Below are 72,089 nucleotides of genomic sequence, written 5' to 3'. Positions count from 1 at the left end.
CGGGAACCAGTCATTTAAACCTAAATGCCACCTCGTATGTACCCCAATCCGAGGGAAAATGTTAAATCCAGGGGTTAATGATCAGATTACAAATAAAAACGCAATAGTAAAATCAGTTAGCAGTGCTATAAATTCAGAGGCAGACAAATCCATAATTTTTTTAACAATGGGGTGTACAAAATTATCATTTTTGATTGATTCGGGTTCAGCAGTATCGTTATTGAAGGAGGAGAGTTTACTCCGGACAAAAATTAATTACCAATTAGATTTGCAACAACATATAACTTTAAAAGGTATCACGGGAAATGAAGTAGAAGGAGTAGGATTTTCTTTGTTAGATTTTAGGGTGAAAAACAAGAAATTTAATATTAATTGTGTGATTTGTAAAAATATTGCCATTGAAACCGATGGGATAATCGGATGCGACTTCCTAATTAGCAATCAAGCTATTCTTGATTATAATCAGGGAATTTTGAAGTTAGGACATATTCACTTGAAATTGATCATGACATCATCAAAAAGACAAAAATCTTCTACTGCGCATGGGAACTGTTTACAAAATGACATGAATATGAGCGAGAAAAGCAACTGCCAAACACAAATTATGAAAACTCCCTCTCCAGTTTTAACTAAAAGTTTCCCATTTAAGGTGTTAACATCGAAAAATGAAGAACTATTATTTTCCGATAAATCTTCGGAATTGGGTTTTGGTTTGTCAAATGGGGGCGATAAACAAAAGATAGCGAATAAAGAAAATATGGAAAAGGTTGGAGTAATGCAAACACAAACGAAGGATCATCGAGAGAAAGAAAAGGACACGGAGAGATCATCGTCATCTGGACCAAAGATGATTGGTGATACAGAACGAACAGTTGGTCCCTGTTCGGCTCTGTTGATGGAGGCTTTAGAAATTCCGGGACGATGTGAGGTTGTTTGTGAAGCTTTACAAAACCAATGGGAAAAAGATGAAGAAGTTATCATTGAACCAATTGATACGGGTGTTTATGGGTCAATGTCAGCAAGAGTTGTAACAAGGGTAAATAAAAATCAACGGGTTCCGGTGCGCCTGATCAACGTCACCGAGAAACCATTAATGTTGAATAAGGGAACAAGTGTTGGAATTATTACGCGCGTAAATAAAATTGATATTGAACACAAAGGAGATGAGAATTCATCAGCTGGGATTTGGGAAGAGGTACCTCAACTTGAAAATGTAAATGGTGTAAATAGCACTACTCATAAAAGGGAGAAAATGTATGGAAATTACAGGGAATACGAAGAGAAAATATCGAAAAATATTGTAGAAAATTGGGATATTCTTGAAGATAAGGGTAATTTATTTGATGCGCCGAGGGATTATAGCTTGGCACATTGTGTGAGTGAAGATTTGAAAATGGGAGCAGGAATCGCTGCTGAAGTCAAAGAGAAATTTATGGGAATAAAAGAATTAAATAAACAGAATCCAAAAGTGAGAGATGTTTTGTATTTAAGACGAGATGGAAGGTATATTTTGTACCTTATTACTAAAAGAAAATATTTTTATAAACCAACTTACGAAGATTTGTTTTATACCTTGGGAAAATTAAGGGAATTTTGTGAGAAAAATAATATTCATAAATTAGCCCTACCAAAGATTGCTTGTGGGTTAGATGGGTTAAAGTGGGACAGAGTTATCAATATGATCAGATGGATATTTAAAGGATCAAATATTTGGGTGAGAATTTATCATCTTAATGGATTGGATAGGGATGTGAACCCTTATTCAGTTCGTGTAATAGATACTGGAATTGAAAACGCGGAGGATGACATACAAAAGTTATTTGATTTAAATCATTTGAAAGGTGAAGATAAACGGTTATTATTAAAATTGTTAATTGAGTACAAAGATATCTTTTTATTTGGAAATAATAAATTGGGAACTGCTAATGGCGTGAAACATAGAATTGTTACAGAGGCTTGTCATCCAATTGCAAAACCACCATACCGAGTACCACATAGTCAAAGGGAAATTTTAAATAAAGAAATAAGCAAAATGCTTGACGAAGGAGTGATTGAAGAGTCGCAATCACCTTGGTCAGCACCTGTTGTTATGGTACCGAAAAAGTCTGATAATGGAAAACAAGAAGTTCGAGTATGTATTGACTACCGAGGGTTAAATTCAGTCACTAAGAGGGATTTCTATCCGTTACCTAACCTGAACGAAACAATAGATAGATTGGGAAGTTCTACCATATTTACAACACTAGACCTTGCTTCTGGGTATTGGCAAGTGGAAATAGAAGAAGAAGATCAAGAAAAAACCGGATTTAGTACGCCAGAAGGGCACTATCATTGTAAAAAGATGCCATTTGGTCTGGTCAATGCGCCCAGTACCTTTCAACGGTTAATGAATACCAATTTATCGGGATTAACGGGGAGTAAGTGTTTAGTTTATTTAGACGACGTTATAGTATTCAGTGGGAACGAAATAATTGAACATCTAAACAGACTGAAAGAAGTGTTTGAAAGAATTAGAAGGGCAAATTTGAGATTAAAACCAAGTAAATGCAAGTTTTTACTATCCGAAACCAAATATTTGGGTCACGTTATTTCAAACGAAGGAATCAAACCAGATGCAGAAAAAGTTCAAGCTGTACTTAATTATCCTAAACCAAAAACTGTAAAAGATATTCGGGCATTTTTAGGATTAGCAGGATTTTATAGGCGGTTTATTGAAAGTTATTCAGCAATTGCTAAACCTTTAACGGCATTAACAAAAAAGGATCAACCTTTTATTTGGGGAGAAGAACAGGAAAAATCATTTACTTTACTTCGGAAATCTTTGTGTGATAAACCTGTTTTACACTATCCTGATTTCACACAACCTTTTTATCTAACCACGGATGCTTCGGGAATAGCAATAGGAGCTATACTAAGTCAAAAAGTTGGAGGACATGAAAAACCTGTGGCATATGCCAGTAGGCAACTACAAAAAGCAGAAATGAATTACTCCACTACAGAAAGAGAATGCTTGGCGGTGATATGGGGCGTTAAACATTATCGGGTATATTTGTTTGGAAAACATTTTAAAATCATAACAGATCATCGACCATTAAAATGGTTATTGTCAATCAAAGATCCAAGCTCACGTTTAGCCCGATGGGCATTAACGCTAGCAGAATACGACTTTGAAATAACACATCGACCAGGACGATTACACGGAAACGCTGATGCGTTATCCAGAGTGCAAATAGAGGCAGGAGTAAATTCTTTAACCACCGAAGAGATAAAAACAATAGCAGATAAACAGAAGGAGGATTGTTTTGCTAAAACTATTATTGCAAGAATTGAAAACGATCCAAAGTATTTAGATTTCTTTATTGACGAAGAGGGGATACTATATAAAACAAAACAACAGAATGAAAGATACCATAGATTAGTAGTACCAACGGAATTAAGAAAAGAAATTATGTATCAATGTCATGACTTGCCGTATGCTGGACATTTTGGAGTCGATAAAACCAAGTCTCAGGTGAAGCAAAAGTACTATTGGAAAAATATGGGCGACGATATAAAAAGCTACTGTGACAAATGTTTAGCCTGTAACAAACGGAAAAGTTCGTCACATTTAAAACCAGCTCCATTACAATTATTTACGCCAGCACAGGAACCATTTGAAAGGGTATCAATGGATATCGTAGGACCATTGCCGATCACCTACAATGGAAATAAATATATACTCACGGTTCAAGATTATTTTACGAGATACACCGAAGCGATCCCATTGCAAAATCAGAAGGCTGAGACAGTGGCGAAAGCTTTTGTGGTGCATGTGATTACGCGGCATGGGACTCCAAAGGTATTACTTACCGATCAAGGCACAAATTTCATGTCGAAATTAATGGACGAAGTATGTAAATTACTACAAATCAAAAAGATTCGCACTACTCCATATCATCCACAAACGAATGGCATGATTGAGAGAATGCATCGAGTTTTAAAGGACTTACTATCTCATGTGGTAGATGATAAACAAAAAGATTGGGACGATTGGTTGCCATATGTAATGATGGCTTACCGAAACAACGTACATTCTACTACCGGAGAGTCTCCATACTTTTTACTTCACGGAAGGGATATGAATCTACCCTACGAACTTTATACCAAACCAGATCGTTATCGATATGATTATGACGACAATTACGTATCCGAACTGCTGGAACGATTACATCAATCGTATCAGTTTGTGAGAAGTCATGAGGTCAAAGCTAAAAATAAACAATTAGTTCAATTTAATAAAAGGGCTAAAGAGAAAAATCTGGAACTAGGTGACAAAGTATTATTATATAATCCAGGGATCAAAACTGGAGTAAATTTAAAGTTAAGTAAACCATGGGTAGGACCATACCGAATAATAGGACAAACAGGTCCAGTAAACTTTAAAATAAAGGAAATTAATGGTTCAAAAGTCGAATTAGTACATTCGAATCGTATAAAACTCTATAAGGGAGATGTTGAAGAAAAGAGAAAGAAAGAGTCAGATACTAAAGACCTAGAGAACAACAAATTGAGTTTTGATATAGAAGAACCTATGTGGTATGATTGGAAAGTATTTCCGGACCAAAATAACGAAGACGGAGGGGAAGATCTGTTAGAAGAACAGACAGCTCAGAGTATAGTGGAATACGTTCCAGAAGAAAATATAGAAGATACTAACCTCGAAACAACTGAACCAGGGAATGATACAACGGTTCAAAGAGAAGAAAACACTGGGCATTCATATCTTACCAGAAGTAGAGGTGATGTACCAGAATTGCCATGGGTATTACCGAAAAGAATTTAATAATTTTTATGTATACATTTTGTTGGTTGTTTTCATTGATTATTATTAATAAGGTTTTATCTATCTAGACATAGTATATTGTTAAGGCTTCGAATATTAATACATAGATATAATACGTTTTCTTGGGATTTATAGATTTATAGGAGTATAATTGTTTGAATACATTAATAAAATATATATTTTCAGGTTCTATTTAACTAGTTGGCTACTGATTTTTACGGGGATGTATATAAAGGGTTTAATTGTATACGATTGTCGGGGACCATCTACCAACATTACAGCAGTGTCGCTTCACGATGTGGCACCCTGTCCATCTCCGCAAACAAACTACACCGAGAAGAAAATAAATGTCCGAGTGATTCAGAAAAATGACTATTCCAAAATAAAAGTAAAAACTTGTCTTATAGAAGTAACACGGTTGATAAGATATTGTGGTATGAATAGTCATGTTAGTGATGTCCACCAAGGGTTGATGAAAACCATCAGGCCAATTGGACGAGATGAGTGTCGAAAACTTCATAATACTGGTACTTATATAGGATATTCAGGGAATGTTATTTCTAATATAAAAGTAAATGCCACAACATCTGCATCAATTACCGTTGCTGGGAAGTTATCTATGAACGGAGATTGTGAAGGAACAGTTTATACAGAAAATGGTCAGACATGGTCTAGGGTAGTTGTTACTGCAGCTGTTACATTTATGTTAAAAGAATATTATGCCACTATCGCTTTGGATTCTAATGAAATATCATTGATGGGAGGAGTTACATGTCCATTTGTAGATGGATACTGTATGGATGTTGAAGCAGGTGAAACTATTTGGGATGAAATAGAACAAGGAGCTTGTAAGAAACGGCAATATTCAATTATTTATGAAGGTATTGGAACAGAAGTTTCAGTAAGTAGTCAGGATACAGTTGAAAATTATTTGGTTGTTGAGCAAGACGAATACATCTTTGCATTGAATCTACTAAGGAAGGGTATTGTATGTAACTATGAGGTTTGGGTTACCGAACATCCTCGATTACTAGTAACAAAATCTAAAAATGCTTTTTATCATTTAAATTCTAAAACTCATGACGTCAATAATATAAATCTGTTGACATATGTTAATTCAAAATTTATGTATATTGAAATTTCGTCAAAATTATTGTTTAGAGAGTTACATGTTCAAGCAGTATATCGAAGATGTTTAATAAAGAGAGAAGTATTGAGAAATAGATTGTTGATGGCACCTTTAAATACAAATGCTATTGCCAGTATTTTCAAGACTTCTCTGGGGTATATGGGAAGGGTTTTAGGGGAAGTTTTATACATCATTAAATGTGAACCAAAAATCGCAGAAGTGCGAAGGGTTGATAAATGCTATAATGAATTGCCGATACTGGTTAATAACAATGAGTCATTATTTATGGCTCCAATCACACATGTAGTGCAAGAGCATGCCGAAGAGATAATGTGCTCTCCGGTAGCTCCTTCACTATTTTACATAGAGAACCGATGGGTAGGATTTAGTCCATATCCCACAGTGTATAATTCTCCAGCTTCTTTAGAAATTAACGATGAAAATAATATAAAATTTAGTCCTATTCGAAATTTGGGAAGTGGAGGATTGTATACTCAAAATGAAATTGATAAGATTCAACATAATTTTCTGTTTGGATCCGAGCGTGATGCAATTACCTCATTTTTAGTCAATCGGGTTGCAGGTAGAACTGATGATTCAAACCAGTACGACACAACAAAATTATTTAGTTCAAAAGAAATTAAACGAATCGCTAAGTCGACACTAAGTTATGCTTGGGGTTGGTTTACCGATATTGGGATTTTTATGTCAGGATTTATGGGAATATACATAGCATTTATCATCCTAAAATATATTTGTTCAGTAATTTTAAATGGTTTTGTTTTATACCAGGCTCTGGGATGCGGATTTTCGATTATTGCCAGTTTTTGGACGACTTTAACTTCATGGTTTTTACATCGAAGTTATAATCACAAAGTATCAGATCCAGAGAACCAGGAAGATTTTGCACGAGTACAAGATGGTCATTCTGTTCAACCTACAGCACCCCATAGCAGTAAAGTGATGTATCCGGAAATCCATATTGTACAAGAGACGCCATGAATTTTCGATTAAATATGTCGTTACGTGTTTGTAACACAAAGACACTCTTATTGTCTGTAATTAGGTTAAGAAGTTATTGTTATGAAAAAGGAAAAAAAAAATAATAATTCATTAAGAGAAAGTTAAGAAAGTTTGATACTCATCACCATGTGGAGGTAATAAGTTTCGAATAGTTTTTTTTTTTGAGTTGTTAAAAATTTTTTAAATTTATGAATGAAAAGTTTTGATTTAAACAAAGGTTTGCATATTGAATAACGCAATATATCTTATCAAAATAATTCTCCGAAAAAGAAAAAAAAATGCTGGGAAATGAAAAGGAAACGCCTTCCTTTCCTTAGAATGGATTAAAAAAAAAACAACTACGAAGGATGAAGCTGTTAGTTATCGGGCATGTCGTATGGAAAACGATACAGAAAAAGTAAAGACAGGAAAAGAAAAAAAAAAATTACCACAAAACTTCGAAAGAAAGAAAAAAATACATATATATTAAAAAGTAAAGAAAAGAAAGAAAAAACAAACAAAACAATATATATGTATATGTTATGAAGAAAAGCGAAAATTAAGTTACAACTGTAGTTGACACAGCCAGTTAACACTAATAGTAACGATGATGCTCTACAATGAAGAAAAAAAAAATCTTGAATAGATATATTGTTTGGGTAAAAACGTAAACGAGTATTGATAACATGTTGATGACCATGTTGATGAGTATTTAAGGCATTAGTTTTATAAACATATATGTACTTTATAAGAAAAAAAAAAATATTTCAATTTCTTTTTGTAATAGAGTTAAGTTTATTTTGATGTTTAATTATGTATTGGATTTTTGATAAAATTGTTGATTGACACTTGGATTATACAAAATATTTCTGTTTTCTTTTTAAATAAGTTGTTGGTAATGCGTAACCAACATCTTAATTAAAGGGGGGAGTAATGTAACAAGTCAGAAAAGATATCTATATTTAATTCGGGGAAGTACAGAAATATTTTGGGAGTGGGGACAACGGATGAGGGACTCGCGAAAAGAGCAGGCAGACAGAAGAAGTTAGAGAGAGTGTGGTCGAGAGTTAGAGTAGAGGCATGGGTAAAGTGTGGGAATGAAAAGTGGAAAAAGACTAAAAGAAATTAAAAGAGAAAAATAAGAGAAGAAAGTAGAGAAGAAAAAGGTGTCAATCAACCCAAAAACCATTATGTGAGTACGAGATAGAAATAATTACTGTTTTTTTTTTTTGTTTATTTTATTTGCGTTTAAAAGAAATTAAATTAAAGTATCTCATTAATTAATTCAAAGTTTTTATTGATCTTTTGTATTTTGTTTATTGACATCCGCCGCTTGATCCTTTCCCCATTGTCTTTTGACACACTTAACCACGTTACGAGGCTCCTATAAAGAGTGGACCCGAGGAGAATACCCTTCTCCGAGAATATACTCGGGGGCCTCTTACCACTTCACGCTCGGGGGTGGTAACACCATTTTTGTACTGTTCACAGGGAAATTAAAAATTGATAATTTCAAAAAATTTTATTAATGAATGTTGTTGCTATATTAATTCTAAACCTATTTTATTTGAAAAAAATTTTGATACAAATAATAATTAGAAAGATAACATTAAATTCCATTTTTGTACTGTTCACAGAGAAATTAAAAATTGATAATTTCAAAAAATTTTATTAATGAATGTTGTTGCTATATTAATTCTAAACATATTTTATTTAAAAAAATTTTTGATACAAACAATAATTAGAAAGATAACAGTAAATTCCATTTTTGTACTGTTCACAGGGAAATTAAAAATTGATAATTTCAAAAAATTTTATTAATGAATGTTGTTGCTATATTAATTCTAAACCTATTTTATTTGAAAAAAATTTTGATACAAATAATAATTAGAAAGATAACATTAAATTCCATTTTTGTACTGTTCACAGGGAAATTAAAAATTGATAATTTCAAAAAATTTTATTAATGAATGTTGTTGCTATATTAATTCTAAACATATTTTATTTAAAAAAATTTTTGATACAAACAATAATTAGAAAGATAACAGTAAATTCCATTTTTGTACTGTTCACAGGGAAATTAAAAATTGATAATTTCAAAAAATTTTATTAATGAATGTTGTTGCTATATTAATTCTAAACATATTTTATTTAAAAAAATTTTTGATACAAACAATAATTAGAAAGATAACAGTAAATTCCATTTTTGTACTGTTCACAGGGAAATTAAAAATTGATAATTTCAAAAAATTTTATTAATGAATGTTGTTGCTATATTAATTCTAAACATATTTTATTTAAAAAATTTTTTGATACAAACAATAATTAGAAAGATAACAGTAAATTCCATTTTTGTACTGTTCACAGGGAAATTCAAAATTGATAATTTCAAAAAATTTAATAATGAATGTTGTTGCTATATTAATTCTAAATATATTTTATTTAAAAAAAATTTTGATGCAAACAATAATTAGAAAGATAACAGTAAATTCCATTTTTGTACTGTTCACAGGGAAATTCAAAATTGATAATTTCAAAAAATTTTATTAATGAATGTTGTTGCTATATTAATTCTAAACATATTTTATTTAAAAAATTTTTTGATACAAACAATAATTAGAAAGATAACAGTAAATTCCATTTTTGTACTGTTCACAAGGAAATTCAAAATTGATAATTTCAAAAAATTTTATTAATGAATGTTGTTGCTATATTAATTCTAAATATATTTTATTTCAAAAAAAATTTGATACAAACAATAATTAGAAAGATAACAGTAAATTCCATTTTTGTACTGTTCACAGGGAAATTCAAAATTGATAATTTCAAAAAATTTTATTAATGAATGTTGTTGCTATATTAATTATAAACATATTTTATTTGAAAAAATTTTTGATACAAACAATAATTAGAAAGATAACAGTAAATTCCATTTTTGTACTGTTCACAGGGAAATTCAAAATTGATAATTTCAAAAAATTTTATTAATGAATGTTGTTGCTATATTAATTCTAAACATATTTTATTTGAAAAAATTTTTTATACAAACAATAATTAGAAAGATAACAGTAAATTCCATTTTTGTACTGTTCACAGGGAAATTCAAAATTGATAATTTCAAACAATTTTATTAATAAATGTTGTTGCTATATTAATTCTAAACATATTTTATTTAAAAAATTTTTTGATACAAACAATAATTAGAAAGATAACAGTAAATTCCATTTTTGTGCTGTTCACAGGGAAATTTAAAATTGATAATTTCAAAAAATTTTATTAATGAATGTTGTTGCTATATTAATTCTAAACATATTTTATTTAAAAAAAATTTTGATACAAACAATAATTAGAAAGATAACAATAAATTCCATTTTTGTACTGTTCACAGGGAAATTCAAAATTGATAATTTCAAAAAATTTTATTAATGAATGTTGTTGCTATACTAATTCTAAACATATTTTATTTAAAAAAATTTTTGATACAAACAATAATTAGAATGATAACAGTAAATTCCATTTTTGTACTGTTCACAGGGAAATTCAAAATTGATAATTTCAAAAAATTTTATTAATGAATGTTGTTGCTATATTAATTCTAAACATATTTTATTTGAAAAAATTTTTTATACAAACAATAATTAGAAAGATAACAGTAAATTCCATTTTTGTACTGTTCACAAGGAAATTCAAAATTGATAATTTCAAAAAATTTTATTAATGAATGTTGTTGCTATATTAATTCTAAACATATTTTATTTAAAAAGATTTTTGATACAAACAATAATTAGAAAGATAACAGTAAATTCCATTTTTGTACTGTTCACAGGGAAATTCAAAATTGATAATTTCAAAAAATTTTATTAATGAATGTTGTTGCTATATTAATTCTAAACATATTTTATTTGAAAAAATTTTTTATACAAACAATAATTAGAAAGATAACAGTAAATTCCATTTTTGTACTGTTCACAGGGAAATTCAAAATTGATAATTTCAAAAAATTTTATTAATGAATGTTGTTGCTATATTAATTCTAAACATATTTTATTTGAAAAAATTTTTTATACAAACAATAATTAGAAAGATAACAGTAAATTCCATTTTTGTACTGTTCACAGGGAAATTCAAAATTGATAATTTCAAACAATTTTATTAATAAATGTTGTTGCTATATTAATTCTAAACATATTTTATTTAAAAAATTTTTTGATACAAACAATAATTAGAAAGATAACAGTAAATTCCATTTTTGTGCTGTTCACAGGGAAATTTAAAATTGATAATTTCAAAAAATTTTATTAATGAATGTTGTTGCTATATTAATTCTAAACATATTTTATTTAAAAAAAATTTTGATACAAACAATAATTAGAAAGATAACAATAAATTCCATTTTTGTACTGTTCACAGGGAAATTCAAAATTGATAATTTCAAAAAATTTTATTAATGAATGTTGTTGCTATATTAATTCTAAACATATTTTATTTAAAAAAATTTTTGATACAAACAATAATTAGAATGATAACAGTAAATTCCATTTTTGTACTGTTCACAGGGAAATTCAAAATTGATAATTTCAAAAATTTTTATTAATAAATGTTGTTGCTATATTAATTCTAAACATATTTTATTTAAAAAAATTTTTGATGCAAACAATAATTAGAAAGATAACAGTAAATTCCATTTTTGTACTGTTCACAGGGAAATTCAAAATTGATAATTTCAAAAAATTTAATAATGAATGTTGTTGCTATATTAATTCTAAATATATTTTATTTAAAAAAAATTTTGATGCAAACAATAATTAGAAAGATAACAGTAAATTCCATTTTTGTACTGTTCACAGGGAAATTCAAAATTGATAATTTCAAAAAATTTAATAATGAATGTTGTTGCTATATTAATTCTAAATATATTTTATTTAAAAAAAATTTTGATGCAAACAATAATTAGAAAGATAACAGTAAATTCCATTTTTGTACTGTTCACAGGGAAATTCAAAATTGATAATTTCAAAAAATTTTATTAATGAATGTTGTTGCTATATTAATTCTAAACATATTTTATTTAAAAAAATTTTTGATGCAAACAATAATTAGAAAGATAACAGTAAATTCCATTTTTGTACTGTTCACAGGGAAATTCAAAATTGATAATTTCAAAAAATTTTATTAATGAATGTTGTTGCTATATTAATTCTAAACATATTTTATTTAAAAAAATTTTTGATGCAAACAATAATTAGAAAGATAACAGTAAATTCCATTTTTGTACTGTTCACAGGGAAATTTAAAATTGATAATTTCAAAAAATTTTATTAATAAATGTTGTTCCTATATTAATTCGAAACATATTTTATTTGAAAAAATTTTTGATACAATCAATAATTAGAAAGATAACAGTAAATACTTACCGTTTTTGTACTGTTCACAGGGAAATTTAAAATTGATAATTTCAAAAAATTTTATTAATGAATGTTGTTGCTATATTAATTCTAAACATATTTTATTTAAAAAGATTTTTGATACAAACAATAATTAGAAAGATAACAGTAAATTCCATTTTTGTACTGTTCACAGGGAAATTCAAAATTGATAATTTCAAAAAATTTTATTAATGAATGTTGTTGCTATATTAATTCTAAACATATTTTATTTAAAAAGATTTTTGATACAAACAATAATTAGAAAGATAACAGTAAATTCCATTTTTGTACTGTTCACAGGGAAATTCAAAATTGATAATTTCAAAAAATTTTATTAATGAATGTTGTTGCTATATTAATTCTAAACCTATTTTATTTGAAAAAAATTTTGATACAAATAATAATTAGAAAGATAACATTAAATTCCATTTTTGTACTGTTCACAGGGAAATTAAAAATTGATAATTTCAAAAAATTTTATTAATGAATGTTGTTGCTATATTAATTCTAAACATATTTTATTTAAAAAAATTTTTGATACAAACAATAATTAGAAAGATAACAGTAAATTCCATTGTAACAAGTCAGAAAAGATATCTATATTTAATTCGGGGAAGTACAGAAATATTTTGGGAGTGGGGACAACGGATGAGGGACTCGCGAAAAGAGCAGGCAGACAGAAGAAGTTAGAGAGAGTGTGGTCGAGAGTTAGAGTAGAGGCATGGGTAAAGTGTGGGAATGAAAAGTGGAAAAAGACTAAAAGAAATTAAAAGAGAAAAATAAGAGAAGAAAGTAGAGAAGAAAAAGGTGTCAATCAACCCAAAAACCATTATGTGAGTACGAGATAGAAATAATTACTGTTTTTTTTTTTTGTTTATTTTATTTGCGTTTAAAAGAAATTAAATTAAAGTATCTCATTAATTAATTCAAAGTTTTTATTGATCTTTTGTATTTTGTTTATTGACATCCGCCGCTTGATCCTTTCCCCATTGTCTTTTGACACACTTAACCACGTTACGAGGCTCCTATAAAGAGTGGACCCGAGGAGAATACCCTTCTCCGAGAATATACTCGGGGGCCTCTTACCACTTCACGCTCGGGGGTGGTAACACCATTTTTGTACTGTTCACAGGGAAATTAAAAATTGATAATTTCAAAAAATTTTATTAATGAATGTTGTTGCTATATTAATTCTAAACCTATTTTATTTGAAAAAAATTTTGATACAAATAATAATTAGAAAGATAACATTAAATTCCATTTTTGTACTGTTCACAGGGAAATTAAAAATTGATAATTTCAAAAAATTTTATTAATGAATGTTGTTGCTATATTAATTCTAAACATATTTTATTTAAAAAAATTTTTGATACAAACAATAATTAGAAAGATAACAGTAAATTCCATTTTTGTACTGTTCACAGGGAAATTAAAAATTGATAATTTCAAAAAATTTTATTAATGAATGTTGTTGCTATATTAATTCTAAACCTATTTTATTTGAAAAAAATTTTGATACAAATAATAATTAGAAAGATAACATTAAATTCCATTTTTGTACTGTTCACAGGGAAATTAAAAATTGATAATTTCAAAAAATTTTATTAATGAATGTTGTTGCTATATTAATTCTAAACATATTTTATTTAAAAAAATTTTTGATACAAACAATAATTAGAAAGATAACAGTAAATTCCATTTTTGTACTGTTCACAGGGAAATTAAAAATTGATAATTTCAAAAAATTTTATTAATGAATGTTGTTGCTATATTAATTCTAAACATATTTTATTTAAAAAAATTTTTGATACAAACAATAATTAGAAAGATAACAGTAAATTCCATTTTTGTACTGTTCACAGGGAAATTAAAAATTGATAATTTCAAAAAATTTTATTAATGAATGTTGTTGCTATATTAATTCTAAACATATTTTATTTAAAAAATTTTTTGATACAAACAATAATTAGAAAGATAACAGTAAATTCCATTTTTGTACTGTTCACAGGGAAATTCAAAATTGATAATTTCAAAAAATTTAATAATGAATGTTGTTGCTATATTAATTCTAAATATATTTTATTTAAAAAAAATTTTGATGCAAACAATAATTAGAAAGATAACAGTAAATTCCATTTTTGTACTGTTCACAGGGAAATTCAAAATTGATAATTTCAAAAAATTTAATAATGAATGTTGTTGCTATATTAATTCTAAATATATTTTATTTAAAAAAAATTTTGATGCAAACAATAATTAGAAAGATAACAGTAAATTCCATTTTTGTACTGTTCACAGGGAAATTCAAAATTGATAATTTCAAAAAATTTTATTAATGAATGTTGTTGCTATATTAATTCTAAACATATTTTATTTAAAAAAAAATTTGATACAAACAATAATTAGAAAGACAACAGTAAATTCCATTTTTGTACTGTTCACAGGGAAATACAAAATTGATAATTTCAAAAAATTCTATTAATAAATGTTATTGCTTTATTAATTCTAAACATATTTTATTTAAAAAAAAATTTGATACAAACAATAATTAGAAAGATAACAGTAAATTCCATTTTTGTACTGTTCACAGGGAAATTCAAAATTGATAATTTCAAAAAATTTTATTAATGAATGTTGTTGCTATATTAATTCTAAACATATTTTATTTGAAAAAATTTTTCATACAAACAATAATTAGAAAGATAACAGTAAATTCCATTTTTGTACTGTTCACAGGGAAATACAAAATTGATAATTTCAAAAAATTTTATTAATGAATGTTGTTGCTATATTAATTCTAAACATATTTTATTTAAAAAAATTTTTGATGCAAACAATAATTAGAAAGATAACAGTAAATTCCATTTTTGTACTGTTCACAGGGAAATTCAAAATTGATAATTTCAAAAAATTTTATTAATGAATGTTGTTGCTATATCAATTCTAAACATATTTCATTTAAAAAAAATTTGATACAAACAATAATTAGAAAGATAACAGTAAATTCCATTTTTGTACTGTTCACAGTGAAATTCAAAATTGATAATTTCAAAAAATTTTATTAATGAATGTTGTTGCTATATTAATTCTAAACACATTTTATTTAAAAAGATTTTTGATACAAACAATAATTAGAAAGATAACAGTAAATTCCATTTTTGTACTGTTCACAGTGAAATTCAAAATTGATAATTTCAAAAAATTTTATTAATGAATGTTGTTGCTATATTAATTCTAAACACATTTTATTTAAAAAGATTTTTGATACAAACAATAATTAGAAAGATAACAGTAAATTCCATTTTTGTACTGTTCACAGGGAAATTCAAAATTGATAATTTAAAAAAATTTTATTAATGAATGTTGTTGCTATATTAATTCTAAATATATTTTATTTAAAAAAAAAATTTGATACAAACAATAATTAGAAAGATAACAGTAAATTCCATTTTTGTACTGTTCACAGGGAAATTCAAAATTGATAATTTCAAAAAATTTTATTAATGAATGTTGTTGCTATATCAATTCTAAACATATTTTATTTAAAAAAAATTTTCATACAAACAATAATTAGAAAGATAACAGTAAATTCCATTTTTGTACTGTTCACAGGGAAATTCAAAATTGATAATTTCAAAAAATTTTATTAATGAATGTTGTTGCTATATTAATTCTAAACATATTTTATTTAAAAGGAATTTTGATACAAACAATAATTAGAAAGATAACAGTAAATTCCATTTTTGTACTGTTCACAGGGAAATTCAAAATTGATAATTTCAAAAAATTTTATTAATGAATGTTGTTGCTATATTAATTCTAAACATATTTTATTTAAAAGGAATTTTGATACAAACAATAATTAGAAAGATAACAGTAAATTCCATTTTTGTACTGTTCACAGGGAAATTCAAAATTGATAATTTCAAAAAATTTTATTAATAAATGTTGTTGCTATATTAATTCTAAACATATTTTATTTAAAAATTTTTTTGATACAAACAATAATTAGAAAGATAACAGTAAATTCCATTTTTGTACTGTTCACAAGGAAATTCAAAATTGATAATTTCAAAAAATTTTATTAATGAATGTTGTTGCTATATTAATTCTAAACATATTTTATTTAAAAATTTTTTTGATACAAACAATAATTAGAAAGATAACAGTAAATTCCATTTTTGTACTGTTCACAGGGAAATTCAAAATTGATAATTTCAAAAAATTTTATTAATGAATGTTGTTGCTATATTAATTCTAAATATATTTTATTTAAAAAAAATTTTGATACAAACAATAATTAGAAAGATAACAGTAAATTCCATTTTTGTACTGTTCACAGGGAAATTCAAAATTGATAATTTCAAAAAATTTTATTAATGAATGTTGTTGCTATATTAATTCTAAACATATTTTATTTAAAAAAATTTTTGATACAAACAATAATTAGAAAGATAACAGTAAATTCCATTTTTGTACTGTTCACGGGGAAATTAAAAATTGATAATTTCAAAAAATTTTATTAATGAATGTTGTTGCTATATTAATTCTAAACATATTTTATTTAAAAGGAATTTTGATACAAACAATAATTAGAAAGATAACAGTAAATTCCATTTTTGTACTGTTCACAGGGAAATTCAAAATTGATAATTTCAAAAAATTTTATTAATGAATGTTGTTGCTATATTAATTCTAAACATATTTTATTTAAAAGGAATTTTGATACAAACAATAATTAGAAAGATAACAGTAAATTCCATTTTTGTACTGTTCACAGGGAAATTCAAAATTGATAATTTCAAAAAATTTTATTAATAAATGTTGTTGCTATATTAATTCTAAACATATTTTATTTAAAAAAGTTTTTGATACAAACAATAATTAGAAAGATAACAGTAAATTCCATTTTTGTACTGTTCACAAGGAAATTCAAAATTGATAATTTCAAAAAATTTTATTAATGAATGTTGTTGCTATATTAATTCTAAACACATTTTATTTAAAAAGATTTTTGATACAAACAATAATTAGAAAGATAACAGTAAATTCCATTTTTGTACTGTTCACAAGGAAATTCAAAATTGATAATTTCAAAAAATTTTATTAATGAATGTTGTTGCTATATTAATTCTAAACATATTTTATTTAAAAATTTTTTTGATACAAACAATAATTAGAAAGATAACAGTAAATTCCATTTTTGTACTGTTCACAGGGAAATTCAAAATTGATAATTTCAAAAAATTTTATTAATGAATGTTGTTGCTATATTAATTCTAAATATATTTTATTTAAAAAAAATTTTGATACAAACAATAATTAGAAAGATAACAGTAAATTCCATTTTTGTACTGTTCACAGGGAAATTCAAAATTGATAATTTCAAAAAATTTTATTAATGAATGTTGTTGCTATATTAATTCTAAACATATTTTATTTAAAAAAATTTTTGATACAAACAATAATTAGAAAGATAACAGTAAATTCCATTTTTGTACTGTTCACGGGGAAATTAAAAATTGATAATTTCAAAAAATTTTATTAATGAATGTTGTTGCTATATTAATTCTAAACATATTTTATTTAAAAATATTTTTGATACAAACAATAATTAGAAAGATAACAGTAAATTCCATTTTTGTACTGTTCACAGGGAAATTCAAAATTGATAATTTCAAAAAATTTAATAATGAATGTTGTTGCTATATTAATTCTAAATATATTTTATTTAAAAAAAATTTTGATGCAAACAATAATTAGAAAGATAACAGTAAATTCCATTTTTGTACTGTTCACAGGGAAATTCAAAATTGATAATTTCAAAAAATTTTATTAATGAATGTTATTGCTATATTAATTCTAAACATATTTTATTTAAAAAAAAATTTGATACAAACAATAATTAGAAAGATAACAGTAAATTCCATTTTTGTACTGTTCACAGGGAAATTCAAAATTGATAATTTCAAAAAATTTTATTAATGAATGTTGTTGCTATATTAATTCTAAACATATTTTATTTAAAAAAATTTTTGATACAAACAATAATTAGAAAGATAACAGTAAATTCCATTTTTGTACTGTTCACGGGGAAATTCAAAATTGATAATTTCAAAAAATTTTATTAATGAATGTTGTTGCTATATTAATTCTAAACATATTTTATTTAAAAAAATTTTTGATGCAAACAATAATTAGAAAGATAACAGTAAATTCCATTTTTGTACTGTTCACAGGGAAATTTAAAATTGATAATTTCAAAAAATTTTATTAATAAATGTTGTTCCTATATTAATTCGAAACATATTTTATTTGAAAAAATTTTTGATACAATCAATAATTAGAAAGATAACAGTAAATACTTACCGTTTTTGTACTGTTCACAGGGAAATTTAAAATTGATAATTTCAAAAAATTTTATTAATGAATGTTGTTGCTATATTAATTCTAAACATATTTTATTTAAAAAGATTTTTGATACAAACAATAATTAGAAAGATAACAGTAAATTCCATTTTTGTACTGTTCACAGGGAAATTCAAAATTGATAATTTCAAAAAATTTTATTAATGAATGTTGTTGCTATATTAATTCTAAACATATTTTATTTAAAAAGATTTTTGATACAAACAATAATTAGAAAGATAACAGTAAATTCCATTTTTGTACTGTTCACAGGGAAATTCAAAATTGATAATTTCAAAAAATTTTATTAATGAATGTTGTTGCTATATTAATTCTAAACATATTTTATTTAAAAAGATTTTTGATACAAACAATAATTAGAAAGATAACAGTAAATTCCATTTTTGTACTGTTCACAGGGAAATTCAAAATTGATAATTTCAAAAAATTTTATTAATGAATGTTGTTGCTATATTAATTCTAAACATATTTTATTTAAAAAAGTTTTTGATACAAACAATAATTAGAAAGATAACAGTAAATTCCATTTTTGTACTGTTCACAGGGAAATTCAAAATTGATAATTTCAAAAAATTTAATAATGAATGTTGTTGCTATATTAATTCTAAATATATTTTATTTAAAAAAAATTTTGATGCAAACAATAATTAGAAAGATAACAGTAAATTCCATTTTTGTACTGTTCACAGGGAAATTCAAAATTGATAATTTCAAAAAATTTTATTAATGAATGTTGTTGCTATATTAATTCTAAACATATTTTATTTAAAAAAAAATTTGATACAAACAATAATTAGAAAGATAACAGTAAATTCCATTTTTGTACTGTTCACAGGGAAATACAAAATTGATAATTTCAAAAAATTCTATTAATAAATGTTATTGCTTTATTAATTCTAAACATATTTTATTTAAAAAAAAATTTGATACAAACAATAATTAGAAAGATAACAGTAAATTCCATTTTTGTACTGTTAACAGGGAAATTCAAAATTGATAATTTCAAAAAATTTTATTAATGAATGTTGTTGCTATATTAATTCTAAACATATTTTATTTAAAAAAAAATTTGATACAAACAATAATTAGAAAGATAACAGTAAATTCCATTTTTGTACTGTTCACAGGGAAATACAAAATTGATAATTTCAAAAAATTCTATTAATAAATGTTATTGCTTTATTAATTCTAAACATATTTTATTTAAAAAAAAATTTGATACAAACAATAATTAGAAAGATAACAGTAAATTCCATTTTTGTACTGTTCACAGGGAAATTCAAAATTGATAATTTCAAAAAATTTTATTAATGAATGTTGTTGCTATATTAATTCTAAACATATTTTATTTGAAAAAATTTTTCATACAAACAATAATTAGAAAGATAACAGTAAATTCCATTTTTGTACTGTTCACAGGGAAATACAAAATTGATAATTTCAAAAAATTTTATTAATGAATGTTGTTGCTATATTAATTCTAAACATATTTTATTTAAAAAAATTTTTGATGCAAACAATAATTAGAAAGATAACAGTAAATTCCATTTTTGTACTGTTCACAGGGAAATTCAAAATTGATAATTTCAAAAAATTTTATTAATGAATGTTGTTGCTATATCAATTCTAAACATATTTCATTTAAAAAAAATTTTGATACAAATAATAATTAGAAAGATAACAGTAAATTCCATTTTTGTACTGTTCACAGGGAAATTCAAAATTGATAATTTCAAAAAATTTTATTAATGAATGTTGTTGCTATATTAATTATAAACATATTTTATTTAAAAAAAATTTTGATACAAACAATAATTAGAAAGATAACAGTAAATTCCATTTTTGTACTGTTCACAAGGAAATTCAAAATTGATAATTTAAAAAAATTTTATTATTGAATGTTGTTGCTATATTAATTCTAAATATATTTTATTTAAAAAAAAATTTGATACAAACAATAATTAGAAAGATAACAGTAAATTCCATTTTTGTACTGTTCACAGTGAAATTCAAAATTGATAATTTCAAAAAATTTTATTAATGAATGTTGTTGCTATATTAATTCTAAACACATTTTATTTAAAAAGATTTTTGATACAAACAATAATTAGAAAGATAACAGTAAATTCCATTTTTGTACTGTTCACAGGGAAATTCAAAATTGATAATTTAAAAAAATTTTATTAATGAATGTTGTTGCTATATTAATTCTAAATATATTTTATTTAAAAAAAAATTTTGATACAAACAATAATTAGAAAGATAACAGTAAATTCCATTTTTGTACTGTTCACAGGGAAATTCAAAATTGATAATTTCAAAAAATTTTATTAATGAATGTTGTTGCTATATCAATTCTAAACATATTTTATTTAAAAAAAATTTTCATACAAACAATAATTAGAAAGATAACAGTAAATTCCATTTTTGTACTGTTCACAGGGAAATTCAAAATTGATAATTTCAAAAAATTTTATTAATGAATGTTGTTGCTATATTAATTCTAAACATATTTTATTTAAAAGGAATTTTGATACAAACAATAATTAGAAAGATAACAGTAAATTCCATTTTTGTACTGTTCACAGGGAAATTCAAAATTGATAATTTCAAAAAATTTTATTAATGAATGTTGTTGCTATATTAATTCTAAACATATTTTATTTAAAAGGAATTTTGATACAAACAATAATTAGAAAGATAACAGTAAATTCCATTTTTGTACTGTTCACAGGGAAATTCAAAATTGATAATTTCAAAAAATTTTATTAATAAATGTTGTTGCTATATTAATTCTAAACATATTTTATTTAAAAATTTTTTTGATACAAACAATAATTAGAAAGATAACAGTAAATTCCATTTTTGTACTGTTCACAAGGAAATTCAAAATTGATAATTTCAAAAAATTTTATTAATGAATGTTGTTGCTATATTAATTCTAAACATATTTTATTTAAAAATTTTTTTGATACAAACAATAATTAGAAAGATAACAGTAAATTCCATTTTTGTACTGTTCACAGGGAAATTCAAAATTGATAATTTCAAAAAATTTTATTAATGAATGTTGTTGCTATATTAATTCTAAATATATTTTATTTAAAAAAAATTTTGATACAAACAATAATTAGAAAGATAACAGTAAATTCCATTTTTGTACTGTTCACAGGGAAATTCAAAATTGATAATTTCAAAAAATTTTATTAATGAATGTTGTTGCTATATTAATTCTAAACATATTTTATTTAAAAAAATTTTTGATACAAACAATAATTAGAAAGATAACAGTAAATTCCATTTTTGTACTGTTCACGGGGAAATTAAAAATTGATAATTTCAAAAAATTTTATTAATGAATGTTGTTGCTATATTAATTCTAAACATATTTTATTTAAAAATATTTTTGATACAAACAATAATTAGAAAGATAACAGTAAATTCCATTTTTGTACTGTTCACAGGGAAATTCAAAATTGATAATTTCAAAAAATTTTATTAATGAATGTTGTTGCTATATTAATTCTAAACATATTTTATTTAAAAAATTTTTTGATACAAACAATAATTAGAAAGATAACAGTAAATTCCATTTTTGTACTGTTCACAGGGAAATTCAAAATTGATAATTTCAAAAAATTTTATTAATGAATGTTGTTGCTATATTAATTCTAAACATATTTTATTTAAAAATATTTTTGATACAAACAATAATTAGAAAGATAACAGTAAATTCCATTTTTGTACTGTTCACAGGGAAATTCAAAATTGATAATTTCAAAAAATTTAATAATGAATGTTGTTGCTATATTAATTCTAAATATATTTTATTTAAAAAAAATTTTGATGCAAACAATAATTAGAAAGATAACAGTAAATTCCATTTTTGTACTGTTCACAGGGAAATTCAAAATTGATAATTTCAAAAAATTTTATTAATGAATGTTATTGCTATATTAATTCTAAACATATTTTATTTAAAAAAAAATTTGATACAAACAATAATTAGAAAGATAACAGTAAATTCCATTTTTGTACTGTTCACAGGGAAATTCAAAATTGATAATTTCAAAAAATTTTATTAATGAATGTTGTTGCTATATTAATTCTAAACATATTTTATTTAAAAAAATTTTTGATACAAACAATAATTAGAAAGATAACAGTAAATTCCATTTTTGTACTGTTCACGGGGAAATTCAAAATTGATAATTTCAAAAAATTTTATTAATGAATGTTGTTGCTATATTAATTCTAAACATATTTTATTTAAAAAAATTTTTGATGCAAACAATAATTAGAAAGATAACAGTAAATTCCATTTTTGTACTGTTCACAGGGAAATTTAAAATTGATAATTTCAAAAAATTTTATTAATAAATGTTGTTCCTATATTAATTCGAAACATATTTTATTTGAAAAAATTTTTGATACAATCAATAATTAGAAAGATAACAGTAAATACTTACCGTTTTTGTACTGTTCACAGGGAAATTTAAAATTGATAATTTCAAAAAATTTTATTAATGAATGTTGTTGCTATATTAATTCTAAACATATTTTATTTAAAAAGATTTTTGATACAAACAATAATTAGAAAGATAACAGTAAATTCCATTTTTGTACTGTTCACAGGGAAATTCAAAATTGATAATTTCAAAAAATTTTATTAATGAATGTTGTTGCTATATTAATTCTAAACATATTTTATTTAAAAAGATTTTTGATACAAACAATAATTAGAAAGATAACAGTAAATTCCATTTTTGTACTGTTCACAGGGAAATTCAAAATTGATAATTTCAAAAAATTTTATTAATGAATGTTGTTGCTATATTAATTCTAAACATATTTTATTTAAAAAGATTTTTGATACAAACAATAATTAGAAAGATAACAGTAAATTCCATTTTTGTACTGTTCACAGGGAAATTCAAAATTGATAATTTCAAAAAATTTTATTAATGAATGTTGTTGCTATATTAATTCTAAACATATTTTATTTAAAAAAGTTTTTGATACAAACAATAATTAGAAAGATAACAGTAAATTCCATTTTTGTACTGTTCACAGGGAAATTCAAAATTGATAATTTCAAAAAATTTAATAATGAATGTTGTTGCTATATTAATTCTAAATATATTTTATTTAAAAAAAATTTTGATGCAAACAATAATTAGAAAGATAACAGTAAATTCCATTTTTGTACTGTTCACAGGGAAATTCAAAATTGATAATTTCAAAAAATTTTATTAATGAATGTTGTTGCTATATTAATTCTAAACATATTTTATTTAAAAAAAAATTTGATACAAACAATAATTAGAAAGATAACAGTAAATTCCATTTTTGTACTGTTCACAGGGAAATACAAAATTGATAATTTCAAAAAATTCTATTAATAAATGTTATTGCTTTATTAATTCTAAACATATTTTATTTAAAAAAAAATTTGATACAAACAATAATTAGAAAGATAACAGTAAATTCCATTTTTGTACTGTTCACAGGGAAATTCAAAATTGATAATTTCAAAAAATTTTATTAATGAATGTTGTTGCTATATTAATTCTAAACATATTTTATTTAAAAAAAAATTTGATACAAACAATAATTAGAAAGATAACAGTAAATTCCATTTTTGTACTGTTCACAGGGAAATACAAAATTGATAATTTCAAAAAATTCTATTAATAAATGTTATTGCTTTATTAATTCTAAACATATTTTATTTAAAAAAAAATTTGATACAAACAATAATTAGAAAGATAACAGTAAATTCCATTTTTGTACTGTTCACAGGGAAATTCAAAATTGATAATTTCAAAAAATTTTATTAATGAATGTTGTTGCTATATTAATTCTAAACATATTTTATTTGAAAAAATTTTTCATACAAACAATAATTAGAAAGATAACAGTAAATTCCATTTTTGTACTGTTCACAGGGAAATACAAAATTGATAATTTCAAAAAATTTTATTAATGAATGTTGTTGCTATATTAATTCTAAACATATTTTATTTAAAAAAATTTTTGATGCAAACAATAATTAGAAAGATAACAGTAAATTCCATTTTTGTACTGTTCACAGGGAAATTCAAAATTGATAATTTCAAAAAATTTTATTAATGAATGTTGTTGCTATATCAATTCTAAACATATTTCATTTAAAAAAAATTTTGATACAAATAATAATTAGAAAGATAACAGTAAATTCCATTTTTGTACTGTTCACAGGGAAATTCAAAATTGATAATTTCAAAAAATTTTATTAATGAATGTTGTTGCTATATTAATTATAAACATATTTTATTTAAAAAAAATTTTGATACAAACAATAATTAGAAAGATAACAGTAAATTCCATTTTTGTACTGTTCACAAGGAAATTCAAAATTGATAATTTAAAAAAATTTTATTATTGAATGTTGTTGCTATATTAATTCTAAATATATTTTATTTAAAAAAAAATTTGATACAAACAATAATTAGAAAGATAACAGTAAATTCCATTTTTGTACTGTTCACAGTGAAATTCAAAATTGATAATTTCAAAAAATTTTATTAATGAATGTTGTTGCTATATTAATTCTAAACACATTTTATTTAAAAAGATTTTTGATACAAACAATAATTAGAAAGATAACAGTAAATTCCATTTTTGTACTGTTCACAGGGAAATTCAAAATTGATAATTTAAAAAAATTTTATTAATGAATGTTGTTGCTATATTAATTCTAAATATATTTTATTTAAAAAAAAATTTTGATACAAACAATAATTAGAAAGATAACAGTAAATTCCATTTTTGTACTGTTCACAGGGAAATTCAAAATTGATAATTTCAAAAAATTTTATTAATGAATGTTGTTGCTATATCAATTCTAAACATATTTTATTTAAAAAAAATTTTCATACAAACAATAATTAGAAAGATAACAGTAAATTCCATTTTTGTACTGTTCACAGGGAAATTCAAAATTGATAATTTCAAAAAATTTTATTAATGAATGTTGTTGCTATATTAATTCTAAACATATTTTATTTAAAAGGAATTTTGATACAAACAATAATTAGAAAGATAACAGTAAATTCCATTTTTGTACTGTTCACAGGGAAATTCAAAATTGATAATTTCAAAAAATTTTATTAATGAATGTTGTTGCTATATTAATTCTAAACATATTTTATTTAAAAGGAATTTTGATACAAACAATAATTAGAAAGATAACAGTAAATTCCATTTTTGTACTGTTCACAGGGAAATTCAAAATTGATAATTTCAAAAAATTTTATTAATAAATGTTGTTGCTATATTAATTCTAAACATATTTTATTTAAAAATTTTTTTGATACAAACAATAATTAGAAAGATAACAGTAAATTCCATTTTTGTACTGTTCACAAGGAAATTCAAAATTGATAATTTCAAAAAATTTTATTAATGAATGTTGTTGCTATATTAATTCTAAACATATTTTATTTAAAAATTTTTTTGATACAAACAATAATTAGAAAGATAACAGTAAATTCCATTTTTGTACTGTTCACAGGGAAATTCAAAATTGATAATTTCAAAAAATTTTATTAATGAATGTTGTTGCTATATTAATTCTAAATATATTTTATTTAAAAAAAATTTTGATACAAACAATAATTAGAAAGATAACAGTAAATTCCATTTTTGTACTGTTCACAGGGAAATTCAAAATTGATAATTTCAAAAAATTTTATTAATGAATGTTGTTGCTATATTAATTCTAAACATATTTTATTTAAAAAAATTTTTGATACAAACAATAATTAGAAAGATAACAGTAAATTCCATTTTTGTACTGTTCACGGGGAAATTAAAAATTGATAATTTCAAAAAATTTTATTAATGAATGTTGTTGCTATATTAATTCTAAACATATTTTATTTAAAAATATTTTTGATACAAACAATAATTAGAAAGATAACAGTAAATTCCATTTTTGTACTGTTCACAGGGAAATTCAAAATTGATAATTTCAAAAAATTTTATTAATGAATGTTGTTGCTATATTAATTCTAAACATATTTTATTTAAAAAATTTTTTGATACAAACAATAATTAGAAAGATAACAGTAAATTCCATTTTTGTACTGTTCACAGGGAAATTCAAAATTGATAATTTCAAAAAATTTTATTAATGAATGTTGTTGCTATATTAATTCTAAACATATTTTATTTAAAAATATTTTTGATACAAACAATAATTAGAAAGATAACAGTAAATTCCATTTTTGTACTGTTCACAGGGAAATTCAAAATTGATAATTTCAAAAAATTTAATAATGAATGTTGTTGCTATATTAATTCTAAATATATTTTATTTAAAAAAAATTTTGATGCAAACAATAATTAGAAAGATAACAGTAAATTCCATTTTTGTACTGTTCACAGGGAAATTCAAAATTGATAATTTCAAAAAATTTTATTAATGAATGTTATTGCTATATTAATTCTAAACATATTTTATTTAAAAAAAAATTTGATACAAACAATAATTAGAAAGATAACAGTAAATTCCATTTTTGTACTGTTCACAGGGAAATTCAAAATTGATAATTTCAAAAAATTTTATTAATGAATGTTGTTGCTATATTAATTCTAAACATATTTTATTTAAAAAAATTTTTGATACAAACAATAATTAGAAAGATAACAGTAAATTCCATTTTTGTACTGTTCACGGGGAAATTCAAAATTGATAATTTCAAAAAATTTTATTAATGAATGTTGTTGCTATATTAATTCTAAACATATTTTATTTAAAAAAATTTTTGATGCAAACAATAATTAGAAAGATAACAGTAAATTCCATTTTTGTACTGTTCACAGGGAAATTTAAAATTGATAATTTCAAAAAATTTTATTAATAAATGTTGTTCCTATATTAATTCGAAACATATTTTATTTGAAAAAATTTTTGATACAATCAATAATTAGAAAGATAACAGTAAATACTTACCGTTTTTGTACTGTTCACAGGGAAATTTAAAATTGATAATTTCAAAAAATTTTATTAATGAATGTTGTTGCTATATTAATTCTAAACATATTTTATTTAAAAAGATTTTTGATACAAACAATAATTAGAAAGATAACAGTAAATTCCATTTTTGTACTGTTCACAGGGAAATTCAAAATTGATAATTTCAAAAAATTTTATTAATGAATGTTGTTGCTATATTAATTCTAAACATATTTTATTTAAAAAGATTTTTGATACAAACAATAATTAGAAAGATAACAGTAAATTCCATTTTTGTACTGTTCACAGGGAAATTCAAAATTGATAATTTCAAAAAATTTTATTAATGAATGTTGTTGCTATATTAATTCTAAACATATTTTATTTAAAAAGATTTTTGATACAAACAATAATTAGAAAGATAACAGTAAATTCCATTTTTGTACTGTTCACAGGGAAATTCAAAATTGATAATTTCAAAAAATTTTATTAATGAATGTTGTTGCTATATTAATTCTAAACATATTTTATTTAAAAAAGTTTTTGATACAAACAATAATTAGAAAGATAACAGTAAATTCCATTTTTGTACTGTTCACAGGGAAATTCAAAATTGATAATTTCAAAAAATTTAATAATGAATGTTGTTGCTATATTAATTCTAAATATATTTTATTTAAAAAAAATTTTGATGCAAACAATAATTAGAAAGATAACAGTAAATTCCATTTTTGTACTGTTCACAGGGAAATTCAAAATTGATAATTTCAAAAAATTTTATTAATGAATGTTGTTGCTATATTAATTCTAAACATATTTTATTTAAAAAAAAATTTGATACAAACAATAATTAGAAAGATAACAGTAAATTCCATTTTTGTACTGTTCACAGGGAAATACAAAATTGATAATTTCAAAAAATTCTATTAATAAATGTTATTGCTTTATTAATTCTAAACATATTTTATTTAAAAAAAAATTTGATACAAACAATAATTAGAAAGATAACAGTAAATTCCATTTTTGTACTGTTCACAGGGAAATTCAAAATTGATAATTTCAAAAAATTTAATAATGAATGTTGTTGCTATATTAATTCTAAATATATTTTATTTAAAAAAAATTTTGATACAAACAATAATTAGAAAGATAACAGTAAATTCGATTTTTGTACTGTTCACAGGGAAATTCAAAATTGATAATTTCAAAAAATTTTATTAATGAATGTTGTTGCTATATTAATTCTAAACATATTTTATTTAAAAAAAAATTTGATACAAACAATAATTAGAAAGATAACAGTAAATTCCATTTTTGTACTGTTCACAGGGAAATACAAAATTGATAATTTCAAAAAATTCTATTAATAAATGTTATTGCTTTATTAATTCTAAACATATTTTATTTAAAAAAAAATTTGATACAAACAATAATTAGAAAGATAACAGTAAATTCCATTTTTGTACTGTTCACAGGGAAATTCAAAATTGATAATTTCAAAAAATTTTATTAATGAATGTTGTTGCTATATTAATTCTAAACATATTTTATTTGAAAAAATTTTTCATACAAACAATAATTAGAAAGATAACAGTAAATTCCATTTTTGTACTGTTCACAGGGAAATACAAAATTGATAATTTCAAAAAATTTTATTAATGAATGTTGTTGCTATATTAATTCTAAACATATTTTATTTAAAAAAATTTTTGATGCAAACAATAATTAGAAAGATAACAGTAAATTCCATTTTTGTACTGTTCACAGGGAAATTCAAAATTGATAATTTCAAAAAATTTTATTAATGAATGTTGTTGCTATATCAATTCTAAACATATTTCATTTAAAAAAAATTTTGATACAAATAATAATTAGAAAGATAACAGTAAATTCCATTTTTGTACTGTTCACAGGGAAATTCAAAATTGATAATTTCAAAAAATTTTATTAATGAATGTTGTTGCTATATTAATTATAAACATATTTTATTTAAAAAAAATTTTGATACAAACAATAATTAGAAAGATAACAGTAAATTCCATTTTTGTACTGTTCACAAGGAAATTCAAAATTGATAATTTAAAAAAATTTTATTATTGAATGTTGTTGCTATATTAATTCTAAATATATTTTATTTAAAAAAAAATTTGATACAAACAATAATTAGAAAGATAACAGTAAATTCCATTTTTGTACTGTTCACAGTGAAATTCAAAATTGATAATTTCAAAAAATTTTATTAATGAATGTTGTTGCTATATTAATTCTAAACACATTTTATTTAAAAAGATTTTTGATACAAACAATAATTAGAAAGATAACAGTAAATTCCATTTTTGTACTGTTCACAGGGAAATTCAAAATTGATAATTTAAAAAAATTTTATTAATGAATGTTGTTGCTATATTAATTCTAAATATATTTTATTTAAAAAAAAATTTTGATACAAACAATAATTAGAAAGATAACAGTAAATTCCATTTTTGTACTGTTCACAGGGAAATTCAAAATTGATAATTTCAAAAAATTTTATTAATGAATGTTGTTGCTATATTAATTCTAAACATATTTTATTTAAAAGGAATTTTGATACAAACAATAATTAGAAAGATAACAGTAAATTCCATTTTTGTACTGTTCACAGGGAAATTCAAAATTGATAATTTCAAAAATTTTTATTAATGAATGTTGTTGCTATATTAATTCTAAACATATTTTATTTAAAAGGAATTTTGATACAAACAATAATTAGAAAGATAACAGTAAATTCCATTTTTGTACTGTTCACAGGGAAATTCAAAATTGATAATTTCAAAAAATTTTATTAATGAATGTTGTTGCTATATTAATTCTAAACATATTTTATTTAAAAAAAATTTTCATACAAACAATAATTAGAAAGATAACAGTAAATTCCATTTTTGTACTGTTCACAGGGAAATTCAAAATTGATAATTTCAAAAAATTTTATTAATGAATGTTGTTGCTATATTAATTCTAAACATATTTTATTTAAAAGGAATTTTGATACAAACAATAATTAGAAAGATAACAGTAAATTCCATTTTTGTACTGTTCACAGGGAAATTCAAAATTGATAATTTCAAAAAATTTTATTAATGAATGTTGTTGCTATATTAATTCTAAACATATTTTATTTAAAAGGAATTTTGATACAAACAATAATTAGAAAGATAACAGTAAATTCCATTTTTGTACTGTTCACAGGGAAATTCAAAATTGATAATTTCAAAAAATTTTATTAATAAATGTTGTTGCTATATTAATTCTAAACATATTTTATTTAAAAAAGTTTTTGATACAAACAATAATTAGAAAGATAACAGTAAATTCCATTTTTGTACTGTTCACAAGGAAATTCAAAATTGATAATTTCAAAAAATTTTATTAATGAATGTTGTTGCTATATTAATTCTAAACATATTTTATTTAAAAATTTTTTTGATACAAACAATAATTAGAAAGATAACAGTAAATTCCATTTTTGTACTGTTCACAGGGAAATTCAAAATTGATAATTTCAAAAAATTTTATTAATGAATGTTGTTGCTATATTAATTCTAAATATATTTTATTTAAAAAAAATTTTGATACAAACAATAATTAGAAAGATAACAGTAAATTCCATTTTTGTACTGTTCACAGGGAAATTCAAAATTGATAATTTCAAAAAATTTTATTAATGAATGTTGTTGCTATATTAATTCTAAACATATTTTATTTAAAAAAAAATTTGATACAAACAATAATTAGAAAGATAACAGTAAATTCCATTTTTGTACTGTTCACAGGGAAATTCAAAATTGATAATTTCAAAAAATTTTATCAATGAATGTTGTTGCTATATTAATTCTAAACATATTTTATTTAAAAAAATTTTTGATACAAACAATAATTAGAAAGATAACAGTAAATTCCATTTTTGTACTGTTCACAGTGAAATTCAAAATTGATAATTTCAAAAAATTTTATTAATGAATGTTGTTGCTATATTAATTCTAAACACATTTTATTTAAAAAGATTTTTGATACAAACAATAATTAGAAAGATAACAGTAAATTCCATTTTTGTACTGTTCACAGGGAAATTCAAAATTGATAATTTCAAAAAATTTTACTAATGAATGTTGTTGCTATATTAATTCTAAACATATTTTATTTAAAAAAATTTTTGATACAAACAATAATTAGAAAGATAACAGTAAATTCCATTTTTGTACTGTTCACAAGGAAATTCAAAATTGATAATTTAAAAAAATTTTATTATTGAATGTTGTTGCTATATTAATTCTAAATATATTTTATTTAAAAAAAAATTTGATACAAACAATAATTAGAAAGATAACAGTAAATTCCATTTTTGTACTGTTCACAGTGAAATTCAAAATTGATAATTTCAAAAAATTTTATTAATGAATGTTGTTGCTATATTAATTCTAAACACATTTTATTTAAAAAGATTTTTGATACAAACAATAATTAGAAAGATAACAGTAAATTCCATTTTTGTACTGTTCACAGGGAAATTCAAAATTGATAATTTAAAAAAATTTTATTAATGAATGTTGTTGCTATATTAATTCTAAATATATTTTATTTAAAAAAAAATTTTGATACAAACAATAATTAGAAAGATAACAGTAAATTCCATTTTTGTACTGTTCACAGGGAAATTCAAAATTGATAATTTCAAAAAATTTTATTAATGAATGTTGTTGCTATATCAATTCTAAACATATTTTATTTAAAAAAAATTTTCATACAAACAATAATTAGAAAGATAACAGTAAATTCCATTTTTGTACTGTTCACAGGGAAATTCAAAATTGATAATTTCAAAAAATTTTATTAATGAATGTTGTTGCTATATTAATTCTAAACATATTTTATTTAAAAGGAATTTTGATACAAACAATAATTAGAAAGATAACAGTAAATTCCATTTTTGTACTGTTCACAGGGAAATTCAAAATTGATAATTTCAAAAAATTTTATTAATGAATGTTGTTGCTATATTAATTCTAAACATATTTTATTTAAAAAGAAATTTGATACAAACAATAATTAGAAAGATAACAGTAAATTCCATTTTTGTACTGTTCACAGGGAAATTCAAAATTTATAATTTCAAAAAATTTTATTAATGAATGTTGTTGCTATATTAATTCTAAACATATTTTATTTAAAAAGAAATTTGATACAAACAATAATTAGAAAGATAACAGTAAATTCCATTTTTGTACTGTTCACAGGGAAATTCAAAATTGATAATTTCAAAAAATTTTATTAATGAATGTTGTTGCTATATTAATTCTAAACCTATTTTATTTGAAAAAAATTTTAATACAAATAATAATTAGAAAGATAACATTAAATTCCATTTTTGTACTGTTCACAGGGAAATTAAAAATTGATAATTTCAAAAAATTTTATTAATGAATGTTGTTGCTATATTAATTCTAAACATATTTTATTTAAAAAAATTTTTGATACAAACAATAATTAGAAAGATAACAGTAAATTCCATTTTTGTACTGTTCACAGGGAAATTCAAAATTGATAATTTCAAAAAATTTTATTAATGAATGTTGTTGCTATATTAATTCTAAACATATTTTATTTAAAAAAGTTTTTGATACAAACAATAATTAGAAAGATAACAGTAAATTCCATTTTTGTACTGTTCACAGGGAAATTCAAAATTGATAATTTCAAAAAATTTTATTAATGAATATTGTTGCTATATTAATTCTAAACATATTTTATTTAAAAAAGTTTTTGATACAAACAATAATTAGAAAGATAACAGTAAATTCCATTTTTGTACTGTTCACAGGGAAATTCAAAATTGATAATTTCAAAAAATTTTATTAATAAATGTTGTTCCTATATTAATTCTAAACATATTTTATTTGAAAAAATTTTTGATGCAAACAATAATTAGAAAGATAACAGTAAATTCCATTTTTGTACTGTTCACAGGGAAATTCAAAATTGATAATTTCAAAAAATTTTATTAATGAATGTTGTTGCTATATTAATTCTAAACATATTTTATTTAAAAAGAAATTTGATACAAACAATAATTAGAAAGATAACAGTAAATTCCATTTTTGTACTGTTCACAGGGAAATTCAAAATTGATAATTTCAAAAAATTTTATTAATGAATGCTGTTGCTATATTAATTCTAAACATATTTTATTTAAAAAAATTTTTGATGCAAACAATAATTAGAAAGATAACAGTAAATTCCATTTTTGTACTGTTCACAGGGAAATTCAAAATTGATAATTTCAAAAAATTTTATTAATGAATGTTGTTGCTATATTAATTCTAAACATATTTCATTTAAAAAAATATTTGATACAAACAATAATTAGAAAGATAACAGTAAATTCCATTTTTGTACTGTTCACAGGGAAATTCAAAATTGATAATTTCAAAAAATTTTATTAATGAATGCTGTTGCTATATTAATTCTAAACATATTTTATTTAAAAAAATTTTTGATGCAAACAATAATTAGAAAGATAGTAAATTCCATTTTTGTACTGTTCACAGGGAAATTCAAAATTGATAATTTCAAAAAATTTTATTAATGAATGTTGTTGCTATATTAATTCTAAACATATTTCATTTAAAAAAATATTTGATACAAACAATAATTAGAAAGATAACAGTAAATTCCATTTTTGTACTGTTCACAGGGAAATTCAAAATTGATAATTTCAAAAAATTTTATTAATGAATGTTGTTGCTATATTAATTCTAAACATATTTCATTTAAAAAAATATTTGATACAAACAATAATTAGAAAGATAACAGTAAATTCCATTTTTGTACTGTTCACAGGGAAATTCAAAATTGATAATTTCAAAAAATTTTATTAATAAATGTTGTTCCTATATTAATTGTAAACATATTTTATTTAAAAAAATATTTGATACAAACAATAATTAGAAAGATAACAGTAAATTCCATTTTTGTACTGTTCACAGGGAAATTCAAAATTGATAATTTCAAAAAATTTTATTAATGAATGTTGTTGCTATATTAATTCTAAACATATTTCATTTAAAAAAATATTTGATACAAACAATAATTAGAAAGATAACAGTAAATTCCATTTTTGTACTGTTCACAGGGAAATTCAAAATTGATAATTTCAAAAAATTTTATTAATGAATGTTGTTGCTATATTAATTCTAAATATATTTTATTTAAAAAAAATTTTGATACAAACAATAATTAGAAAGATAACAGTAAATTCCGTTTCTGTACTGTTCACAGGGAAATTCAAAATTGGTAATTTCAAAAAATTTTATTAATAAATGTTGTTCCTATATTCATTCTAAACATATTTTATTTAAAAAAATATTTGTTACAAACAATAATTAGAAAGATAACAGTAAATTCCATTTTTGTACTGTTCACAGGGAAATTCAAAATTGATAATTTCAAAAAATTTTATTAATGAATGTTGTTGCTATATTAATTCTAAACATATTTTATTTAAAAAGAAATTTGATACAAACAATAATTAGAAAGATAACAGTAAATTCCATTTTTGTACTGTTCACAGGGAAATTCAAAATTGATAATTTCAAAAAATTTTATTAATGAATGTTGTTGCTATATTAATTCTAAACATATTTCATTTAAAAAAATATTTGATACAAACAATAATTAGAAAGATAACAGTAAATTCCATTTTTGTACTGTTCACAGGGAAATTCAAAATTGATAATTTCAAAAAATTTTATTAATGAATGCTGTTGCTATATTAATTCTAAACATATTTTATTTAAAAAAATTTTTGATGCAAACAATAATTAGAAAGATAGTAAATTCCATTTTTGTACTGTTCACAGGGAAATTCAAAATTGATAATTTCAAAAAATTTTATTAATGAATGTTGTTGCTATATTAATTCTAAACATATTTCATTTAAAAAAATATTTGATACAAACAATAATTAGAAAGATAACAGTAAATTCCATTTTTGTACTGTTCACAGGGAAATTCAAAATTGATAATTTCAAAAAATTTTATTAATGAATGTTGTTGCTATATTAATTCTAAACATATTTCATTTAAAAAAATATTTGATACAAACAATAATTAGAAAGATAACAGTAAATTCCATTTTTGTACTGTTCACAGGGAAATTCAAAATTGATAATTTCAAAAAATTTTATTAATAAATGTTGTTCCTATATTAATTGTAAACATATTTTATTTAAAAAAATATTTGATACAAACAATAATTAGAAAGATAACAGTAAATTCCATTTTTGTACTGTTCACAGGGAAATTCAAAATTGATAATTTCAAAAAATTTTATTAATGAATGTTGTTGCTATATTAATTCTAAACATATTTCATTTAAAAAAATATTTGATACAAACAATAATTAGAAAGATAACAGTAAATTCCATTTTTGTACTGTTCACAGGGAAATTCAAAATTGATAATTTCAAAAAATTTTATTAATAAATGTTGTTCCTATATTAATTGTAAACATATTTTATTTAAAAAAATATTTGATACAAACAATAATTAGAAAGATAACAGTAAATTCCATTTTTGTACTGTTCACAGGGAAATTCAAAATTGATAATTTCAAAAAATTTTATTAATGAATGTTGTTGCTATATTAATTCTAAACATATTTCATTTAAAAAAATATTTGATACAAACAATAATTAGAAAGATAACAGTAAATTCCATTTTTGTACTGTTCACAGGGAAATTCAAAATTGATAATTTCAAAAAATTTTATTAATGAATGTTGTTGCTATATTAATTCTAAACATATTTCATTTAAAAAAATATTTGATACAAACAATAATTAGAAAGATAACAGTAAATTCCATTTTTGTACTGTTCACAGGGAAATTCAAAATTGATAATTTCAAAAAATTTTATTAATGAATGTTGTTGCTATATTAATTCTAAATATATTTTATTTAAAAAAAATTTTGATACAAACAATAATTAGAAAGATAACAGTAAATTCCGTTTCTGTACTGTTCACAGGGAAATTCAAAATTGGTAATTTCAAAAAATTTTATTAATAAATGTTGTTCCTATATTCATTCTAAACATATTTTATTTAAAAAAATATTTGTTACAAACAATAATTAGAAAGATAACAGTAAATTCCATTTTTGTACTGTTCACAGGGAAATTCAAAATTGATAATTTCAAAAAATTTTATTAATGAATGTTGTTGCTATATTAATTCTAAACATATTTTATTTAAAAAGAAATTTGATACAAACAATAATTAGAAAGATAACAGTAAATTCCATTTTTGTACTGTTCACAGGGAAATTCAAAATTGATAATTTCAAAAAATTTTATTAATGAATGCTGTTGCTATATTAATTCTAAACATATTTTATTTAAAAAAATTTTTGATGCAAACAATAATTAGAAAGATAGTAAATTCCATTTTTGTACTGTTCACAGGGAAATTCAAAATTGATAATTTCAAAAAATTTTATTAATGAATGTTGTTGCTATATTAATTCTAAACATATTTCATTTAAAAAAATATTTGATACAAACAATAATTAGAAAGATAACAGTAAATTCCATTTTTGTACTGTTCACAGGGAAATTCAAAATTGATAATTTCAAAAAATTTTATTAATGAATGCTGTTGCTATATTAATTCTAAACATATTTCATTTAAAAAAATATTTGATACAAACAATAATTAGAAAGATAACAGTAAATTCCATTTTTGTACTGTTCACAGGGAAATTCAAAATTGATAATTTCAAAAAATTTTATTAATGAATGCTGTTGCTATATTAATTCTAAACATATTTTATTTAAAAAAATTTTTGATGCAAACAATAATTAGAAAGATAGTAAATTCCATTTTTGTACTGTTCACAGGGAAATTCAAAATTGATAATTTCAAAAAATTTTATTAATGAATGTTGTTGCTATATTAATTCTAAACATATTTCATTTAAAAAAATATTTGATACAAACAATAATTAGAAAGATAACAGTAAATTCCATTTTTGTACTGTTCACAGGGAAATTCAAAATTGATAATTTCAAAAAATTTTATTAATGAATGCTGTTGCTATATTAATTCTAAACATATTTTATTTAAAAAAATTTTTGATGCAAACAATAATTAGAAAGATAGTAAATTCCATTTTTGTACTGTTCACAGGGAAATTCAAAATTGATAATTTCAAAAAATTTTATTAATGAATGTTGTTGCTATATTAATTCTAAACATATTTCATTTAAAAAAATATTTGATACAAACAATAATTAGAAAGATAACAGTAAATTCCATTTTTGTACTGTTCACAGGGAAATTCAAAATTGATAATTTCAAAAAATTTTATTAATGAATGTTGTTGCTATATTAATTCTAAACATATTTCATTTAAAAAAATATTTGATACAAACAATAATTAGAAAGATAACAGTAAATTCCATTTTTGTACTGTTCACAGGGAAATTCAAAATTGATAATTTCAAAAAATTTTATTAATAAATGTTGTTCCTATATTAATTGTAAACATATTTTATTTAAAAAAATATTTGATACAAACAATAATTAGAAAGATAACAGTAAATTCCATTTTTGTACTGTTCACAGGGAAATTCAAAATTGATAATTTCAAAAAATTTTATTAATGAATGTTGTTGCTATATTAATTCTAAACATATTTCATTTAAAAAAATATTTGATACAAACAATAATTAGAAAGATAACAGTAAATTCCATTTTTGTACTGTTCACAGGGAAATTCAAAATTGATAATTTCAAAAAATTTTATTAATGAATGTTGTTGCTATATTAATTCTAAATATATTTTATTTAAAAAAAATTTTGATACAAACAATAATTAGAAAGATAACAGTAAATTCCGTTTCTGTACTGTTCACAGGGAAATTCAAAATTGGTAATTTCAAAAAATTTTATTAATAAATGTTGTTCCTATATTCATTCTAAACATATTTTATTTAAAAAAATATTTGTTACAAACAATAATTAGAAAGATAACAGTAAATTCCATTTTTGTACTGTTCACAGGGAAATTCAAAATTGATAATTTCTAAAAATTTTATTAATGAATGTTGTTGCTATATTAATTCTAAACATATTTTATTTAAAAAGAAATTTGATACAAACAATAATTAGAAAGATAACAGTAAATTCCATTTTTGTACTGTTCACAGGGAAATTCAAAATTTATAATTTCAAAAAATTTTATTAATGAATGTTGTTGCTATATTAATTCTAAACATATTTTATTTAAAAAGAAATTTGATACAAACAATAATTAGAAAGATAACAGTAAATTCCATTTTTGTACTGTTCACAGGGAAATTCAAAATTGATAATTTCAAAAAATTTTATTAATGAATGTTGTTGCTATATTAATTCTAAACCTATTTTATTTGAAAAAAATTTTAATACAAATAATAATTAGAAAGATAACATTAAATTCCATTTTTGTACTGTTCACAGGGAAATTAAAAATTGATAATTTCAAAAAATTTTATTAATGAATGTTGTTGCTATATTAATTCTAAACATATTTTATTTAAAAAAATTTTTGATACAAACAATAATTAGAAAGATAACAGTAAATTCCATTTTTGTACTGTTCACAGGGAAATTCAAAATTGATAATTTCAAAAAATTTTATTAATGAATATTGTTGCTATATTAATTCTAAACATATTTTATTTAAAAAAGTTTTTGATACAAACAATAATTAGAAAGATAACAGTAAATTCCATTTTTGTACTGTTCACAGGGAAATTCAAAATTGATAATTTCAAAAAATTTTATTAATAAATGTTGTTCCTATATTAATTCTAAACATATTTTATTTGAAAAAATTTTTGATGCAAACAATAATTAGAAAGATAACAGTAAATTCCATTTTTGTACTGTTCACAGGGAAATTCAAAATTGATAATTTCAAAAAATTCTATTAATAAATGTTATTGCTATATTAATTCTAAACATATTTTATTTAAAAAAAATTTTGATACAAACAATAATTAGAAAGATAACAGTAAATTCCATTTTTGTACTGTTCACAGGGAAATTCAAAATTGATAATTTCAAAAAATTCTATTAATAAATGTTATTGCTATATTAATTCTAAACATATTTTATTTAAAAAAAATTTTGATACAAACAATAATTAGAAAGATAACAGTAAATTCCATTTTTGTACTGTTCACAGGGAAATTCAAAATTGATAATTTCAAAAAATTCTATTAATAAATGTTATTGCTATATTAATTCTAAACATATTTTATTTAAAAAAAATTTTGATACAAACAATAATTAGAAAGATAACAGTAAATTCCATTTTTGTACTGTTCACAGGGAAATTCAAAATTGATAATTTCAAAAAATTCTATTAATAAATGTTATTGCTATATTAATTCTAAACATATTTTATTTAAAAAAAATTTTGATACAAACAATAATTAGAAAGATAACAGTAAATTCCATTTTTGTACTGTTCACAGGGAAATTCAAAATTGATAATTTCAAAAAATTCTATTAATAAATGTTATTGCTATATTAATTCTAAACATATTTTATTTAAAAAAAATTTTGATACAAACAATAATTAGAAAGATAACAGTAAATTCCATTTTTGTACTGTTCACAGGGAAATTCAAAATTGATAATTTCAAAAAATTTTATTAATGAATGTTGTTGCTATATTAATTATAAACATATTTTATTTAAAAAAAATTTTGATACAAACAATAATTAGAAAGATAACAGTAAATTCCATTTTTTTACTGTTCACAGGGAAATTCAAAATTGATAATTTCAAAAAATTCTATTAATAAATGTTATTGCTATATTAATTCTAAACATATTTTATTTAAAAAAAAATTTGATACAAACAATAATTAGAAAGATAACAGTAAATTCCATTTTTGTACTGTTCACAGGGAAATTCAAAATTGATAATTTCAAAAAATTCTATTAATAAATGTTGTTCCTATATTAATTCTAAACATATTTTATTTGAAAAAATTTTTGATGCAAACAATAATTAGAAAGATAACAGTAAATTCCATTTTTGTACTGTTCACAGGGAAATTCAAAATTGATAATTTCAAAAAATTCTATTAATAAATGTTATTGCTATATTAATTCTAAACATATTTTATTTAAAAAAAATTTTGATACAAACAATAATTAGAAAGATAACAGTAAATTCCATTTTTGTACTGTTCACAGGGAAATTCAAAATTGATAATTTCAAAAAATTCTATTAATAAATGTTGTTCCTATATTAATTGTAAACATATTTTATTTGAAAAAATTTTTGATGCAAACAATAATTAGAAAGATAACAGTAAATTCCATTTTTGTACTGTTCACAGGGAAATTCAAAATTGATAATTTCAAAAAATTCTATTAATAAATGTTATTGCTATATTAATTCTAAACATATTTTATTTAAAAAAAAATTTGATACAAACAATAATTAGAAAGATAACAGTAAATTCCATTTTTGTACTGTTCACAGGGAAATTCAAAATTGATAATTTCAAAAAATTCTATTAATAAATGTTGTTCCTATATTAATTCTAAACATATTTTATTTGAAAAAATTTTTGATGCAAACAATAATTAGAAAGATAACAGTAAATTCCATTTTTGTACTGTTCACAGGGAAATTCAAAATTGATAATTTCAAAAAATTCTATTAATAAATGTTATTGCTATATTAATTCTAAACATATTTTATTTAAAAAAAATTTTGATACAAACAATAATTAGAAAGATAACAGTAAATTCCATTTTTGTACTGTTCACAGGGAAATTCAAAATTGATAATTTCAAAAAATTCTATTAATAAATGTTGTTCCTATATTAATTGTAAACATATTTTATTTGAAAAAATTTTTGATGCAAACAATAATTAGAAAGATAACAGTAAATTCCATTTTTGTACTGTTCACAGGGAAATTCAAAATTGATAATTTCAAAAAATTCTATTAATAAATGTTGTTCCTATATTAATTGTAAACATATTTTATTTGAAAAAATTTTTGATGCAAACAATAATTAGAAAGATAACAGTAAATTCCATTTTTGTACTGTTCACAGGGAAATTCAAAATTGATAATTTCAAAAAATTCTATTAATAAATGTTGTTCCTATATTAATTGTAAACATATTTTATTTGAAAAAATTTTTGATGCAAACAATAATTAGAAAGATAACAGTAAATTCCATTTTTGTACTGTTCACAGGGAAATTCAAAATTGACAATTTCAAAAAATTTTATTAATGAATGTTGTTGCTATATTAATTCTAAACATATTTTATTTAAAATAAATTTCATACAAACAATAATTAGAAAGATATCAGTAAATTCCATTTTTGTACTATTCACAGGGAAATTCAAAATTGATAATTTGATAAAATTTTATTAATAAATATTGTTGCTATATTAGTTCTAAACATATTTTATTTGAAAAATTTTTTGATGCAAACAATAATTAGAAAGATAACAGTAAATTCCATTTTTGTACTGTTCACAGGGAAATTCAAAATTGATAATTTCAAAAAATTTTATTCATAAATGTTGTTCCTATATTAATTCTAAACACATTTTATTTGAAAAATTTTTTGATACAAACAATAATTAGAAAGATAACAGTAAATTCCATTTTTGTACTGTTCACAGGGAAATTCAAAATTGATAATTTCAAAAAATTTTATTAATAAATGTTATTGCTATATTAGTTCTAAACATATTTTATTTGAAAATTTTTTTGATGCAAACAATAATTAGAAAGATAACAGTAAATTCCATTTTTGTACTGTTCACAGGGAAATTCAAAATTGATAATTTAAAAAAATTCTATTAATAAATGTTGTTCCTATATTAATTCTAAACATATTTTATTTGAAAAATTTTTTGATACAAACAATAATTAGAAAGATAACAGTAAATTCCATTTTTGTACTGTTCACAGGGAAATTCAAAATTGATAATTTCAAAAAATTTTATTGATACATGTTGTTCCTATATTAATTCTAAACATATTTTATTTGAAAAATTATTTGATGCAAACAATAATTAGAAAGATAACAGTAAATTCCATTTTTGTACTGTTCACAGGGAAATTCAAAATTGATAATTTCAAAAAATTTTATTGATACATGTTGTTCCTATATTAATTCTAAACATATTTTATTTGAAAAATTATTTGATGCAAACAATAATTAGAAAGATAACAGTAAATTCCATTTTTGTACTGTTCACAGGGAAATTTAAAATTGATAATTTCAAAAAATTTTATTAATAAATGTTGTTCCTATATTAATTCGAAACATATTTTATTTGAAAAAATTTTTGATACAATCAATAATTAGAAAGATAACAGTAAATACTTACCGTTTTTGTACTGTTCACAGGGAAATTTAAAATTGATAATTTCAAAAAATTTTATTAATGAATGTTGTTGCTATATTAATTCTAAACATATTTTATTTAAAAAGATTTTTGATACAAACAATAATTAGAAAGATAACAGTAAATTCCATTTTTGTACTGTTCACAGGGAAATTCAAAATTGATAATTTCAAAAAATTCTATTAATAAATGTTGTTCCTATATTAATTGTAAACATATTTTATTTGAAAAAATTTTTGATGCAAACAATAATTAGAAAGATAACAGTAAATTCCATTTTTGTACTGTTCACAGGGAAATTCAAAATTGATAATTTCAAAAAATTCTATTAATAAATGTTGTTCCTATATTAATTCTAAACATATTTTATTTGAAAAATTTTTTGATACAAACAATAATTAGAAAGATAACAGTAAATTCCATTTTTGTACTGTTCACAGGGAAATTCAAAATTGATAATTTCAAAAAATTTTATTAATGAATGTTGTTGCTATATTAATTCTAAACATATTTTATTTGAAAAATTATTTGATGCAAACAATAATTAGAAAGATAACAGTAAATTCCATTTTTGTACTGTTCACAGGGAAATTTAAAATTGATAATTTCAAAAAATTTTATTAATAAATGTTGTTCCTATATTAATTCGAAACATATTTTATTTGAAAAAATTTTTGATACAATCAATAATTAGAAAGATAACAGTAAATACTTACCGTTTTTGTACTGTTCACAGGGAAATTTAAAATTGATAATTTCAAAAAATTTTATTAATGAATGTTGTTGCTATATTAATTCTAAACATATTTTATTTAAAAAGATTTTTGATACAAACAATAATTAGAAAGATAACAGTAAATTCCATTTTTGTACTGTTCACAGGGAAATTCAAAATTGATAATTTCAAAAAATTCTATTAATAAATGTTGTTCCTATATTAATTGTAAACATATTTTATTTGAAAAAATTTTTGATGCAAACAATAATTAGAAAGATAACAGTAAATTCCATTTTTGTACTGTTCACAGGGAAATTCAAAATTGATAATTTCAAAAAATTCTATTAATAAATGTTGTTCCTATATTAATTCTAAACATATTTTATTTGAAAAATTTTTTGATACAAACAATAATTAGAAAGATAACAGTAAATTCCATTTTTGTACTGTTCACAGGGAAATTCAAAATTGATAATTTCAAAAAATTTTATTGATACATGTTGTTCCTATATTAATTCTAAACATATTTTATTTGAAAAATTATTTGATGCAAACAATAATTAGAAAGATAACAGTAAATTCCATTTTTGTACTGTTCACAGGGAAATTCAAAATTGATAATTTCAAAAAATTTTATTGATACATGTTGTTCCTATATTAATTCTAAACATATTTTATTTGAAAAATTATTTGATGCAAACAATAATTAGAAAGATAACAGTAAATTCCATTTTTGTACTGTTCACAGGGAAATTTAAAATTGATAATTTCAAAAAATTTTATTAATAAATGTTGTTCCTATATTAATTCGAAACATATTTTATTTGAAAAAATTTTTGATACAATCAATAATTAGAAAGATAACAGTAAATACTTACCGTTTTTGTACTGTTCACAGGGAAATTTAAAATTGATAATTTCAAAAAATTTTATTAATGAATGTTGTTGCTATATTAATTCTAAACATATTTTATTTAAAAAGATTTTTGATACAAACAATAATTAGAAAGATAACAGTAAATTCCATTTTTGTACTGTTCACAGGGAAATTCAAAATTGATAATTTCAAAAAATTTTATTAATGAATGTTGTTGCTATATTAATTCTAAACATATTTTATTTAAAAAGATTTTTGATACAAACAATAATTAGAAAGATAACAGTAAATTCCATTTTTGTACTGTTCACAGGGAAATTCAAAATTGATAATTTCAAAAAATTTTATTAATGAATGTTGTTGCTATATTAATTCTAAACATATTTTATTTAAAAAGATTTTTGATACAAACAATAATTAGAAAGATAACAGTAAATTCCATTTTTGTACTGTTCACAGGGAAATTCAAAATTGATAATTTCAAAAAATTTTATTAATGAATGTTGTTGCTATATTAATTCTAAACATATTTTATTTAAAAAGATTTTTGATACAAACAATAATTAGAAAGATAACAGTAAATTCCATTTTTGTACTGTTCACAGGGAAATTCAAAATTGATAATTTCAAAAAATTTTATTAATGAATGTTGTTGCTATATTAATTCTAAACATATTTTATTTAAAAAGATTTTTGATACAAACAATAATTAGAAAGATAACAGTAAATTCCATTTTTGTACTGTTCACAGGGAAATTTAAAATTGATAATTTCAAAAAATTTTATTAATAAATGTTGTTCCTATATTAATTCGAAACATATTTTATTTGAAAAAATTTTTGATACAATCAATAATTAGAAAGATAACAGTAAATACTTACCGTTTTTGTACTGTTCACAGGGAAATTTAAAATTGATAATTTCAAAAAATTTTATTAATGAATGTTGTTGCTATATTAATTCTAAACATATTTTATTTAAAAAGATTTTTGATACAAACAATAATTAGAAAGATAACAGTAAATTCCATTTTTGTACTGTTCACAGGGAAATTCAAAATTGATAATTTCAAAAAATTTTATTAATGAATGTTGTTGCTATATTAATTCTAAACATATTTTATTTAAAAAGATTTTTGATACAAACAATAATTAGAAAGATAACAGTAAATTCCATTTTTGTACTGTTCACAGGGAAATTCAAAATTGATAATTTCAAAAAATTTTATTAATGAATGTTGTTGCTATATTAATTCTAAACATATTTTATTTAAAAAGATTTTTGATACAAACAATAATTAGAAAGATAACAGTAAATTCCATTTTTGTACTGTTCACAGGGAAATTCAAAATTGATAATTTCAAAAAATTTTATTAATGAATGTTGTTGCTATATTAATTCTAAACCTATTTTATTTGAAAAAAATTTTGATACAAATAATAATTAGAAAGATAACATTAAATTCCATTTTTGTACTGTTCACAGGGAAATTAAAAATTGATAATTTCAAAAAATTTTATTAATGAATGTTGTTGCTATATTAATTCTAAACATATTTTATTTAAAAAAATTTTTGATACAAACAATAATTAGAAAGATAACAGTAAATTCCATTTTTGTACTGTTCACAGGGAAATTAAAAATTGATAATTTCAAAAAATTTTATTAATGAATGTTGTTGCTATATTAATTCTAAACATATTTTATTTAAAAATATTTTTGATACAAACAATAATTAGAAAGATAACAGTAAATTCCATTTTTGTACTGTTCACAGGGAAATTCAAAATTGATAATTTCAAAAAATATTATTAATAAATGTTGTTCCTATATTAATTCTTAATATATTTTATTTGAAAATTTTTTTGATAATGCTTTTGCCCTGAGATTTTTTAATGTCCCTGTGAACAGTACAGAAATGCATTTCAATGTATATCAAGAAATTTCAAAGCAAATTATTATTTTTAGCTATAATGAATGACGTCACTTTTATGCATTTCTTTTGCATACATAAGTTTTGCAACTAGTCTTCTAAGGTATTTACTAAAATAACGCTAATTGTAGATATTGAAAATGACAACAAAAATGACCGGTATAAATAGAGGATCTTCATACAAAAACAACAGTTAACCGTTGAAATTGTGTACATAGAAATGCGTTTCGAAATAGAGTAAGAATAATTTATTTAAATATATATTTGTATAATATATGTACATACATAAAACCCTTTTGCAGGATTTGTTTTTCTATCTTATTAATAATCGCAACTAAAAATATCCAAACGATTGCGTCCCCGATTTTTACTGGCTTAGAAAACAGAAATTTAAGCAATTCAAGTGTATTCAAAAATCATTTTATATCACACCCATTAATGTTTCGTGATTTGCCATCCACTAAATATGATTTTAAGGAGGAACAACAAAAACGTATGCTACTATTTAAATCAGAAAACATCAAGATTAATGGAATAAAATGTGTAGATCAAACACAAAGTTATTATTCTATTTGGAAAAGTAAACGACTATCTAAATTTGTGATATGTGTGATATATATTTTTGCTGCATTACTAATTGCTTTAATAATTTTGTGTTGTAAATATACAGTGAGATCAAAACGTAAACAGAAACCGATCAAACCGATCGTTTTATCTTCAGATCGCCGATATCAACTTGTTTATAACTTGTAATAAAATAATGATAAAAAAAATCGAAATAAAGCAAATTTAATAAAGATTTGGTGTGCCAAAAATGATTTCTTATTTTCCATAAACCTAATTGTTTTGATCTTTAAATAATTTTTAGCATTTTAATCGTTATTTAATAAAGATTTGGTGTGTCAAAAATTATTAATTAATTTCTTAAAACTTAATTGTTATCATTTATTTTAATTAATTTTTTTTTACATTTCGGAACTTGATAGATTTCCATTCAACGCTCACTTTCTGCAAAGTGTTTATAACAAACCCCATTATATCTCGGCGTTGTCATAAAATAGAGTATTTTAGTACTTTTACTGAAATTGCAGAAAAACTGGTTTTTCGATTAAACTGTTTTTCTGAAAATTATTGATAATAAACCCTACTATTTCTAAACATTATCCAAAAATAGAGTCTCTTAGCTTTAAATTAAGACATAAATCATTTTTTAATTCCTCAAAATAAGATCGTTATGATTTATTTAATTTTTGATTTTCTTTTGACATTTTGCAAATTGATAGCTTTTCATTCAAGACTTGTTTTCTGTAAATTGTTTATAACAAACCCCATTATATCTTGGTGTTATCATAAAATAGAGTCTTTTAGTTTTAATTTACGATATACGTCACGTTCCAGCTCTTTAAAATAGGGTCAATGCGAATTTTTTAAATTTGTACTTTTACTGAAATTGCTAAAAAATGGGTTTTTCGATTAAATTGTTTTTCTGGAAATTATTTATCATAAACAATATTATTTTTAAACATTATTCAAAAATAGAGTCTCTTAGCTTTAAATTAAGATATAAATCATTTTTTGATTACCCAAAATAAGGCTGTTATGATTTATTTAAATTTTAATTTTTTTGGCATTTCGTACAGTGACAAATTTTCATTCAAAACTCGTTTTCTGCAAATTGTTTATAACAAACCCCATGATAGTTCAGTTATCATAGAATAGAGTCTTTTAGTTTTAATTTAAGATATACATCACTCTTTAAAATAAGGTCACAGCGAATTTTTTAAATTTACTCTTTTACTGAAATTGCAGAAAAACGAATTTTTCGATAAAATTGTAGTTCTGGAAATTATTTATAATAAAGCCCATTGTTTCTAAACATTACCTAAAAATAGAGTCTCTTAGCTTTAAATTAAGATATAAATCATTTTTTGATTCCTCAAAATAAGTTCGATATGATTTATTTAAATTTTGATTTTTTTTTGAGATATCGCAAATTGAGAGATTTTCATTCAAGACTCGTTTTCTGGAAATTGTTTATAACAAACCCCATTATATCTTGGCGTTATCATAAAACAGAGTCTTTTAGCTTTAATTTAACATATACATCATATTCCAACTCCTTAAAATAAGGTCAATGCGAATTTTTTAAATTTGTACTTTTACTGAAATTGCGAAAAAACAGGTTTCTCGATTAAATTGTTTTTCTGAAAATTATTTATAATAAACCCTATAATTTCTAAACAATATTCAAAAATAGAGTCTCTTAGCTTTAAATTAAGATATAAATCATTTTTTAATTCCTCAAAATAAGGTCGTTATGAATTATTTAAATTTTGATTTTTTTTGACATTTCGCAAATTGACAGATTTTCATTCAAGACGTTTTCTACAAATTTTTTGTAACAAATCCCATTATATCTCGGCGTTATCATAAAATAGAGTCTTTTAGCTTTAATTTAAGATATACATCACGTTCCAACTCCTTAAAATAAGGTCAATGCGAATTTTTTAAATTTGTACTGTTACTGAAACTGCAAAAAAATGGGTTTTTCGATTAAATTGTTTTTCTGAAAATTATTTATAATAAACCCTATTATTTTTTAACATTATTTAAAAACAGAGTCTCTTAGCTTTAAATTAAGATATAAATCACTTTTTAATTCCTCAAAATAAAGTAGTTATGAATTATTTAAATTTTGATTCTTTTTGATATTTCGCAAATTGACAGCTCTTCATTCAAGACTCGTTTTCTGCAAATTATTTATAATAAACCCCATTATATCTCGGCGTTATCATAAAATAGAATCTTTTAACTTTAATTTAAGGTATACATCACGTTCCAACGCCTTAAAATAAGGTCAATGCAAATTTTATAAATTTACATTTTTACTGAAATTGTAGAAAAATCGGGGATTTCGATTAAATTGTTTTTCTGGAAATTATTTATAATAAACCCTATTATTTATAAACATTATCCAAAAATAGAGTCTCTTAACTTTAAATTAAGATATAAATCATTTTTTAATTCCCCAAAATAAGGTCGTTATGATTTATTTAAATTTTGATTTTTTTGACATTTCGGAAATTAACCAATTTTCATTCAAGTCTCGTTTTCTCCAAATTGTTTATAACAAATCCCATTATATCTCGGCGTTATCATAAAATAGAGTCTTTTAGCTTTAATTTAAGATATACATCACGTTCCAACTCCTTAAAATAAGGTCAATGTGATTTTTTAAATTTATACTTTTACTGAAATTCAGGAACGTTGGGTTTTTCGATTAAATTGTTTTTCTGGAAATTATTTACAATAAACCCCATTATTTCTAAAGAATATCCAAAAATAGAGTCTCTTAACTTTAATTTAAGATATACATTACGCTCCAACTCCTTAAAATAAGGTCAACACGAATTTTTTAAATTTACATTTTTACTGAAATTGTAGAAAAATCGGGGTTTTCGATTAAATTGATTTTCTGGAAATTATTTATAATAAACCCTATTATTTCTAAACATTATCCAAAAATAGAGTCTCTTAGCTTTAAATTAAGATATAAATAATTTTTTATTCCTCAAAATAAGGTCGTTATGATTTATTTAAATTTAGATTTTTCTTTACATTCCGCAAATTGACAGATTTTCATTCAAAACTCGTTTTCTGCAAATTTTTTATATAAATCTCGGCGTTATCATAAAATAGAGTCTTTTAGTATTAATTTAAGATATACATCACATTCTAACTCCATAAAATAAGATCAATGCGAATTTTTAAAATTTCCACTTACTGAAATTGCAGAAAAACTGTTTTTTCGATTAAATTGTTTTTCTGAAAATTATTTATAATAAACCTTATTGTTTCTAAACATTATCCAAAAATAGAGTTTCTTAGCTTTAAATTAAGATGTAAATCATTTTTTAATTCCTCAAAATAAGGTTGTTATGAATTATTTAAATTTTGAATTTTTTTTGAGATTTCGCAAATTGACAGATTTTCATTCAAGACTCGTTTTTTGGAAATTGTTTATAACAAACCCCATTATATCTTGGCGTTATCATAAAATAGAGCCTTTTAGCTTTAATTTAACATATACATCATATTCCAACTCCTTAAAATAAGGTCAATGCGAATTTTTTAAATTAGTACTTTTACTGAAATTGCGAAAAAACAGGTTTTTCGATTAAATTGTTTTTCTGAAAATTATTTATAATAAACCCTATAATTTCTAAACAATATCCGAAAATAGAGTCTCTTAGCTTTAAATTAAGATATAAATCATTTTTTAATTCCTCAAAATAAGGTCGTTATGAATTATTTAAATTTTGATTTTTTTTGACATTTCGCAAATTGACAGATTTTCATTCAAGACTCGTTTTCTACAAATTTTTTATAACAAATCCCATTATATCTCGGCGTTATCATAAAATAGAGTCTTTTAGCTTTAATTTAAGATATACATCACGTTCCAACTTCTTAAAATAAGGTCAATGCATTTACTGAAGTTGCGAAAGAAAGGGTTTTTCGATTTTACTGTTTTTCTGAAAATTATTTATAATAAACCCTATTATTTTTTAACATTATTTAAAAATAGAGTCTCTTAGCTTTACATTAAGATATAAATCACTTTTTAATTCCTCAAAATAAAGTAGTTATGAATTATTTAAATTTTGATTCTTTTTGACATTTCGCAAATTGACAGCTTTTTATTCGAGACTCGTTTTCTGCAAATTATTTATAATAAACCACATTATATCTCGGCGTTATCATAAAATAGAATCTTTTAACTTTAATTTAACATATACATCACGTTCCAACGCCTTAAAATAAGGTGAATGCGAATTTTTTAAATTTGTACTATTACTGAAATTGCAGAAAAACGGGTTTTTCGAATAAATTGTTTTTCTGGAAATTATTTATAATAAACCCCATTATTTCTAAACATTATCCAAAAATAGAGTCTCTTAGCTTTAAATTAAGATATAAATCATTTTTTAATTCCTCAAAATAAGGTCGTTGTGATTTATTTAAATTTTGAATTTTTTTTGAGATTTCGCAAATTGACAGATTTTCATTCAAGACTCGTTTTCTGCAAATTGTTTATAACAAACCCCATTATATCGTGGCATTATCATAAAATAGAGCCTTTTAGCTTTAATTTAAAATATACATCACATTCCAACTTATTAAAATAAGGTTAAAGCGAATTTTTTAAATTTGTACTTTTAATGAAATTGTGAAAAAACAGGTTTTTCGATTAAATTGTTTTTCTGGAAATTATTTATAATAAACCCTATTATTTCTAAACAATATCTAAAAATAGAGTCTCTTAGCTTTAAATTAAGATATAAATCATTTTTTAATTCCTCAAAATAAGGTTGTTATGAATTATTTAAATTTTGAATTTTTTTTGAGATTTCGCAAATTGACAGATTTTCATTCAAAACTCGTTTTCTGCAAATTGTTTATAACAAACCCCATTATATCGTGGCATTATCATAAAATAGAGCCTTTTAGCTTTAATTTAAAATATACATCACATTCCAACTTATTAAAATAAGGTTAAAGCGAATTTTTTAAATTTGTACTTTTACTGAAATTGTGAAAAAACAGGTTTTTCGATTAAATTGTTTTTCTGGAAATTATTTATAATAAACCCTATTATTTCTAAACAATATCTAAAAATAGAGTCTCTTAGCTTTAAATTAAGATATAAATCATTTTTTAATTCCTCAAAATAAGGTCGTTATGAATTATTTAAATTTTGATTTTTTTTGACATTTCGCAAATTGACAGATTTTCATTCAAGACTCGTTTTCTACAAATTTTTTATAACAAATCCCATTATATCTCGGCGTTATCATAAAATAGAGTCTTTTAGCTTTAATTTAAGATATACATCACGTTCCAACTTCTTAAAATAAGGTCAATGCATTTACTGAAATTGCGAAAAAAAGGGTTTTTCGATTTTACTGTTTTTCTGAAAATTATTTATAATAAACCCTATTATTTTTTAACATTATTTAAAAATAGAGTCTCTTAGCTTTACATTAAGATATAAATCACTTTTTAATTCCTCAAAATAAAGTAGTTATGAATTATTTAAATTTTGATTCTTTTTGACATTTCGCAAATTGACAGATTTTCATTCAAGACTCGTTTTCTGCAAATTATTTATAATAAACCACATTATATCTCGGCGTTATCATAAAATAGAATCTTTTAACTTTAATTTAAGATATACATCACGTTCCAACGCCTTAAAATAAGGTGAATGCGAATTTTTTAAATTTGTACTATTACTGAAATTGCAGAAAAACGGGTTTTTCGAATAAATTGTTTTTCTGGAAATTATTTATAATAAACCCCATTATTTCTAAACATTATCCAAAAATAGAGTCTCTTAGCTTTAAATTAAGATATAAATCATTTTTTAATTCCTCAAAATAAAGTAGTTATGAATTATTTAAATTTTGATTTTTTTTTGATATTTCGCAAATTGACAGATTTTCATTCAAAACTCGTTTTCTGCAAATTGTTTATAACAAACTACATAATATTTCGACATTATCGTAAAATAGGGTCTTTAGCTTTAATTTAAGATACTTATACATCATGTTCCAACTCCTTAAAATAAGGTCAATGCGATTTTTTTAAATTTGTACTTGTATTGAAATTGCGAAAAAATGGGTTTTTCGATTAAATTGTTTTTCTGGAAATTATTTATAATAAACCCTATTATATATAAACATTATCTAAAAATAGAGTCTCTTAGCTATAAATTAAGATATAAATCATTTTTTGATTTCCCCAAAATAAGGTCGTTATGATTTATTTAAATTTTGATATTTTTTGACATATCGCAAAGTAACAGATTTTCATTCAAGACTCGTTTTCTGCAAGTTGTTTATAACAAACTCCATTATTTCTGGGCGTTATCATGAAATAGAGTCTTTTAGCTTCAATTTAAGATATATATCACGTTCCAACTCCTTAAAATAAGTTTATTGTGAATTTTTGAAATTTGTACTTTTACTGAAATTGAGAAAAAATTGATTGTTTTTCTGGAAATTATTTATAATAAACGCCTTTATTTTTATACATTATCCAAAAATACAGCCTCTTAGCTTTAAATTAAAATATAAATCAATTTTAAATTTCTCAAAATAAGGTCGTTATGATTTATTTAAGTTTTGATTTTTTTTGACATTTCGCAAATTGGCAGATTTTCATTCAAGACTCGTTTTCTGCAAATTGTTTATAGCAAACCCCATGATATTTCGGCGTTATCATAAAATAGAGCGTTTTAGCTTTAATTTAAGATATAAATCACGTTCCAACACCTTAAAATACGGTCAATGCGAATTTTTTAAATTTACACTTTTACTGAAATTGCCGAAAAACGGGTTTTTCGATTAAATTATTTTTCTGGAAATTAGTTATAATAAACACTATTATTTTTAACATTATCCAAAAATAGAGTCTCTTAGCTTTAAATTAAGACATAAATCATTTTTTAATTCCTCAAAATAAGGTCGTTATGATTTATTTAAATTTTGATTTTTTTTTGACATTTCGCCAATGGACAGATTTTTATTCAAGACTCGTTTTTAGCAAATTGTTTATAACAAACCACATTATTTCTGTATCATTTTATTGAGGATATACATCACGTTCTACCTTTTTAAAACAAGGTTAATGCGAATTTTTTAATAATAATTTTAATTAAGTAGTGAATTTTTTCGCATTTGGTGCACCTGGAGTACTGTCTAAATGACGTTTATTTCAAAATGTAACTATATTCAAAGCGATCATGTAGTGAAATATTTAATAATAATTACATAAATAATTAATTATATGCAATTATAATAATAATAATAAAGATATAAGGTGATATACCCTACGTGATTAAATAAATAAAAAGAACCGCGTAATGAGGTCTTCATAAAACGTAAACATAACCTCAAAAATAAAATTGGTTATAATTTAATTTGTGGTTAGTTTTTTAAATATTTTAACCCCAATTATGTATTGTAATAACAAGTTTAGTTAATTAATTCTTTATTAAACGTTTTTAGACTCGTTTTACGTCACATCTAAGAGAAAATAGCGAAATGTGGGAATGTAACAGTGATATTTCAACCTCTGAAGATCCCCTTGAACTAGAAAGCGTCGCCGATTTAACTTCAACGAATTCTTTAATCCCAAAAGGGTCTAAATCAAATTATGAAAGGGTTTATCGCCAATTTAAAGCTTGGTTTAATCAGAAAAACGCAAAATTTATATCAGAAGATGTCTTATTAGGTTATTTAATGGAAAAATCAAAAACCGTAAAAAGTACCAGCTTATGGACTATATACTCAATACTAAAAAGAATGCTAATGATAAAAGAAGAGCTTGATGTAACTAAATATTTTAGAGTGGGCCAATTTTTAAGGAAAATGTTAAAAAATAAAAAATCTAATAGATCGAATATATTTACTCAAGAACAAATTAACATGTTTTTGGAAGATGCACAAGATGAAAAATATTTATTATTTAAAGTAAATTAATTAATTTGTTAAATTAAGTTTTATTAACTTGATTAATTTTAGGTTATTTTAATTATTGGGGTTTCTGGAGGATTAAAACGGCACGAATTAACCAATATGACTCTCTGTGATGTTGAGGATCGTCCCGATGAGTTATTTGTAAACATTTTTGACCCAAAAACGGAGGAAAAAAAGTCATTTACGATTACAAACCCGGATTATTTAAGAATTTATCGCAAATATATTAATCTTCGTCCTAAACATGTCAAAAATTCTCGATTATTTTTGAAATATCAACCGGGGAAGTGTTACTGCCAAGCTGTTGGGTTAGAAACGATGGGGAAAATACCCAGTTTGATTGCTACTTATTTGAAGCTGCCCAATAGTAATGAGTATTCAGGGTTTTGTTTTAAGATGACAAATACAGCTCTTATTGTGAAAAGATCTTAGTAGATTTAATTAGTTTTTAATTTAAATTAAGTTTCTTGAAGTAAATCAATTTATTATGTACAAATTTAATTTAATATATTTACATTTTTTTAATAACAGAAATAATGTTGGTTTTCTTAACTTAGGTAATCAAAAAATTCGTATTGGTCTTATTTTAAGGAGTTAGAGCATGATGTATATCTTAAATTAAAGCTGAAAGACTTTATTTTATGATAACGCCGAGATATAATGGGATTTGTTATAAACAATTTGGAGAAAACGAGACTTGAATGAAAATCGGTTAATTTCCGAAATGTCAAAAAAATTAAAATTTAAATAAATCGTAACGACCTTATTTTGGGGAATTTAAAACGGATTTATATCTTAATTTAAAGCTAAGAGACTCTATTTTTGGATAATGTTTAGTAATAATAGTGTTCATTATAAATAATTTCCAGAAAAACAATTTAATCGAAAAACCCGTTTTTCCGCAATTTCAGTAAAAGTGTAAATTTAAAAAATTCGTATTGACCGTATTTTAAGGTGTTGGAACGTGATTTATATCTTAAATTAAAGCTAAAAGGCTCTATTTTGTGATAACGCCGAAATATCATCGGGTTTGCTATAAACAATTTGTAGAAAATGAGTCTTGAATGAAAATCTGTCTATTTGCGAAATGTCAAAAAAATCTAAATTTAAATAAATCATAACGACCTTACTTTGGGGAATCAAAGAATGATTTATGTCTTAATTTAAAGCTAAGAGACTCTATTTTTGGATAATGTTTAGTAATAATAGTGGTTATTATAAATAATTTCCAAAAAAATAATTTAATCGAAAAACCCGTTTTTCCGCAATTTCAGTAAAATTGTAAATTTAAAAAATTCGCAATGACCGTATTTTAAGGTGTTGGAATGTGATTTATATGTTAAATTAATGCTAAATGATTTTATTTTATGATAACGCCAAAAAATAATAGGGTTTGTTATAAACAATTTGCAGAAAACGAATCTTGAATGAAAATCTGTCAATTTGCGAAATGTAAAAAAAAATTAAAATTTAAATAAATCACAACGACCTTACTTTGGGGAATTAAAGAATGATTTATGTCTTAATTTAAAGCTAAGAGACTCTATTTTTGGATAATGTTTAGAAATAATAGAGTTTATTATAAATAATTTTCAGAAAAACAATTTAATCGAAAAACCCGTCTTTCCGCAATTTGAGTAAAACTGTAAATTTAAAAAATTCGCATTGACCGTATTTTAAGGTGTTGGAACGTGATTTATATCTTAAATTAAAGCTAAAAGGCTCTATTTTATGACAACGCCGAAATATCATGAGGTTTGCTATAAACAATTTGTAGAAAATGAGTCTTGAATGAAAATCTGTCAATTTGTGAAATGTCAAAAAAATGAAAATTTAAATAAATCATAACGACCTTACTTTGGGGAATCAAAGAATGATTTATGTCTTAATTTAAAGCTAAGAGACTCTATTTTTGGATAATGTTTAGAAATAATAGTGTTTATTATAAATAATTTCCAGAAAAATAATTTAATCGAAAAACCCGTTTTTCCGCAATTTCAGTAAAAGTGTAAATTTAAAAAATTCGCATTGACCGTATTTTAAGGTGTTGGAACGTGATTTATATCTTAAATTAAAGCTAAAAGGCTCTATTTTATGATAACGCCGAGAAATAATAGGGTTTGTTATAAACAATTTGCAGAAAACGAGTGTTGAATGAAAATCTGTCAATTTGTGAAATGTCAAAAAAATCAAAATTTAAATAAATCATAACGACCTTACTTTGGGGAATCAAAGAATGATTTATGTCTTAATTTAAAGCTAAGAGACTCTATTTTTGGATAATGTTTAGAAATAATAGTGTTTATTATAAATAATTTCCAGAAAAATAATTTAATCGAAAAACCCGTTTTTCCGCAATTTCAGTAAAAGTGTAAATTTAAAAAATTCGCATTGACCGTATTTTAAGGTGTTGGAACGTGATTTATATCTTAAATTAAAGCTAAAAGGCTCTATTTTATGATAACGCCGAGAAATAATAGGGTTTGTTATAAACAATTTGCAGAAAACGAGTGTTGAATGAAAATCTGTCAATTTGTGAAATGTCAAAAAAATCAAAATTTAAATAAATCATAACGACCTTACTTTGGGGAATCAAAGAATGATTTATGTCTTAATTTAAAGCTAAGAGACTCTATTTTTGGATAATGTTTAGAAATAATAGTGTTTATTATAAATAATTTCCAGAAAAATAATTTAATCGAAAAACCCGTTTTTCCGCAATTTCAGTAAAAGTGTAAATTTAAAAAATTCGTATTGACCGTATTTTAAGGTGTTGGAACGTGATTTATATCTTAAATTAAAGCTAAAAGGCTCTATTTTATGATAACGCCGAAATATCATCGGGTTTGCTATAAACAATTTGTAGAAAATGAGTCTTGAATGAAAATCTGTCTATTTGCGAAATGTCAAAAAAATCTAAATTTAAATAAATCATAACGACCTTACTTTGGGGAATCAAAGAATGATTTTTGTGTTAATTTAAAGCTAAGAGACTCTATTTTTGGATAATGTTTAGAAATAATAGGGTTTATTATAAATAATTTCCAGAAAAATAATTTAATCGAAAAACCCGTTTTTCCGCAATTTCAGAAAAAGGGTAAAGTGAAAATATTCGTATTGACCGTATTTTAAGGTGTTGGAACGTGATTTATATCTTAAATTAAAGCCAAAAGGCTCTATTTTATGATAACGCCGAAATATCATGAGGTTTGTTATAAACAATTTGCAGAAAACGAGTCTTGAATGAAAATCTGTCAATTTGTGAAATGTCAAAAAAATCAAAATTTAAATAAATCATAACAACCTTACCTTGGGGAATCAAAGAATGATTTATGTCTTAATTTAAAGCTAAGAGACTCTATTTTTGGATAATGTTTGGAAATAATAGTGTTTATTATAAATAATTTCCAGAAAAATAATTTAATCGAAAAACCCGTTTTTCCGCAATTTCAGTAAAAGTGTAAATTTAAAAAATTCGTATTAACCGTATTTTAAGGTGTTGGAACGTGATTTATATCTTAAATTAAAGCTAAAAGACTCTATTTTATGATAACGCCGAAATATCATAGGGTTTGCTATAAACAATTTGCAGAAAACGAGTCTTGAATGAAAATCTGTCAATTTGTGAAATGTCAAAAAAATCAAAATTTAAATGAATCATAACGACCTTACTTTGGGGAATCAAAGAATGATTTATGTCTTAATTTAAAGCTAAGAGACTCTATTTTTGGATAATGTTTAGAAATAATAGTGTTTATTATAAATAATTTCCAGAAAAATAATTTAATCGAAAAACCCGTTTTTCCGCAATTTCAGTAAAAGTGTAAATTTAAAAAATTCGCATTGACCGTATTTTAAGGTGTTGGAACGTGATTTATATCTTAAATTAAAGCTAAAAGGCTCTATTTTATGATAACGCCGAGAAATAATAGGGTTTGTTATAAACAATTTGCAGAAAACGAGTGTTGAATGAAAATCTGTCAATTTGTGAAATGTCAAAAAAATCAAAATTTAAATAAATCATAACGACCTTACTTTGGGGAATCAAAGAATGATTTATGTCTTAATTTAAAGCTAAGAGACTCTATTTTTGGATAATGTTTAGAAATAATAGTGTTTATTATAAATAATTTCCAGAAAAATAATTTAATCGAAAAACCCGTTTTTCCGCAATTTCAGTAAAAGTGTAAATTTAAAAAATTCGTATTGACCGTATTTTAAGGTGTTGGAACGTGATTTATATCTTAAATTAAAGCTAAAAGGCTCTATTTTATGATAACGCCGAAATATCATCGGGTTTGCTATAAACAATTTGTAGAAAATGAGTCTTGAATGAAAATCTGTCTATTTGCGAAATGTCAAAAAAATCTAAATTTAAATAAATCATAACGACCTTACTTTGGGGAATCAAAGAATGATTTTTGTGTTAATTTAAAGCTAAGAGACTCTATTTTTGGATAATGTTTAGAAATAATAGGGTTTATTATAAATAATTTCCAGAAAAATAATTTAATCGAAAAACCCGTTTTTCCGCAATTTCAGAAAAAGGGTAAAGTGAAAATATTCGTATTGACCGTATTTTAAGGTGTTGGAACGTGATTTATATCTTAAATTAAAGCCAAAAGGCTCTATTTTATGATAACGCCGAAATATCATGAGGTTTGTTATAAACAATTTGCAGAAAACGAGTCTTGAATGAAAATCTGTCAATTTGTGAAATGTCAAAAAAATCAAAATTTAAATAAATCATAACAACCTTACCTTGGGGAATCAAAGAATGATTTATGTCTTAATTTAAAGCTAAGAGACTCTATTTTTGGATAATGTTTGGAAATAATAGTGTTTATTATAAATAATTTCCAGAAAAATAATTTAATCGAAAAACCCGTTTTTCCGCAATTTCAGTAAAAGTGTAAATTTAAAAAATTCGTATTAACCGTATTTTAAGGTGTTGGAACGTGATTTATATCTTAAATTAAAGCTAAAAGACTCTATTTTATGATAACGCCGAAATATCATAGGGTTTGCTATAAACAATTTGCAGAAAACGAGTCTTGAATGAAAATCTGTCAATTTGTGAAATGTCAAAAAAATCAAAATTTAAATAAATCATAACGACCTTACTTTGGGGAATCAAAGAATGATTTATGTCTTAATTTAAAGCTAAGAGACTCTATTTTTGGATAATGTTTAGAAATAATAGTGTTTATTATAAATAATTTCCAGAAAAATAATTTAATCGAAAAACCCGTTTTTCCGCAATTTCAGTAAAAGTGTAAATTTAAAAAATTCGTATTGACCGTATTTTAAGGTGTTGGAACGTGATTTATATCTTAAATTAAAGCTAAAAGGCTCTATTTTATGACAACGCCGAAATATCATCGGGTTTGCTATAAACAATTTGTAGAAAATGAGACCTGAATGAAAATCTGTCAATTTGTGAAATGTCAAAAAAATCAAAATTTAAATGAATCATAACGACCTTACTTTGGGGAATCAAAGAATGATTTATGTCTTAATTTAAAGCTAAGAGACTCTATTTTTGGATATTGTTTAGAAATAATAGTGGTTATTATAAATAATTTCCAGAAAAATAATTTAATCGAAAAACCCGTTTTTCCGCAATTTCAGTAAAAGTGTAAATTTAAAAAATTCGCAATGACCGTATTTTGAGGTGTTGGAACGTGATTTATATGTTAAATTAATGCTAAATGATTTTATTTTATGATAACGCCGAAATATCATGGGGTTTGCTATAAATAATTTGCAGAAAACCAGTCTTGAATGAAAATCTGTCAATTTGTGAAATGTCAAAAAAATCAAAATTTAAATAAATCATAACGACCTTACTTTGGGGAATCAAAGAATGATTTATGTTTTAATTTAAAGCTAAGAGACTCTATTTTTGGATAATGTTTAGAAATAATAGTGTTTATTATAAATAATTTCCAGAAAAATAATTTAATCGAAAAACCCGTTTTTCCGCAATTTCAGTAAAAGTGTAAATTTAAAAAATTCGTATTGACCGTATTTTAAGGTGTTGGAACGTGATTTATATCTTAAATTAAAGCTAAAAGGCTCTATTTTATGATAACGCCGAAATATCATGGGGTTTGCTATAAACAATTTGCAGAAAACGAGTCTTGAATGAAAATCTGTCAATTTGTGAAATGTCAAAAAAATCAAAATTTAAATAAATCATAACGACCTTACTTTGGGGAATCAAAGAACGATTTATGTCTTAATTTAAAGCTAAGATACTCTATTTTTGGATAATGTTTAGAAATAATAGTGTTTATTATAAATAATTTCCAGAAAAATAATTTAATCGAAAAAACCGTTTTTCCGCAATTTCAGTAAAAGTGTAAATTGAAAAAATTCGCATTGACCGTATTTTAAGGTGTTGGAACGTGATTTATATGTTAAATTAATGCTAAATGATTTTATTTTATGATAACGCCAAAAAATAATAGGGTTTGTTATAAACAATTTGTAGAAAACGAGTCTTGAATGAAAATCTGTCAATTTGTGAAATGTCAAAAAAATGAAAATTTAAATAAATCATAACGACTTTACTTTGGGGAATCAAAGAGTGATTTATGTCTTAATTTAAAGCTGAGAGACTCTATTTTTGGATAATGTTTAGAAATAATAGTGTTTATTATAAATAATTTCCACAAAAATAATTTAATCGAAAAACCCGTTTTTCCGCAATTTCAGTAAAAGTGTAAATTTAAAAAAATCGCATTGACCGTATTTTAAGGTGTTGGAACGTGATTTATATCTTAAATTAAAGCTAAAAGGCTCTATTTTATGATAACGCCGAAATATCATGGGGTTTGCTATAAACAATTTGTAGAAAACGAGTCTTGAATGAAAATCTGTCAATTTGTGAAATGTTAAAAAAATCAAAATTTAAATAAATCATAACGACCTTACTTTGGGGAATCAAAAAATGATTTATGTCTTAATTTAAAGCTAAGAGACTCTATTTTTGGATAATGTTTAAAAATAATAGTGTTTATTATAAATAATTTCCAGAAAAATAATTTAATCGAAAAACCCGTTTTTCCGCAGTATCAGTAAGTGTAAATTTAAAAAATTCGCATTGACCGTATTTTAAGGTGTTGGAACGTGATTTATATCTTAAATTAAAGCTAAAAGACTCTATTTTATGATAACGCCGAAATATCATGGGGTTTGCTATAAGCAATTTGCAGAAAACGAGTCTGGAATGAAAATCTGTCAATTTGTGAAATGTCAAAAAAATCAAAATTTAAATAAATCATAACGACCTTATTTTGGGGAATCAAAGAATGATTTATGTCTTAATTTAAAGCTAAGAGACTCTATTTTTGGATAATGTTAAGAAATAATAGTGTTTATTATAAATAATTTCCAGAAAAATAATTTAATCGAAAAACCCGTTTTTCCGCAATTTCAGTAAAAGTATAAATTTAAAAAATTCGCATTGACCGTATTTTAAGGTGTTGGAACGTGATTTATATCTTAAATTAAAGCTAAAAGGCTCTATTTTATGATAACGCCGAAATATCATCGGGTTTGCTATAAACAATTTGTAGAAAATGAGTCTTGAATGAAAATCTGTCTATTTGCGAAATGTCAAAAAAATCTAAATTTAAATAAATCATAACGACCTTACTTTGGGGAATCAAAGAATGATTTATGACTTAATTTAAAGCTAAGAGACTCTATTTTCGGTTAAAATTTTGAAATAATAGGGTTTGTTCCAAATAATTTGGAGAAAAGGAGTCTTGAATGAAAATCATTTTATCTACGGAATTGTTGTGTAATATAACGTATGTTATAGCGCTGGTTATCACTTCTTCGTAACGAATAACAATTTTATGCTTTTTGTTGTAACGAATTTATTGTTAAAGGTACGACACAACTCAAACGACGCTCTCTAAATCTTATTGATAGTGACGCGGAAAAATGTGTATAAAAAAGGTACAAATTACAACAGAATATTGTTCCATGTTTTGTAAATAATAATGAATTTATCTTTATGTATATTTTAAATATAATGGAGATAAACAGGATTAAAAATAAACAACTTTATCTCCGCGTCAAGATTGAAAACTAATTTTAGTTTTAAAGTTCATCATTTAAGCATACTTGTTATCTTTCGGAAACTACAACGATAAGCGATAATTTTCGCAAACGTTTGCATTTGTATCTATATATAAACAGCTTGTTACGATTTGTACATCAGTGCAATGGAACAATCTTGTAGGGCTACTTGGAAAAATTTCAAAGTGATTGAGTAACGGTGTAGTAATTATTAAAAGGATGAAAAAACCTGCTAAGCGACACTGAGTTCGGACATTGTAAAGAAAGAGAAGATTACAGAAATCTCTGTAATGCGTGATTTGGCTGAGTATTGTTGAGTTGAGTCTGCAACTAGCTAACAAAACAGAAGTGGATATTTTGGATTAAATCTGCGATGAAGAGGTGTAACAAAAATCCAGATACAACTGCCCGACATGTCCAGAAAACTCTGCTTTATGATCCATGCTTCAGAATATAGCATAGTGCACAGTAATTATGTTTTGTAATATTTTGAGGTAGCCGTGGTATTCATTTTGGTTTGTATAGCACATTACGTTATATTTAAACTCATAGGTATTTATTTCTAACAACTTCAACATTTTCGAAAAACACATTTTAGTTCTTAATTACATTTATGATTCCTCTTGTGAATCCCAACCTTAACCCCCCTTTTTGATTGCAAAGTAATCTCTACGGTGAAACAAAGTTTATGTTGAACGTCTACAAATTCATAATTAAGCAACATCTTAGCTAGTAGCTAGTCTTAAAAACCTTTCCTATTAAGTATTCCATAAAATTATATTTCTTACCCATGCAATTTCGAATCCCAGCGTTAAAAGGGGTATAACTATATCTATTTGGATTCAAATTTTCCGTAAGAAACCGTTCTGGAATAAATTTTTCAGGTTCTAGATATAACATTTGTCCACTTTGTAGAGAACACAATGATTTTCGATTTGATTCAAAAAATCGTATAAAATCGGGCATCTAATGAATCGTTATAAAACTATCGCTAATTATAAAGTCAACTGTGATCTATTCAACGAAAAAGGCCGTTTTAAAAAAATATTTCTTACTTTTTGAGATATAAAACTTTTTGTCTCATCGCTATCTTACATTTAAGTTACTTAATCAATCGTTTTCAAAAAATCATAAAAAAACGATTTTTGAAGATATCATTTCGCAATTTTCAAAAATTGTAGAAGGAAGTGTTACCTTTTTAATAAAGAAAACCGCTTTTGAAAATCTTTTTTCGTTCTTGAAACAAATATTTTTAAACAAAACGATACTCTTCCCACTTTGTAGAGAATACAACGATTTTTGATTTGTTTCAAAAAATCGTATAAAATCGGGCTTCTAATGAATCGTTATGAAACTATCGCCAATTATAAAGTAAACTATGATCTTTTCAACGAAAAAGGCCGTTTTTAAAAATATTTCTTACTTCTTGAGATATTAAACTTTTTGTCTCATCGCTATCTTATATTTAAATTTCTTAATCAATCGTTTTCAAAAAATCATAAAAAAACGATTTTTGAATATATCATTACGCAATTTTCAGTAATTATAGAAGCAAGTGCTACCTTTTTAATAAAGAAAATCGTTTTTGAAAATCGATTTTCGTTCTTGAGATAAAAATTTTTAAACACAACGATACATTTTCCCACTTTGTAGAGAATACAACGATTTTCGATTTGATTCAAAAAATCGTATAAAATCGGGCATCTAATGAATCGTTATAAAATTATCGCCAATTATAAAGTAAACTGTGATCTTTTCAACGAAAAAGGCTGTTTTTAAAAATATTTCTTACTTCTTGAGATATTAAATTTTTTGTCTCATCGCTATCTTATATTTAAATTTCTTAATCAATCGTTTTCAAAAAATCATAAAAAAACGATTTTTGAATATATCATTACGCAATTTTCAGTAATTATAGAAGAAAGTGTTACCGTTTTAATAAAAAAAACCGTTTTTGTAAATCTTTTTTCGCTTTTGAAATAAGAATTTTTAAACACAACGATACATTTTTCCTCTTTGTAGGGAATACAATGATTTTCGATTTGATTCAAAAAATCATATAAAATCGGGCATCTAATGAATCGTTATAAAACTATCTCCAATTATAAAGTAAAGTGTGATCTTTTCAACGAAACAGGCCGTTTTTAAAAATATTTCTTACTTCTTGAGATATTAAACTTTTTGTCTCATCGCTATCTTATATTTAAATTTCTTAATCAATCGTTTTCAAAAAATCATAAAAAAACGATTTTTGTAGATATCATTACGCAATCTTCAGTAATTATAGAAGGAAGTGCTACCTTTTTAATAAAGAAAACCGTTTTTGAAAATCTATTTTCGTTCTTGAGATAAAAATTTTTAAACACAACGATACATTTTCCCACCTTGTAGCGAATACAACGATTTTCGATTTGATTCAGAAATTCGTATAAAATCGGGCATCTAATGACTCGTTATGAAACTATAGCCAATTATAAAGTAAACTGTGGTCTTTTCAACGAAAAAGGCAGTTTTTAAAAATATTTATTACATCCTGAGATATTAAACTTTTTGTCTCATCGCTATCTTATATTTAAATTTCTTAATCAATCGTTTTCAAAAAATCATAAAAAAACGATTTTTGAATATATCATTACGCAATTTTCAGTAATTATAGAAGAAAGTGTTACCTTTTTAATAAAGAAACCCGTTTTTGAAAGTCTTTTTTCGTTCTTGATATAAAAATTTTTAAACACAACGACACATTTTCCCACTTTATAGAGAATACAACGATTTTCGATTTGATTCAAAAAATCGTATAAAATCGGGCATCTAATGAATCGTTATAAAACTATCTCCAATTGTAAAGTAAACTGTGATCTTTCCAACGAAAAAGGCCGTTTTTAAAAATATTTCTTACTTCTTGAGATATTAAACTTTTTGTCTAATCGCTATCTTATACTTAAATTACTTAATCAATCGTTTTCAAAAAAACATAAAACAACGATTTTTTAATATATCATTACGCAATTTTCAGTAATTATAGAAGAACGTGTTACCTTTTTGATAAAGAGAGCCGTTTTTGAAAATCTTTTTTCGTTCTTGATATAAAAATTTTTAAACACAACGATACATTTTCCCCTTTATAGAGAATACAACGATTTTCGATTTGATTCAAAAATTCGTATAAAATCGGGTATCTAATGAATCGTTATGAAACTATCGCCAATTATAAAGTAAACTGTGGTCTTTTCAACGAAAAATGCCGTTTTTAAAAATATTTGTTACTTCGTGAGATATTAAACTTTTTGTCTCATCGCTATCTTATATTTAAATTACTTAGTCAATCGTTTTCAAAAAATCATAAAAAAACTATTTTTGAAGATATCATTATGCAATTTTCAAAAATTATAGAAGAAAGTGTTATCTTTTTAATAAAGAAAACCGTTTTTGAAAATCTTTTTTCGTTCTTGAGATAAAAATTTTAAACACAACGATACATTTTTCCACTTTGTAGAGAGTACAACGATTTTCGATTTGATTCAAAAAATCGTATAAAATCGAGCATCTAATGAATTGTTATAAAACTACCACCAATTATAAAGAAAACTATAATCTATCTAACGAAAACGACCGATTGGGAAAATAATTTTTACTTATTTTATCGTTCTTGAGATAAAAATTAAAAACACAAACACACATTTTCTCACTTTACACGGAAATCAAAGATTTTCGACTTGATTAAAATTTATTTTTCGAGATAATAAATTTTTTGTCACAGTTTTTTATTATATTTTGTGATTCCTTTTTCGTATCCCAACTCTAACCCCAGTTTTTGATTGCAAAGTAATCTCCACTGTATAACAAATTTTATGTTGCACATCGACAAACTCATAATTAAGCAACAGCTTCGCTAGGGCAATTTTCATCGAGGTCATCGCATACAATTGTCCTACAAAACCTTTCTTATTAAGTAATCCATAAAAATATATTTCTTACCCATGCAATTTCGAATCCCAGCGTTAAAAGGGGTATAACTATATCTATTTGGGTTCAAATTTTCCAGAAGAAACCGTTCTGGAATAAATTTTTCAGGTTCCGGATATAACTCAGGGTCGAGATGCATCATAAACGGGATCATGAGAATCATTAATCCTTTAGGTAATGTGGTGTCTTCGTATATTACATCTTCTTCGAGTGTTCGAGTGAATAATGGAATCGCCGGGCCTAATCTCATCGATTCTTTCATGACTAAATCTAAATATTTCATCCCTAACATTTGTTGGTTTGTTATTGTTTGGTGGATATCTTCGCCGAGAATTGAGTGAACCTCTTCGTACGCTTTTTGCTACAAATTTGATTTAACAATTATTAGATTGATTTAAAACAAAAATATTTACTTGGATTTCGGGGCATTTCGCCAAATAATAAATCATGTAAGACATTGAAACCGCCGAAGCATCAAAAGCCTAAAATTTAATTAATTGAGTTAATTAATTTGATTTAAATAAAATAATTTTAATTTACAGCTGTAAAGACCATCGTTAATTGTCTTAAAATATCTTTTTCTTTATTATTTTTATCCCCCAATAAGATATCCATGTAAGTGGGTCTTTTTTGGGTGTTTAAATTGTTGTTGTATTCTTTTCGCTTCCTCTCAATGCTTCCTCTCAAGCTGTCGTGAAGGATTTTGAGTTGTTCTCGTTCTTTCCAATAAGTTCTTGTGAGTCTTTCCGTTATGGTGAAGTAGGTTAATGGCAAAAACATTTTTTTGAGGGATATCTTCATCAACGTTTTGATACACCTCGCTGTTTTTCTTTTATCAATTTCTGACCCGGTTTCCCCCAAAATCGTTTCTACAATTTATTTATTAATTTTAAACTTAGTAATAAATTAAAAAAACGCACCAACAGTTTGGTCAAAAGTGAAATCCTCCAAAATGTGGACAACCTCGGTCGATTCGTTATCAATTTCATCCTTAAATTTGTTAATAAGCCCATCGGCGTGTTTATTAAAAATTTTATTGTTATCGAGGATGTTTTTGTAGTCGAGGGTTGGATTTAAAACTTTTCTTTGTCGCCTCCATTCGTCGCCTTTCAATAAAATTAATTTTTGAATTAAAATAATTAAAAAAAAAATTGTTGTTACCGTTTACAACAAGCAAGGAATTCCCCACGACGCTGTTTAATGTTGCTGAGAACAAAAACGGCTTATTTATGTGTTTTGGAGAGCTCAAAATAAGCGAAAATATTTTTGGATCCGTTGTACAAAGCGTTGGGATTGGCCCAAACATGGCAAAAACGTTTTTTCCCATCGTTTCAACTTGCGATTTAATCACATTGTAAATGTCTAAAAAGGTGTTATTAAAATTATTATTTTTTGTTAATTTTAAGCACTCACCGACGTTATTTCGCACTTTATAAGTGATCCCTAAAATGGGAAATTGGGGCGGGGAAGGGAATATTTTCAAATGATTTCTATATCTGTAATATATATAATACCACCATAATGGTAGCGAAATAATCGCTACGATTATGACAATTAATAACTCGGCAAGAAACATTTCAAATTGAGTAAATTTAAGGTTTATTGATGGTTTATTTATACTTATTCCTGGAGGTCGAATTAACTTATTTGCTTAGGGTCAAATAAACAGTTTTATCTGCAAATCTTATTTAAGAGAATTAGTGCTAAAAACGTCAAAATGAGGGTTGCAACTTAAAAAACTTCTGGGAGAGTTATTTATGAAAATTAAAAAAAGATTTTGATGTTAAATTAAAGCTGAAACTTTCCTCTTTAAAACGATATATGATATATATGCAGCTGGGTTATAAAAATTTTGAGATAAAAGCATTTGAAATTTTATTCCGATTTCATCTTAATAGTTAAAACGTCAAAATGCACTTGCAACTCAAAAAACAGTGGAAGGGTTATTTATGAAAATTAAAAAAAGATTTTGATGTTAAATTAAAGCTGAAACTTTCCTCTTTAAAATGATATATGACACATATGTAGCTGGGTTATAAAAATTTTGAGATAAAAACATTTGAAATGTTGTTCCGATTTCATCTTAATAGTAAAAACGTCAAAATGCACGTTGCAACTCAAACAACGGTGTAAATGTTATTTATGAAAAGTAAAGAAAGATTTTGATGTTAAATTAAAGCTGAAACTTTCCTCTTTAAAATGATATATGATATATATGTAGTTGAGTTATAAAAATGTTGAGATAAAAACATTTGATATTTTGTTCCGATTTCATCTTAATAGTAAAAACGTCAAAATGCACGTTGCAACTCAAACAACGGTGTAAATGTTATTTATGAAAAGTAAAGAAAGATTTTGATGTTAAATTAAAGCTGAAACTTTCCTCTTTAAAATGATATATGATATATATGTAGTTGAGTTATAAAAATGTTGAGATAAAAACATTTGATATTTTGTTCCGATTTCATCCTAATAGTAAAAGCGTCAACATGCACGTTACAACTTAAAAAACAGTGGAAGGGTTATTTATGAAAAGTAAAAAAAAGATTTTGATGTTAAATTAAAGCTGAAACTTTCCTCTTTAAAATGATGTATGATACATATGTAGCTGGGTCATAAAAATTTTGAGATAAAAGCATTTGAAATTTTATTCCGATTTCATCTTAATAGTAAAAACGTCAAAATGCACGTTACAACTTAACAAACTGTGGAAGGGTTATTTATGAAGATTAAAAAAAGATTTTGATGTTAGATTAAAGCTGAAACTTTCCTCTTTAAAATGATATATGACACATATGTAGCTGGGTTATAAAAATTTTGAGATAAAAACATTTGAAATGTTGTTCCGATTTCATCTTAATAGTAAAAACGTCAAAATGCACGTTGCAACTCAAACAACGGTGTAAATGTTATTTATGAAAAGTAAAGAAAGATTTTGATGTTAAATTAAAGCTGAAACTTTCCTCTTTAAAATGATATATGATATATATGTAGTTGAGTTATAAAAATGTTGAGATAAAAACATTTGATATTTTGTTCCGATTTCATCTTAATAGTAAAAACGTCAAAATGCACGTTGCAACTCAAACAACGGTGTAAATGTTATTTATGAAAAGTAAAGAAAGATTTTGATGTTAAATTAAAGCTGAAACTTTCCTCTTTAAAATGATATATGATATATATGTAGTTGAGTTATAAAAATGTTGAGATAAAAACATTTGATATTTTGTTCCGATTTCATCCTAATAGTAAAAGCGTCAACATGCACGTTACAACTTAAAAAACAGTGGAAGGGTTATTTATGAAAAGTAAAAAAAAGATTTTGATGTTAAATTAAAGCTGAAACTTTCCTCTTTAAAATGATGTATGATACATATGTAGCTGGGTCATAAAAATTTTGAGATAAAAGCATTTGAAATTTTATTCCGATTTCATCTTAATAGTAAAAACGTCAAAATGCACGTTACAACTTAACAAACTGTGGAAGGGTTATTTATGAAGATTAAAAAAAGATTTTGATGTTAGATTAAAGCTGAAACTTTCCTCTTTAAAATGATATATGATATATATGCATCTGGGTTATACAAATTTTGAGTTAAAAACATTTCAAATTTTGTTCCGATTTCATCTTAATAGTGAAAACGTCAAAATGCACGTTGCAACTTAAAAAACTGTGGAAAGGTTAACTATGAAAATTAAAAAATGTTTTTGATGTTAAACTAAAGCTATCACTTTCCTCTTTAAAATGATATATGATATATATGTAGATGGGTTATAAAAATTTTGAGATAAAAACATTTGAAATTTTGTTCCGATTTCATCTTAATAGTAAAACGTCAAAATGCACGTTGCAACTCAAAAAACAGTGGAAGGGTTATTTATGAAAATTAAAAAAAGATTTTGATGTTAAATTAAAGCTGAAACTTTCCTCTTTAAAATGATATATGATACATATGTAGTTGGGTTATAAAAATTTTGAGATGAAAACATTTGAAATTTTGTTCCGATTTCATCTTTATAGTAAAAACGTCAAAATGCACGTTGCAACTCAAAAAACAGTGGAAGGGTTATTTATGAAAATTAAAAAAAGATTTTGATGTTAGATTAAAGCTGAAACTTTCCTCTTTAAAATGATGTATGATATATATGTAGCTGGGTTATAAAAATTTTGAGATAAAAACATTTTAAATTTTGTTTCGATTTTATTTTAATAGTAAAAACGTCAAAATGCACATTGCAACTTAAAAAACTATGGAAGAATTATTTATGAAAATTAAAAAAAGATTTTGATGTTAAATTAAAGCTGAAACTTTCCTTTTTAAAATGATATATGATACATATGTAGCTGGGTTATAAAAATTTTAAGATAAAACCATTTGAAATTTTGTTCCGATTTCGTCTTAATAGTAAAAACGTCAAAATGCACGTTACAACTTAACAAACAGTGGAAGGGTTATTTATGAAAATTAAAAAAAGATTTTGATGTTAAATTAAAGCTGTCACTTTCCTCTTTAAAATGATATATGATATATATGTAGCTGGGTTATAAAAATTTTGAGATAAAAACATTTTAAATTTTGTTTCGATTTTATTTTAATAGTAAAAACGTCAAAATGCACATTGCAACTTAAAAAACTATGGAAGAGTTATTTATGAAAATCAAAAAAAGA

At 23.3% G+C, this 72,089-nt stretch overlaps 3 protein-coding genes and 1 long non-coding RNA gene across 4 annotated transcripts in view; 3 read left to right on the top strand and 1 right to left on the bottom strand.

Annotated features, from left to right (window-relative positions):
- The window catches only part of LOC139432373 (uncharacterized), a 10,159-nt gene extending 1,922 nt beyond the window's left edge, over positions 1-8,237 (top strand). Inside the window, exon 2 of the mRNA XM_071200873.1 lies at positions 5,009-8,237. Coding sequence (XP_071056974.1) covers positions 5,009-6,953 — 1,945 coding nt within the window. The 3' untranslated portion in view covers positions 6,954-8,237. The remainder of the gene's footprint in view (positions 1-5,008) is intronic.
- Positions 8,238-46,875: 38,638 nt separating this feature from the next.
- Positions 46,876-47,631, top strand: LOC111413646 (uncharacterized). Its single transcript, XR_002706198.2, has 2 exons — positions 46,876-47,053; positions 47,119-47,631. It is a non-coding gene; the product is annotated as an uncharacterized lncRNA (long non-coding RNA).
- A 6,966-nt stretch (positions 47,632-54,597) lies between these two features.
- On the top strand, positions 54,598-55,881 carry LOC111413642 (uncharacterized). Its single transcript, XM_023044681.2, has 3 exons — positions 54,598-54,806; positions 54,889-55,353; positions 55,405-55,881. Exons 2-3 carry the CDS (start codon positions 54,925-54,927, stop codon positions 55,789-55,791), a joined length of 816 nt encoding a protein of 271 aa, XP_022900449.1. The 5' UTR covers positions 54,598-54,806; positions 54,889-54,924; the 3' UTR covers positions 55,792-55,881.
- An 11,287-nt stretch (positions 55,882-67,168) lies between these two features.
- On the bottom strand, positions 67,169-69,010 carry LOC111422059 (probable cytochrome P450 4d14). Its single transcript, XM_071200891.1, has 7 exons — positions 68,833-69,010; positions 68,581-68,781; positions 68,340-68,525; positions 67,960-68,288; positions 67,833-67,901; positions 67,432-67,780; positions 67,169-67,384 (listed from the first exon to the last, which is right to left on the bottom strand). The coding sequence occupies exons 1-7, from the start codon at positions 68,993-68,995 to the stop codon at positions 67,221-67,223; spliced, it is 1,461 nt and encodes a 486-aa protein (XP_071056992.1). The 5' UTR covers positions 68,996-69,010; the 3' UTR covers positions 67,169-67,220.
- Positions 69,011-72,089: the final 3,079 nt, after the last annotated feature.

This window comes from Onthophagus taurus, unplaced genomic scaffold, assembly GCF_036711975.1.
Source record: "Onthophagus taurus isolate NC unplaced genomic scaffold, IU_Otau_3.0 ScKx7SY_15, whole genome shotgun sequence".
NCBI lineage: Eukaryota > Metazoa > Arthropoda > Insecta > Coleoptera > Scarabaeidae > Onthophagus > Onthophagus taurus.
Note: the sequence above shows the minus strand (reverse complement) of the source record. Positions and strands in the feature narration are given on the sequence as shown.

What these genes read in the sequence shown, in the direction of transcription:
- LOC111413642 (XM_023044681.2), top strand. Translation starts at nt 54,925, where the DNA reads ATGTGGGAATGTAACAGTGATATTTCAACCTCTGAAGATCCCCTTGAA. An exon ending in AAAAATATTTATTATTTAAA is followed by an intron (nt 55,354 to 55,404) that starts GTAAATTAATTA and finishes GATTAATTTTAG; the next exon opens with GTTATTTTAATTATTGGGGT.
- LOC111422059 (XM_071200891.1), bottom strand. Translation starts at nt 68,995, where the DNA reads ATGTTTCTTGCCGAGTTATTAATTGTCATAATCGTAGCGATTATTTCG. An exon ending in TAAAGTGCGAAATAACGTCG is followed by an intron (nt 68,782 to 68,832) that starts GTGAGTGCTTAA and finishes ACACCTTTTTAG; the next exon opens with ACATTTACAATGTGATTAAA. An exon ending in TAACGATGGTCTTTACAGCT is followed by an intron (nt 67,902 to 67,959) that starts GTAAATTAAAAT and finishes ATTAAATTTTAG; the next exon opens with GCTTTTGATGCTTCGGCGGT.